Raw genomic sequence first — 61,363 nt, 5'->3', positions numbered from 1 at the left:
CTCATCGGCCACGGTGATCGGCAGAGGAAGAAAGAAAAAATAAAAATAAAATTTTTGAAAATTTGATTTTTTTAAATTGCAAAAATTATCCTCCTTAGCGCCGGCCGTGCCACGTATGATGGTCCATGTCAGCAATTTCCAATCAAAATTGGCCAGATGGACTCAATTAGAAAAACATGAATAAGTTTAGGATTCAATTGACACAAATAAAAATTTTAGGACTGAATTGGTACAAGTGCAACATATTTAGAACTTTTTTTGGTAATTTTCCCTCTCGATTATTGAAAATTCAGAGACGAGCACATGATGTGCAACATCATTTTCAAATTCATAAACTCGTAATGTCAAGAAAACATGACGTGCTGAAAATTGTTAGAATAAGAATGATGAAGATAGGGCATAAATCTAACCTAAGAACGAGCAAAATTTTGCAATAATCTAATCCAGGAGAGGTGAGATATAAATATTTATTGGAAATAGATAAACATTGGAATAATATGTACTAATGAACACATACTGCAAGCTCAATTAGTGCATTGAAAATTGCAAATTTTCCTTATCTGATAACTTAACTATTGTCCTAGGAGCACTTTTCAAAAAAATATAAATTACCGCACTCAAAGTAGCATTACGGTAATTCATATATTTGATAATTTACCAAATTTGAGAGACATTTACCACCACACTTTTTAGGCAAACAACATATTCACTACTAGAAATGAAATCTTATGTATTGGAAAAACTAACCTAAAGTGGCACAAGAATTATCACTACATTTGGCAATTTATCAAATTGACTGGAATTTGCCAACCTCAACTTTCAAAAGACAGTACCAGACAGTTATATCGACCTCATATGCAAAGACCTTATTGTCTTAAGGTTTGAAATAGATTGTATGGTAAATAATGCACATATTCAACAATTAAGACGTGATTTGATGCAACTTTCATGCAACAATTTTAGCTTTGAAAAGGAGGCCAAAACTTTTAAAGATGCTTGGCAAGCACCTCAACTTCAACATCTCAAAAACTACAATAACTTGTAGCAAATTTTAGAAAGCCGTCTCACCCAACTCTAAGGTGCTGTAACTTTAAAATATAAAATTACCGGACTATATAAATCACAATACTTCACGGTACAGCTATATAGCACAGCATAGCTACAATTCAGTCGCAACTATACTAAATGGGATCTATCTTGTCCCCACAATGCTGAACCATCACATAAGACGGCCGGAGTTTGATCGACTTGGTCGATTTGGTCAGGCAACAGACCACCATGAAGAAGACAGTTTCAATGGATTATCCTCACTAAATTACCATACAATCTATTTCAAACCTAAAAACTGAAACTTTTGACGGGGAAAGATAAACTGTGACCAAAGTTTTACTGGTAAATCTGTTAAAATATGTTTCAAGTTTGAGCCCAAAGTGAAAATCTAAATATTTCGAATTGGATATTTTGCGGACGTCCGAAATCGAGCAAAAGAAATGTTGGAAATTTGCTTTCCTAATATGCAAGAGTTGGCAGCAAACAAAAGAAAAGGAAAATAGAAAGAATAAAATATTCTTTACTAATTCCTGTAGGAGTCACGGTCAACAAAGGAAATTCCAAGCCATGCTTGGTTGACCGAGTCATCCAGATTTCCAAATCCAACTCTGAGTCGGCCACATCCTCTTCCTGACTATACATATAAAAGAGGATTGTGGGTTTCCGAGTGCAATCGTTGACGAAGAGCGGCATGGTTCTCATGAAGTCCATGTCCAGAACGAAGAATTGATTCTTGAAGCGCCGTGTTCAAGTGTTCGTAGCGATTAAATCTTGTGTTAAGATTTGTGTACAATTCCTTCTCGAGATTGAGAGATTATTTCGTGAGGAATTATGAGGCTAAACACTGCGCAAGTTATTGGGTGTAATTGGGGCTTAGGAAACACTTAAAGTGTTTGAGTGACTCAAGTGTGGTTATAATCTCTGTTGGATCGCTTGATTTATAGTGGAATTCTGTGCTGCTCTCTCCGTGGACGTAGGTCACTAAGATCGAATCACGTAAATCTAGCATCCGATTTATTTTCTTGTTCTGTCAAATTTATTGTTCGATCGCTTGGCTTCCGCAATAATTGGTATCAGAGCTAGGCTTGGCTGAGTTAAAGCAAATCGATGGCAATGGAAAAGTGAAAATCGACAAATTTGATGGGAAGGATTTTGGTTTTTGGAAGATGCAGATTGAGGATCATCTATATCAGATGAAACTGCACTTACCCTTGTTTGGGGAGAAGCCAGAGACGGTGAAGAAAGCTAACTGGGAATTGCTGGATAGACGAGCTTTGGGTGTTATTCGGCTGACGTTGACTCATAACGTTGCGTTTAACATCGTGAAAGAAAAGATCACTGCGGGTTTGATGAAAGCCCTGTCGGACATGTACGAGAAACCCTCTGCAATCAACAAAGTCTATTTGATGCGACGTCTGTTTAATTTGAAGATGAGCGAAGGTGCATCAGTTGCTGATCATATTAATGAATTTAATGTGATCGTAAGTCAATTGAGTTCAGTTGATATTGACTTTGAAGATGAGATACGTGCTTTGATTCTATTATCCCCATTGCCTGATAGTTGGAATATTACCGTTACTGTTATTAGCAATTCTTCTGGGTCAACAAGTTTGACGTTTGATGGTGTTCGAGATTTAATTATGAGTGAGGATATCCGTAGAACAGAATCTGGCGAACATGTATTTGCTGCTTTAGTAGGTGAAAATAGAGAAAGAATCGGTACACGTGCTAGCAGGAGTAGTATGAACTCGAATTGACGAAGTCAGTCTAGAACTGGTGGTATTGTCTGTTGGAGTTGTGGCAAGAGGGGGTATCTTAGAAGGGATTGCCTTAAGCTGAAGAATGACAAGGGTAAAGGAATTAGAGTTGATCCTACGGATGATGTTGCAGCTATAGCTAATGGTAATTCGGATAGTGCTGATTATGTCTTGTCTGTTACTGATTATTCGTCGTTTGATGGATGGATTATGGATTCTGGTTGTTCTTTTCATGCGACACCAAACAGGAACTGGTTTACTACTTATCAGTGCATGGATAGTAGCAAAGTGCAGTTGGGGAATAATGCGAAGTGCAATGTTGTCGGTGTTGGTGATGTTAGAATCAGAATGCATAAAGGTATTGCGATGACATTGACTGAAGTGAGGCATGTTCCAAAGTTGAAGAAAAATCTAATTTCCTTGAGTGCCCTAGATTCAGCTGGGTGTCGGTATTCTTCAAAATGTGGACTTCTGAAAATTGTTCGAGGTGCCTTGGTGATAATGAAAGGAATTAAGCATAGTGGCATGTATGAGCTTCAAGGTGAGACAGTGACGGAATTCGCTGCGGAGACGTCGGATACATCTGTTTGAGAGTCTGAATTATGGCATAAGTGTTTGGGGCACATTAGCAAGAAAAGCCTGAAGGTTCTAAGTGAAAGGAATTTGCTATGTAGTTATGTTGCTGACGAATTGAATGTATGGAGGTACTGTGATTTAGATCAATGACGGAAAGTGCAGTTCAGTATGGTTGTTAGAGAAACCACGAAAATTGCAAAATTGATTCACTTAGATGTTCGCAGGTTGTCACGGTTTCCTTCGAGGAAGAGTGCTAGATTTATGCTAACAGTTATTGATGATTACTCGAGGAAGACTTGGATGTTTGTGCTTAGGCACAAATTTGATGTTGTTGTTAGGATTAGGTAGTTAAAAGCTTTGATCGAAAAGGAGACTAATAAAACGATCATGCAGGTATGAACTGACAATAGTATGGAGTTTTACTCGAAGCTGAAACGAATTCTGCATGAAGGAAGGCATAGTGAGACACCATACTAATGCCAATGAACCACAATATGTTGCGGAGTTGATGAACAGAACATTACTAGAGACGGCCCATAAAATGTTCTAGTGCTAGTATGGCTAGGAGATTTCTAGCGGATGCGCTTAGTACGACCAGCTACCTGAAGAATAGATCCCCATCAACTACAATTGGATATCGGACTCCCGAAGAAGTGTGGTTAGGTAACGTTGCTGATTATTCTATTCTTAGAATATTTGATTGTCTATGTTATGTTTGAGTTAGTGATGGTAAGCTCGATGGAAGGGAAATGAAGTGCATGTTCCTAGGTTATGCACATTGTGTGCGTGGCTATAAGTTGTGGTGCCTGAAATTAAATTCACCTGTTGTTAGCTGAGAAGTTACATTTGACGAGTCTCCAGTACTTATGGCTATGAGTGTTCGTGGCAGTGTTTATACGGATCTGGACGGTGTTCAGCTTGAGGTGGAGTTGCAACCAGAAACTCCTAAGGTAGCGAGTACTAGCAAAGTAATCGACACAAATGGTGTTTGTAGCGAAGTGGAGCCTATAGAACCGACAGTTGCTGTAACTACTGATATTGACAAGGTGCGTATTCGATCTCCTGACAGATATAGATGCAATGATGATTTTGCTTTATCTGCGATTGAGGAGGTTGTGTCGAGAAATCCTTGTGGAGCAGTTAAAGGTGCATGTGGAGTTGGTGTTATGATGAGGTCCACGGCTATGACAAAGTTCAAGTGAAGCTTGAACTTGAAAGACGTCTGTGGCGGTTGAACCCATTGAGAACTATGGGAGAGTAGTAGCGAAATTTAGATTGTATCAAAGCGATTATGACTTTGCTCAAATGTCGAGTCAAGGTGGAGATTGTTAAAATATATCTCGAATTTGAACCCAAAGCAAAAATCTAAATATTTCGAATTGGATATTTTGCGGATGTCCGAAATCGAGCAAAAGGAAATATTGGAAATTTGCTTTCCTAATATGCAAGAGTTGGCAGCAAACAAAAGAAAAGGAAAATAGAAAGAATAAAATATTCTTTCCTAATTCCTGTAGGAGTGACGGTCAACAAAGGAAATTCCAAGCCATGCTTAGTTGACCGAGTCATCCAGATTTCCAAATCCAACTCTGAGTCGGCCACATCCTCTTCCTGACTATACATATAAAAGCGGATTGTGGGTTTCCGAGCGCAGTCGTTAATGAAGAGCAGCGTGGTTCTCATGAAGTCCGTGTCCAGAACGAAGAATTGATTCTTGAAGCGCCGTGCTCAATCGAGCGCTTGGTGTAGGTTTTCTTCGTGGAATCACATCAAGAGTTCAAGTGTTCGTAGCGATTAAATCTTGTGTTAAGATTTGTGTACAATTCCTTCTCGAGATTGAGACATTATTTCATGAGGAATTGTGAGGCTAAACACTGCATGAGTTATCGGATGTAATTGAGGCTTGAGAAACACTTAGAGTATTTGAGTGACTCAAGTGTAGTTGTAATCTCCGTTGTATCGCTTGATCTATAGTGGAATTCCGTGCTGCTCTCTCCGTGGACGTAGGTCACTACGATCGAATCACGTAAATCTAGTATCTGATTTATTTTCTTGTTCTGTCAAATTTATTGTTCGATCGCTTGGCTTCCGCGACAAAACCAAATCCAAGCTTTTGGTTGGAAAGTGAGCAGGTTCAATCATTCTACTTCCTTCCCTCGGTTGGTACAAAAACTCGAAACGCTTTCACAGATGATGAGTCCTCGGGACACTAACACATCCCAGGTGTCCACACGCATGCACTAGAAATCACCTGAGCTGCTGCAAATATCTAGCCACTAGTCAAAGAGAAGTACTGCATGCTAATGTTAATGAAATCTTAAGCACACTGTATATCGCAAGTGATCCGCTGAGCTAATCATAGCAGTCGGATCACCGGACCTTAGAGCACTCAGTAAAAGCAAATCTTATCACTTCGGGTGGTCATATATTCCAAGATCTACCTACCACTTTAAGATCTCTGACCTTTTAATAACCTACTGTATAAAGAGGAGTCAATTACGGGAAGCTAGCGTAGCTTTCTATTCAGTTTAATAACAAGGCGAACTCCAAACACAAAACCTTAGAGTGACATGACATCAAATGATGGATCCGGGGCAAAACCTTTAAATATATGTTCTTCTGTAAGAGGTAGTTAAATATAATTGTCATAGAGATCAAACGTTGCCACTTGTACCACTACAGGAAAAAGATGTTACAAATATCCTACGCACGCGTGACAGTCAAAAAAGCTATTGCAGATAGAGCGCAATACCGTTGAGTCCTTTAGCATTAGATTACTTAGGCCGAAAAGATTTGCCATTCATAGTTCAAGGAACGTATAAATGTTGATCAGGAGCCACCTGTCGTCCATTCATGTGGGAGGCACAGAACATTTGTGCCATGATAGGTCGCTAAGCGGATGAGTTCACATTGCCCTCTCGACGTTTGTGCATGCCAAAACTGATAAAAGGGGAGTCTTAAATGACAAACGTCTAAACACCTACGGAAGAGATTTGAAAACCTCTTTAGAAGCTCAAATATATGGTGGGATGGTTGCGTGAAAGAGGAAGAGAAAGTTTGTAATACGTAAGTCTGGCAGAAAATATTGATGGTGAGAGCTTAAAGTCATATATGTTGCCTTGGCCAATTCAACGTTGGCAGGAGATGAACCCTCTTTAAGTTTCTGTCGTGATAATGGAGTCCGACTTCTTGCTTGCGGTGCACCCCAACCGAGGGATCTCTTTTAGTTGCATTTGGCAACTTGTCCATCCAAAGCTCTAGGAATAGAGTCGGAGATCGAAGACCTGTACGGGACGGTAACCTGTCTCGGTTCTATGCTTTGAATCCATGCATGGGAGATCACAGACCACCCGAAGAATGAAAGAGAAGGCGGCTAAGCTTGACTTGTGTTGTACGAGCGATGATGAAGGTCTACCTTGGCAAATTAGAGTTACTTTGACCTAAGCAAATACAAACATAGGCACATCTTTTCGACCGGGGGATAGTTTTTCTTTGGTCCTTGTAGGACCGGAGAAAAACTATTATTGGATACCGAGGACTTAGAGAATTTCCTAAGTCTATATAGAAAGTATCTTCGGCCCTTTCCACAACAACTAATTCGATTTTCTGTCGAGTTATCCAATCTAATTCACGATCCGGTAATTAAACACTACATTAGTAGTGGAAGGGAATCAATAAATCTTTATATGAGAGCTGATAAAGGTTTATTTATTGCTCTTTCTTGATGGTATTCCTGAGCTCTCTCCTATTCTGACTTCCCCGAACCGCTACTACAAATAGTACTACACCTTTGATCATGAAATATCAAGTGCTTGTTAAACCCCGTGAATTGTGTGAAAGTAGGATACTCCAAATTCGGGAGTCCAAGAGTTTTATAAAACGTTATTGGTGGAAAAAAAATGTGAATGAAAGATCCCACGGAATTGAATTGGGTCCATGAACCTAAGAAATAGTGAGAATTCTTGATCTCTCTCAATATCTCTTGGCTGCTCACTCAGTAGTGGTCTCACCGTAGCGCGCACAACTCATCCGCTGATTCTTCAACATCAGTCGATTTGCCTACTTGCTACATCAAAAACTAAATCACAAGCTCATTACAATACTTGATTCTAAAGGTTCTCATAAAGACCAAAAAAATCTGTTTACAATTACAATATTGTCTGGATGGAGCCCTGACTTGAGCATTGTATCCTGTTTTTTACGTATCCATACGATTGAGTCCTTGGGTTTTCCAAATAGTGTATAAATAAAAAAATTGCTTCAAATCGTTGCTATACGACAGACCTGTTTTAAAAAAGTCGATCTTTTTGGGAATCATCTGATTAGGTGTTGATCTTTCGGGTGCACAATCTGTCTGTGCTACACCGCCCAACCAATTATTGGGTGATCAGACTCTTCGTCATGGCCAAGACGGAGCGGTCTTTCTTCTCCTCTCTATATAAATTGCATGGCCTGCGTAACTAGAGTTCACAGCATGGCTCATCACTGAGGGGTAGAGACAGAAGTAGGACATCTCGTGTTGAGCTCTGAAACCTTTCATTTTCAGATATTCCTTCAGTTGAGCTTCCACCCTTGTTTTTCTGAGAAGTAGAGAGAGGGACGATGGCCATTTTCTCGACCGATAAACCCTGGGTTTTTGCTTTTGGCCTCTTAGGTATATACTTTTAGCCAGACATGATCGAACTCGTAATCTCACTTTGTTTCTTCCTCCAACTAGAGTTAACATGTACATTATAAGTTGTGCCATCACTAAACCCTCTCTCATTAAGATTTTGTTTCTCTCGTAAGGGCATGGACTGATTCAATTGTCATCTTTTTTTATAATTCTTTGTCCCAGGTAATCTCATATCTTTCGTGGTCTTCTTGGCCCCAGTGTAAGCTCATCCTCTTGATCAACTTTTTGTTTAGCTTAACAGATGGGTCTGGAAGTATGAACGACTAATTAATAGGGCTCTTGCAATTCTTTCTTTGTTTATGTTGGCAGACCAACATTTTATAGGGTATGCAAGAGGAAGTCAACCGAAGGGTTTCAATCAGTTCCGTACGCGGTGTCTTTGTTCAGCGCCATGCTCTGGATATACTACGCAACCCTCAACTCCGAGTCCAACAATTTCCTTCTCATCACTGTCAACTCAGTGGGATGTGTCATAGAGACCATCTATATTGCTCTCTACCTTGCTTATGCTCCTAAAAAAGCCAAGGTACGTACTTACCTGTCTGATCACATATATATGATAGCGTCACTATTCATACACGGTTGATATGTAACAGCATATGTTGTAAAAGTAGGTTTTCTAATGATAAATGTGTGCATGCATTCGTGCAGATTTTTACACTGAAGTTGATGGTGATGAGCTTTGGAGGGTTTTGCTCCGTTCTTCTCTTGTCCCGCTTCTTACTAAAGGGATCAACAAGGGTCCAACTTCTTGGGTGGCTTTGTGTTGGATTCTCCATCATCGTTTTTGCAGCTCCTTTAAGTGTTATGGTAAATAATTGAAGTAACTCTTGATTCCTTACTTTTCACTTTTCCCTAATTATATATTTTTCTTCATGCACAATGCTACTCAGTTATGCGAGACAAGCTTTGCATGACGTTTATTTTCGACGAATATTCTGCAGAGAATGGTGATACGCACCAAAAGCGTAGAGTTCATGCCCTTCTCTCTCTCATTTTTCCTCACGCTGAGTGCGGTAACTTGGCTCCTCTACGGTCTATTCCTCAAGGACATCCACGTTGCGGTACGCATCTGACTTTCTGCAAATCCTAGAAATTATGCTAAAAAGAGTTTTCTATTACCCAAAGGAAAAAGTTTATCACAGAGACGACGGTTTAGATATCACTTTATTTTCTGATATACACTCATTAACGTGACTGTGATCGTTATGTAGGTTCCAAACATATTGGGGTTTATCCTTGGAGTGCTTCAGATGGGATTGTATCTGATATATAGGAAGAGGAATGTGATGGTTTTGGAGGAACCCGGTTATTTCAATGGTGCAAAGCCGATTGCCGGTACTCAAAGTTGCAATATCGCCTCTAATGACAGCATCATCGATGTTTATGATGTCAAAGAGAGGAAAGATGATGTACACAAGGGTGAGAAAATCTTTGAAGCTTCCGATAATGGACCCGTGGTGAATAATTCATGTGAAGTTTGACACGGGTTAAGTCGCTGCATATGCCTCCGCTGTTATTTTTCTAGTAGCAAGTGAAGCTAAATTTAGTTCGTTCTTCTCTGTTGTTACTGCACGCGTCTTAACTTGAATGTGCAAGTGGCGATTAAGAGCGCGCGCATAAATGCTCCAGAAATGCAATGTTTTGTCTAGCAATTATAATCTTTCTGGTCTCTTTCCTCTCGTAAATGAACTCATTCTACTGTCTCTTTGATCCATATTTTGAACAAATATATCTAGGTCGCTTTGTCTCAAATTAGAAATGGTATATTGGCCTCGATTCACTTATGAAGATCATGATTTGCGACCTGAATCGAAATCCGCCGTGAAAGATGCTCGTCATAATAGACAGTTTGAACCATCCATACTTCCTTCGAGCTAGGTAAACTTAACCCATCTACCTCCTTGAAAAGCAGAGAAGCCCACTCTTTGGAAGACTAATAATCAACATATCACCATCGGCGTCATTTAGTGAGGAACATTTCAGTAAAAGTTCATGGATGCACGTTCTCTATGTGTAGGAGTCATCATCTGGTATGAGATTACCAAATACAAAAAGCCTGGCACAACTTCCATCCGGGCCTCTCATTCTAGCCCAGAAATAGGGGGCTTGAAATTAATTTTCGTGACATTGTGTATGCGTATGGTCTCACCATTTATATGTATAGGTATTTTTCTTTGATCAAAGTTAAATGTATATTATATTATATTATATATAAACGCGCGCACGCACATAGTAATCCATTGTACTTCTTTAAGAATGACATAGCTTTGTAACATTGAGGCAATATCTACTCATCAATCTGTGAAACTTCCATAGTTTGGTCAGGTACTTGGGTGCCAATCGAGTTGATGTTGAGCCAAGCTTGGATCGAGTCACCACTACAGCAGAGTTCATATGCCCCAGCATTTTATTTCCAGCCTTTCCCTAATCGCTGGTAATAGTGATTTAATGACTCAATTGATGGCATTAATAACAGCATAGATGGACATCAATAACATATTTAGCACCATTTAGTGCACAAATGCCACTATTAGTCAATGTTTTTTTCCACCATACACGATGAATACCGCCAAAAGTTTTGCCGACACCACTTTTAACTACATTTGAGTGAAATGGGCAACATTTCTAAATGTTGGGAAAAAATCTTGGAAATGTTTAATTTATTGTAGGGCAAGCAAGTCAGTGCTCGAAACTTCACACGAGCTCGATCGGGTATTAGAGTTTTACCCAGCTCGGCTTAAACTTAAAGGTGATAGATGCTCGAGGTTGACTTGTCTCGGATGTGGACTACAATGTTGTTATAAAGAAACTCGATCTTTTAGAGCTTCATATAGCTCGAATATTTTCCTTGGATTTTCATATATGTGTGGATGTACTTTGTAACCTTAAGGATCTCTGTATTTGATTCTATCACAATTATAATGGCAAGCTTGAGCTCGACTCAATAAGAGGTTCAAGTAGACTCTTCGAGCTCGACTCTAAATCAATCAAGTTGATTTAACCAAGTAATATATCATCGAACCGAGGCCAAGTTACGTACTGGCGAGTAACTTGACTCGGTGTATATTGACGAACACAAGGCTTGGGGATGATTCCTATCTTGCTTGGGCAATACTTTCTTCCACCCTCGGCCGGAGAAAGCTTTGTTCAATCTAACTTCTTGGTGGTTACAAAGATGGACATTTTGACCTAAGTTTGTATGGAGGTCTTTTCTCATGGTACTAATTCGGAGATTTGCTTCGGAAATGATCCAATTAGAGCGCAACAAGAAAGTAACACGCTATCGGCAACTAAGAGGAAAAGACGCAAAACTAAGCACATTGGTAGGCTACCTGTTGTCTAGCCGCCTAAATTTTCATTTACAATAAGGTTAGACACGAGAGAATTCTCGTACGGAGATGGCCGTTCGGTATAAGGGTAGGCACGACCAAGATTATAAAATGTTGTGAATTTTGGTAAACCAGCTAATTGGATCCAAATATGAGTTATGGGCTAACTAGGATATACTAACTGTTCTACACCATACCAATTCTTCGACATGAGATTTATCTGACACAAAAACTCACACGTTGATCCTAACACTTCGCACCCACGGTCGCTTCAAAAGTTAAAACCCTTTTTTCGCAAATCAACGACTCGTCCATTAATTTGGACAATGATACAACTACCAATCAGAACATTCACACAAGCACGAACAACCCCACTAGAGATATCGCCTGCATTAGCATAAATATCTAAATCCAAAAGCGAATCGTGTACCAATTGCCAAATTAAATATGATACGCCCATGATTACATAAAGGTAGGATCATCGTTAGAGACTTTTGTCAGCTCTTATCCCTTCAAGTGGCCATTTTATAATTCCACACTCAACCTCAGACCTACCCACTTTAGAGAGCTCTCCAGCTATTTGGTGCACGAAACTTCAAATGCAAATGCCATCAAATGAATCTGGGAGAAGAGTTATGTGTCGAAGGGCAGATACTGTATGTTCTCGTATGAGACGTATATTACCAAAGCAAGCAATCGGCGATAAGATTTATGCTGACATCACGTTCAAAAAGGTTTCTTGATAGAGGGCAATAATACCCATTAGTTAATGCTTTGATTAGCCATATGAAACGACATGAAACCCAAATGATTTGCCATAAATAGTGAAAAAGGGATAAGAAGAGCATGACTGTCATAATTTTCGTATGGTGCTCATTTGAGTATTATAATTATTTTTTTCGCTCATATAGAGGCCACAAATTTATGAAAATCAATCATTTAAGTGTCAGTGTGATTTTCCTCACCAAATATTCGATATGAATGCCTATCGACATACGTGGCATTGCCGACGTTGACGTTGATAATTTTTTTAATTTTTAAAATTTTTCTTTTGCTTTTTTTCTTCGTTTTTTTTCTGCGCCAACTGCAAAGGTCTCGCCGACCATGGGCGACGGCATGAAGGCCCTCACTAGATCAGAGCTAGGGTCTTCGCAGCCTCGTTGGCAAAGGCCTTTACGCCCTCGCCCACAGCAGCAGGGCCACAAAGGCCCTCACTCACCATTGGCGATGGCCTCACCTAGGGCCTTCACAACCCCACCAACCGAGGAAGAGCTGGCCATTGACCAGTTTGGGCAAGGCCCTCACAGCCAACGAGGGTTGTCAGTGACCCTTGCCGACACAAGGAAAAAAAAAAGCAAAGAGAGGAAAAGAAAATTAAAAAAATTAGAAAAATCCAAGTGGAAACAGAAAATTAAGCGTAGAACGATTTGCCTAAAATGTCACTCAAATGATCGATTTTATTTTAATATGACACTTAATTGAATAAAAAAAATAACATTTATATGAGCGCCGTATGAAAATTAAGCAGTCCTGCTGATCTTGTCCCTAGCGAAAAAGGGAAGTGCAAATTGATCCGGACTTGGGTTCGGCAAACCACCTGTCATCCATTTTTGTGGAGGGAGGGATGTACGGAAGATGGGTGGGGATGATAGACGTCACCCCATGGATGTATGGATCAATGTTATCTTCTCTTGACGTCTGTCCATTGCCAAATTCCAAAGCTGGCCAAATGGAGATCCAGCTGTGACCCTGATTCATCCCAATCCCTCGACCTTTAGAGTCTACATCGATCCACCTGAGATTTACTTTTCTGGATGACCATCGCTGATGATTGTATAAAACGTTGTAAATTAAGTTTTCTTAAAAAAATTTCACTCAAGAAGAAACATATGCCACACCATATCTAGTTTGTCTTATTTTTAGTAAGTAAGATTACTCTGTGGATGAAGGCATGTCTATATGTAACATCAATATATAATCAGTATATAATTAATATGGATGAAGACAATATAATCAATCTCTTGTGAGGAAACAACGATAATTGAAAGGAAAATGTAATTTCATCCATGTCAGGTGAGATTAACAAAAACATGCAATGCTAAATGTTACGTTACTGAGCCACAGCAAGAATAATTTGAACTCATTACTTGATTATTTGCAGCTTTCAATTCACTATAATTTCTAATTAAAATTAAGTTTGTGAGAAATTTTGTTGTTGTTATTGTTATACTCCTCACCCTATTTTACGGGGGAGATCTTCTTGTGACTAATATTTTCTTTCCATATAAATATTTCATAGTATATGAATAAGAATTTTGGTGAAGAGGTCGTGGCCTCGTGTAGTTTCCTTTCAGGAAAAGTTATTGTATGGTCTATAGAATCATAGAGAGATATCATTCCACATGATCCATATAAATCGTGGAGAAAATTTCAATTAAGGACCTCAAGTGGGGTCAAATTCTCAAAAAATGGTCCAAAGTGAACATTGTGTCAAATAAGGGCCTGAAGTGCTCAATCAGTCTCAAATAATGACCCGAAATGCCCAAAAAGTCTCAAATAAGAACCTGAGTCCCCGGCCGGCCAAAATACCTGCCGGCGGCGAGGAAGTTACCGTTCCGGCATTGGAACAGTAACTTTTTAATTTTTTTATTATTTTCTTTCTGTTTTTCCTTTTATGTTTTTTTTCTTTTCCTTTTCCTTTTCTTTTTTTTTTCTTTTCTTCCTCCGCCGGCCATAGCCGGGGCCGGCGGAGGTCGCCAGTCTCAGGCGAGGCCGCCCTCGCCGGCGTCGGGCTAGGGCCGCCCTCGCCGGGCCGTGCGAGGTCGCCCTCGCCGGCCTCGGGCGAGGCCGCCCTCGCCGGCGTCGGGAGAGGGCCGCCTCGCCCGGGCCGGGCGAGGTCGCCCTCGCCGACCTCAGGCGAGGCCGCCCTCGCTGCGGCGTCGGGCGAGGGCCGGCCTCGCCTCGGGCCGGGAGGCCGGCCTCGCCGGTTGCCGGCGAGGTCGAGCCTCGCCATCCGGGCGAGGGCTCAACCTCGGCCGGCCGCGAGGCCTGGCCGCTAGCTTGCAGTGCGAGGTCGAGCCTCGCCCGGATCAGTGTGGGCTTGGCCCCGCCGGCCGCTGGCGAGGCTCGACCTCGACGGCGTCGGGCGAGGCTGGCGAGGCCGAGCCCTCTCTCTCTCCAGCCTCGAAGTTCGTCCGGTCGAAGCGGTGGGAGGAGGAGCAGGGCCTCTTCCAAGGACCCAGGGCCTGCATCGCCGCCTTGAGCAGCATCGAGAGGAAGCGATTCCAGACGATCTTCGACTTTGCTTCGACCGGACGAACTTCGGCGTCGGGCGAGGCCGGCGAGGTCGAGCCTCGCCAGCGGCCGGCGGGGCCGAGCCCTCGCCAGATCTGGCGAGGCTCGACCTCGCCTGCAACTGGCGAGGCCGGTCTCGCCCGACGCCGATGAGGTCGAGCCCTCTCCAGATCTGGCGAGGCTCGACCTCGCCGGCAACCGGGCGAGGCCGGCCTCGCCCAACCCGAGCGAGGCGGCTCTCGCCCGCCGCCCCAGCGAGGCGGCCTCGCCCGACCCGGTGCCGGCCTCGCCGAGGGCGGCTCGCCCGGCCCGGGCGGGCGGCCTCGCCGGACTCCGGCGAGGCGGCCTCGCCTGAGGCCGGCGACCTCCGCTGGCCCCGGCTATGGGCGGCGGAGGAAGAAAAGAAAAAAAAAAGAAAAGGAAAACGAAAAGAAAAAAAAACACAAAAGGAAAAACATAAAGAAAATAAAAAAATTAAAAATGTTCTTGTTCGGTGCCGAACAAGAACTTTCTCGTCGGCCGGCGGTATTTTGGCGGCCGAGGACCCAAGTCCTTATTTGAGACTTTTTGGGCACTTCGAGTCCTTATTTGAGACCGATTGAGCACTTCAGCCCTTATTTGACACAATGTTCACTTTGGACCCTTTTTTGAGAATTTGACCCCACTTGGAGTCCTTAATTGGAATTTTCCCTAAATCGTGCAATAACTTCTCCCTTCCTAGAGTTTCCCACAATAAAGTGAAAAAAGAGAGGAAAGATGAGTTAAAGGCATGCATAACAAGATACGACACTGTACTCAAGAATTGAAAATACAAGAGTCATTTACTTTACGACAAGGTCATGTGCGACTAAGTTGAAAACAAGCCGTGATTACTTTTAAGAGAGTTTTACACGTACTTCGCCAATTTGTAGCCCTCTTATACTGAAACATATGTTGATTAGTGACATTTGTTGCCCCATGATTCCTTCCTTTCACATTGATCAAATACATCGTCATAAGTGTATGAAATTGATATTTGTAAGACTAGGTTTTCTGAGAATATGGTATTAGAAAGTGACATAGCAGATTGTAAGTGTGCATTTTAAACAAGCAGGTCACGGTCAATAAATATAATATCTTATCACTTAATATATTAATTACGTGAAATCAATTTTAGTTTACTGAGCACATATAAATCCTTTGTCCAAATTGCATTTAGGTTATGTAACTTAAGTTCAACAGGAGTGGTCACGTGATCAAACGGGGTGAAATATTTTGGCAGCGAAGCACACGTAACTTTAGGACCTAGAAAGTATCGAATATAGAATTATGCCTTGATAAAGGTGCTGGCTTACGGGCGCACAATCACCTACGCCATACCACCTGCAATTATTAGGCAATCATTATCTCCATTAACAATATTAAAAGGTATTATGATTATCACCATAATTGGTATACTAAATGACGTGAGAAGTTCCTATCAAATGCTAATACATGACTCTACTTATTTAAATACCACTTGTTTAAATATTAGATTACAATCATTACATCACTTAATCAACGAGAGAATTGTCTAAAAAGTCCTCAATTCATTGTACGGTAACCAATCATTCCTAAGCCTTTCGATTTCAGCAAATGTAGTCCTAAATATTTTGACGATTTTCCAATTAGTCCATCTGGCCAATTTATGCTGGAAAACCATTGACATAACGGTTTAGTCAGCGCTAGGCTGGTAGCTGACGAAGACGGATCTTAAACGAAACGATATCGTTTTGCATTGAATCAAGAATTTTTGAATTTTTTTATTTTCTTTTCTATTCTTTTATCTATTTTTTTTTCCTATTTGATTGTTCATCTTTTTCCTCCGCTGGGCACAAGCGAGGGTCATAGCCCTTGCCAAATCAGGGCAAAGGCCATTGGCCACAAGCTAGGCTCATCCCTGCCAGATTTGGCGAGGCCGCAACGCCCTTCTGAGGGGTGACCTGCGATGCCCTCGCGAGGGGTGGCCAACGCAAGGGTCACCCTCGCCTGTGGCCGGCGACCTTCGCAGACCATCATCACCAAGGCTCTGACAACCGGCGAAGAAAAAAGATGAATAATAGGATAAGGAAAAAGAAAAAAGAAAGAAAAGGAAAAAAAAAGACAATTTTAAAAAGAAAATTTGCCAAATGACAATGTGTTAAGATCATCCACGTCAGCCGCCGGGCGTGCTACATAGAACAACTGGTACTTACTGGACTGCCATGTCAGCAATTTCCAACCTAAATTGACCTGAGGGATTAAATTTAAAATTCGTCAAAAGGTTTAGAACTACATTGACCATATTAAAAAATTTAGAACTTGATTGGTGGCCATATAATAGGTCGAGGACTCTTTGGACAATTCTCTCCTCAACCAGCCACCATCATAAATCATTCTATATTCTAGCATAACTTTGCCTTCCATCTCCTCTATAAATTGCAAGGCCAAGGCCAACATGAATACAATTTCCACAACATAGCTTTATTTGTTTTCAGCTTCGAAATCTTCCATTTGAATATCTTCAGTCTTGAGAGGAAGAGAGTGGTGGGACAATGGCCATCTTCAAGACTAAAAATCCATGGGTTCTCACTTTTGGAGTTCTAGGTACTTTACACACATTATTCAACTGTTTTCTAGTTACTGTCAAACCACAATAAATGACTTGTTTTGACGCGTTTGTCAACCTTTGGATGATTCCTTGTCGTAGGTAATATCATATCCATCGTGATCTTTTTGGCCCCAGTATAAGTTTTAACTCTTTCTCACTCCATGCACGCTAACAACATAAGGTTTGGACTTATTTAAAATTCTTTGGCAGGCTAACATTTTATAGGGTATGCAGGAGGAAATCGACTGAAGGGTTTGAATCAGTTCCATACGTGGTTTCTCTGTTCAGCGCCATGCTTTGGCTCTACTATGCATCCCTCAAGTCGGAGTCCAGCGCTTTCCTACTCATCACGGTCAACTCGGTCGGATGTGTGTAGAGACCATCTACATTGCTCTCTACCTTGCTTATGCTCCTAAACAAGCCAGGGTACGTACTTACAGCGTTGTTCGCGAGGAACACACCTCATGTATTTTAATTGTTGGAGACTGGATGCAGATGCTGACACTTAGGCTGCTGATCCTGCTGAATTTGGGAGGGTATTGTTCCATTCTTCTTCTGTCCCACTTCTTGGCAAAGGGATCGACGAGGGTCCAACTTCTTGGGTGGATTTGCGTTGTGCTCTCCATTGCAGTCTTCGCCGCTCCTCTAAGCGTCATTGTAATTTACTACTATGTAACTCCTTTCTTTTTTCTGCAGTAAAATGCATGTCTTGCGTATTAATGTGTGACACAAGTTGTGCATGACATGCATTTAGGTTTCGACATACATGTGAGTTTGTATACGTGCGTGCAGAGAATGGTGATACGCACCAAGAGCGTAGAGTTCATGCCCTTCTCTTTATCATTCTTCCTAACGCTCAGCGCAGTGACATGGCTCCTATATGGCCTATTCCTCAAGGACTTGTATGTCGCGGTATGCATTGTTCATCTACTTGTTCAAATCAAGATGGCGAGGTGTGGCAACATTATTTTCTTTCCCCGGAATGAAAAATTTATTTATGTGTGCGTGCATGTATAGGGTCCAAACGTGTTAGGAGTCATCTTTGGAGTGCTTCAGATGGCACTGCATGCCATATACAGGAAGGGGAATATGATTGTGATGGAAGAGGAGAAGAATGATACCAGTACTGGGAAGCTGAGCTCTGATCCACAAAGTTGCAATGCGCATGCCATTGCCTCCCACATTGATACCGTCGTCTTTGACAAGGACAAAGAGAAGCGCAAGAGAAGCTTCATCGTCTTTATTGAAGCTTCTGATAAAGGACCAGTGGCCACTCCATCTGAAGTTTGACAGGCGTTCAAGTTACTCAAATGCCTGATCAGCCTTTTTTTTCCAGCAGCTCCTATCTAGATTACTCGTTGCTTCTGCTATGTAAAATATAAATGGAAGCGAGTGCATACGTGCGCGTGCTTGGGCGGGTGGAGTGTTGTCTGTGAATGTTTACCTCGTTTTTGTTGATACTCTCCGTTCTTTGCTGATTGGTTGATATCATATACTTACCAGGTCATGAGGTCCACCCGCTCATGATGCATATTTTTCCTTTGAAATCCAGCTAGTTAGGATCTTGAGCTAATATTCGAGACACTCTGGGAGATCTTTTTACATTCATTCAGTAATTTGCCTATTCATCAGAATATATCTGTGGTCACATAATGCGTGCCCTGAGATGACATTTTAAGTTCAAGTTTGCTCAAGTGGGTAAAAAACTCACCAAGGATAGCATGTACCATTAGGCCCAGATCCTACCGGACCGTCAACCCGTTATTACACAATATCATAGTTAAAAACTACTCTTAGCACACCATAGATATCCCTTATACTCTACTGAGAGATCAGAGGAACTTCCCCCTAAAGGAAAGTAAACAGTAAGTAGTTCCTCAATCAGACTGCCAATAAAAGAATTGAGTCGCAGCAAAATGTTTCTTCTGTCAAGCGGGATCAACAGTCAATTCTCATCCCACAAACATGAAGGACTTTAACTAGCAATTTCATCAATAAGGAAGCTCTCTTCTCTACGACCTATGAGCATGCACTCGGCAGACAACACTATTGTGTTAGCCGAAACAATTTGCAGGCTTGCAATTGCCTCTCACTGTATCAGATTCTTTCAAGGCTCTTTCGAAAAGTAAATAGCTGCATTACTGTAAACTTGCTACAATTTTAGAGCAAATTTAGAGAACAGCCTCGAGATGAAAATTTGGAATGTTCTCAGGCTAGCTAAGGGATGCCCAATCTGGATATGGGCACTCATAGATCCATCCGGGTCCAGAATATCGTATGCAGTGTAGCCACAATCCCTCCTCATTCCCATCATATCTGCATTTTGCAGAAACTCAGAAATCAAATCTTAGGTTCTCTTACACACTCAGGCAAGGGTGTGCAAGCAAGAATATGTGCAAAGACAAGTGCCCAAGATGGGAAAGAGGAGGAACACTCACCCTTTTGGAGCTAAATTTGGACAATTCGTGCACATAGGGTCAGCACTAAATTCAATGCAAGGCTGCTCTTCCTTTTCATTCTGCCAGGTATCAGTTACACTGGATTCTGATGACAAACCAGGAGCCTTATCAGCAACCATTCCTTCAGCTGAACGATTGGTCCTTTGTTCAGAAAGGTAAAGCATGTCATTGGCAATTGGATGGCCACTAAACTGCAAATGGACTCGTATCTGCACATAACGAGCAGGGTTGAGAGAAGAAAGTACTGCAAGTACTAGCATATATCAAATAAACCTCACACATTAAAAGGTATCAAAAACAGGCTGACTTAACCAAATCCAGAGTCTGACCAAAAAAAAAAAAAACCAAATCCAGTGAGGTATATTATAAGCAGGATCCAAAAGTATCTTACAAAATGAGCAGGACAGGGTTTATGGTGGGACAAAAGTGCAGAAAAGAAGGCACATATAACTCAAAAAGTTAACAGTAAATGCAATGTCCTTCCTGTATGTGTGGGTACATCTATGCATGCATGTAATTGACCTTAGGCTACATTCAGGCAAAACAACCAAGGAAGGTTCACTGCTTATGGAATAGAAAAAAGAAGTATCAGACTCTCTACATGATTATTTGCATCCTTTAGCAGCATGTTGCCTTACCTGATGAGTTCTTCCAGTGACTGGTTCACAGAGAACGATGCTATGAGTTCCATTGGTGCTGATCCTTGTGAACTTTGTACTGGCGGCCTTTCCTTTCAAGAGGGCAGTGTCACAAGTAGTGTCCCCTGCCTGTACAAACAGATGATATTGATCAGATTAATCGCATTAAGCACATTCTTACATTCACTGCCAATTCTCTAATGTACTGGTTGAAATTAAGACACGATTATGAAACAGTCAGGGCAGATGTTTCTAAAATGTAGAAGAAAAAGAAAGCTCTAAGAGAGGTCACACATTACGACACACCATGCCACGTGGATTAGGAGAAGGGTGGCAGATGACTACCTACCACAATTTTTAATTTCCTTGGAGATTAGAAAGCCTTTATATGACGACTCATCCATATAAAATCCAAATCACATACTATTGCATCTCAATGAGCTCGTAAAGTGACACAGCATATGTGCTAATAAATAGGGAAACTGTGGCTTCTTGCTTATGGCTGGCAGTATCTTAGATTTGTTGATTCATTTACCGAGGCTCACAGATTTTGCATCAGCCAGCACTATGTCACGAGCTCAGAGCTCTAACTTCTGACAAATTTAGTTTGGATTACCATCACACATCACTTCTCAATTCCATTTCAAAAAGCGTGTTGTGCATCACTTACATAACGGTCCACCGTGGCTCATAAATATATGTATGTTCCTAAAAAGTGTTGAGAGGCCATCATAAATGGAAATCTACAAAAACTATATAATTATTTTTACATGCTTCTGTAAGAATGTTAAGAAAGGGCATTAGCTTCCAATTATAGCACTCTGATAACATTCATAATCACATCCCAAAATGAACTCATATTGATTAGTCACAAAAGCCTTCCTTCGCGAAGAAAAGGAGAGCAAAAAGAAATAAAGGAGAAGAAATAAATACACATGGCGGCATGACATAATATTCATTGAAAAGCATTATCAAAAAGCCATCATTTCAAGACCCTTCTCCAACGCTCAGATGCTCAGTTTCATTTCCATGGCCTCACGTAAAACAATGATTGATATCAATGTAAACTCAGAAAAAGGTTTTTTTTTTTTGGTCAGAAACTCAGAAAAATGTTGAAATAACAAGGTTTTGAGCAGATACTCACTTCCACTGTGCTCCTTCCTTCTCGAGCATTGTAATTGACGTTGGCATTGACCTCCAGCTGACAAGAAACCCCAGAACACATAAATCAGATGAGAACTACTAAGAATGCATTTCTGATACCACATTCTCTAGAACTTTTTCAAACGATCTAACGAGCCTCCAGGATCTTCTGATGAGCAGGACCTGAAAGAAAAGGACTAATTGACTGTGTTCTTAAATAAGTAGACCTTCCTTGGGTTTGATAAAATGATATGGGAAACCACAGCTGGATCTTCCAGTAATAATAACTGAAGATGCCACCCGAGATGTGCATTTGATTTTTAACAACTAACCCTGTCACACAGACTTGTCCTTTCAGTGTTACCTCTTCTCAAGAAAACTCAACAAACAAACAGAAATAGTCGAAATGGAAAAAAGAAATCACATTGCTATATTAGGTACATCTACTTCAACATCTCATAATTCCAATTCTTCAGGGTTAAACTCCTTGATGTAGTACGATACTGCAGGATTTTTCAACTCTTAAATTATCCACTTTGAGTGCATATTCAAAAATCACCAGATTGAAGCAAGAGATACCTTATTCTCAGGAAACTCACCCACCACCTTTGCAATGTACTGTTTCTGCAACAAACCACCTTCAATCTGAAGAAATTAAATGTCAGTTGAAACTTAAATTGTAGGCCAAGTATCATGTGTACCTTGCTACATCATGAATATGACTTATTAATAGTATATAGTAGGCCTAATTCCCAAAAAAAGCACCAACTTTACCTTGAGTAACAATTCTGGCCCGAATTTTTCTTGTCTCATAAAAATCACCAACTTTCACATAAATTCCAAATCTAGCCCGAACAATTTGAAAATTACACGTCATGGGGGCCAGATTTGGGACTCGAGTAAAAGTTGGTGCTTTTTATCGAGACAAAAAAAAGTTTGGGCCATAATTGTCGTGCAAGGTAAAGTTGGTGCTTTTTTTTGGAATTAGCCCTATATAATAGGCTATTCTAGATAATTTTTACTTGAGGGAATGAAGTCAGTAGCAGAAATAGTACGTGATGGCACTACTGGTATTAGGAGAAACAGTCACCAGACACGGATTAGAACGCTACAGACTTTAGATATATACAAAGGAAATGCACATCACAGAAAGAAACTATAAGACCTCTTTAAGTCACTCAATATACTAAATGTACATGACACAGTGTGGCAATATTACAAATGATGAACAAGATGTCATAACACAGCAGAATGCTCAGAGAACTACCACTACCCTTGCTGTAAATGTAAGAGAGCCCCACTTCCATTTAGACAATTGATCACCCACACAGTATTGCAGCTAATAGGAACTTACAATGATTAAAGGTTCCAAAAGCATGCTTTTCAATACGACACTCACCTGTTGCCTGAAAAGATCTGCTTTCGATGCGTTTCTGGCAAATATAAGGAGTCCAGAGACAAGGCGATCTAGTCGGTGAACAGCTTGCATTATAATATCAAGGAGGACATACGAAATCCATAATTTGGATGTGACACCAAATATAAGTCAGAGGAGGGAAAAAGGAGTTAATGACAGACATCAAGAATCACAGGGAAACAGAATATGCCCAATTCGATTTCGATTGAGCCGAAAATGCATATGCATGTGAAAGAGCTACTTAGGATACGAAATAGGGGTGCCAGCCCATGCTCTGCCTGAAGGATGCCAACCACAGTGTTTTTACGATACTGACCACATGGATGCACCTACAAACAAGTTGAAATTTCTATAAACATAGATCCCATAAGACCAACAAAGATAGCTAGGCCAAGCAAGGCTGCTGTAAACGTATTACTGTCTGAATCTCATCAGTCATTTTACAGCACTGATGCAAATCCACACGAATTCATCAAATTCATTCTTTTGTTGTTCATTTGAAATGAGGAAAAACATAATTGTGTTGCTCCTTACTGGAATAGATGCTGGCTTACAAACAGTCACCACATCCGGTTCTTTGTGTAGGATGGAGACATTATGGCTCATCACAGGAGGCTCGTGCCTACAACCTTATCAAGATTAACACAAATTCAAAGAATACCCTAAAACTTCTAGAAAAAACTGTACATTAAGATCAGAATTCTCGACTCCTGAATGAACAAAGAATAAAGAAGCATGAAGAAACAAAAGGTAAAGAAAGAGAATCTAAGTAAAAGAAACTGATGCAGCCAAAGAGATATATCATTGCTAGATTAGACTCTTGAATAGCAACGTCTCATAAAGAGATCATAGCAAGCGTAAAGCTCAAACCCACCTGTGTACAAAGTGGCTTATTTTTTCAGACGTTTTTACAATGTAAGAGACAGGAACGACCCTCCCCTCGACTTGTATCCGTCCACATTCGACAGCACTGACCTACAGGTTATGACTACGCATGGTTAAAAGTCATGATCACACGCAGAACTAAACATTCGTTATGCAATGAAGAAAATGCTTACATAATACTCATAAGGTCTGCCTTTGAACTCGTGGGCAAACAAATCCACAATGGTTTTGCCAGCCCAGCGACTCTTAACCTATACACATCATAATTCATAACAAGAAAATTAGCCAAACTGAGAGCTCAAAGATCGAAGCATAAAAGGGCTCAACGAGGGTCTTCATCAAATAAAAGTTTGATCACAAGTGAAGTACGCAAACCACTCCACTCCACTCCCAGAAGAAGAAAGACGAGATAGCGACGACTCACGTGAGAGATGAACTCGAAGTGGTAGGGCGTGACGTAGCGCCTCCCTGCATTCTCTTAACAGATCAATCTTCTTTTGACCCATGAAAGAAAACTCTATTGAGAGTGGGGTCATGAGATAAAGAAATTACCTTGATGAAAGATGTAATCTTGGCGCTCCGGAGGATTCGACGGCGTTTGCCACACAGCCTCACCGTCCTCTCTCCCTCCTCCCTCTCCTCCTCCGCCGCCTCCTCCTTCCTTCCTCTTCCTCTTCATGTTCCTGCGACGACCATCGACCGAACGAACGAGGAAAGGGTAAGAACGAACAAGTTAGAAACGACGGCGTCGGGGTCGAATACGATACGTCGAAGAAAAAGGCGCTTCCTTTTTTACCACTTGAGGTGAGCGGGAGCTGCAGTAGCGGAGACAAAGCGACGTCGTTTCCCGAGTTCTGTCCGGTCTGTCCGTCCAGACACTACTCTTAATCTGTCGTTAGTCTTCATTTCCGGTCGTTTGGTGACTCGCCAGCAGACAGACACCGATCTTCCGAACCAAAAAGATGTGGCATTTCACTCGTTAGCTTCACCAACTTGCCCAGGTATGACATGTTTCTTTCGAGCTACTCCTGCCCATCAATACGTTTAAACTAAACGCTATCTTCGCTTGCTTTCCCACGCCATATCTTTTGATTCCCGTTTATGGGAGTTCATCAAGTCCTGGTTTTGCATCTTCCCCATTTGCTTGCCCATACCATCGACTCGACTTCTTTCGCTGGTTTAGATGGAATGACCCAATAAGGTCCTTGTTAAACTTGAGACGAAGCAGAGAGACGGGCACGCGGGAGTGATCAAGAAGAAGAAGGAAATGCGGGAAGAGGAATTGGTGGATATAAAGTTCAGATTGTTCGATGGATCGGACATGGGTCCCTTCCAGTACTCATCGGCATCCACCATCGATATGTTGAAGCAGAGAGTTGTCTCTGATTGGCCCAAAGGTTTCCTCCACCTCTCCATCCTATGTTCGTTTAAGTATGTGATTTGTGCCGAATAACCTTATAATCCGATATCTTCATCTTGTTCAGATATGGTCTATGAGATTGGTGATAGATTTTAACAGCTTAGCAGGGTCATACACGCATCCTAGACTATTCGAACTTTTTCTTGTTTTAAGCCGACTTCGAGAGCCGCTTTCTTGTGGAATGTAGGAACTGTGTAGGTGCTGAGATCATGTCAAATACTGGGCCTTTTTTTAAGTTATTGATGACCCTGCTTTAAAATTTCATCTTTGCGACTGCCAGTGACCACAAGGTTATGAGTCATGTCGCTATCATGAAGAGTTGCGATCTTCTGTTTGGGTGATTGTTTTTGTCTCTGTTATTGCTGTTTACATGATAAATGTGAGATGATGAAAAAAGTCCGCCTGTGGCGCAAGAAAAGGTAGAATTACAAGCAAGCCCGCATGCCAAAATAAACGGACGCACGTGCTCGAACTGCTTGTCCATTATTTCGGTCTCCGTTATGGATTCTAAACCTTTTTTCCCTGGTGGTATGAATGTCGATGTTCTTGTGCAAGGAAAAACAGATTCGCTTGCAATTCTTAAATGCCTGCCACGGGGAAGTTGGGGCAAGAAGTGGCTCTATAACATTAGTGGCTAAGCCCGTGATGATATGTAGTCGCATAGATGTAAGAAAGGGGAAGGACGTTTACATACCAATAACGAGTAATGTGCTGAGCATATATTTCCAAAAGCAATTGTAAGGCAGATATTTTTCTGAGGAAGGTGTCTCCTGGTAAGGACAGACAGAATTTGGATTAATTTAGGGGCAACAGGTGTGACATGATATTTTGTTGATTTTTCTTTGTTTCTTGTTCTGTTACAAAATAATGTCTGAGAGGGCATTTGCAGCCCTAGAGAAGAGATAGCCTGGCTTTGGCTGTATAGATAAATGCATCTGCATCATTCCACTTACTGTGGAAATCCCTCAAATCCTTGTCAGCTAGCAATACCATGTGAGAGAATCATGTTGGCAAATCTATTCTTACTAGTTACTCAGGCATTTTTCTGTAAGCTGTAACAGCATTTTTAATTTCAACTGTGTACATGGACAACAATTCAGTGGATGATAACATATGCACCCGAGCTAAGGATTTAATCTCCAGTGAATGTTTTCTGACGTTGCTAACTTGCTGTAGATTAAGAACTGTTTCTTTTCCGCTGAGGTTGTATTGTTCGTTGTTCCTCAGGCAAGACGATCATACCAAAGGCAGCAAGTGAAGTAAAACTGATAAATGCCGGTAAAGTTTTGGAAAACACTAAGACAGTTGGTCAGTGTAAAATGCCTTTTGGTGATGTTGGCGGAGGAGGTATTATAATGCACGTTGTTGTACAGTCATCGTTAACAAAAAAAAGAGCAGGTATTTTTACTATTTTGTTACATCTAACAGCTTCGAAGGTTTGATTGCAATATTTTTATATTAGAATGCTCTACAGAGTTGGAAAGGACTTTCGTTAACAAAGTTTCTTCAGATACAAGTTTTATCTGCTTACTGTATCTGGTTCATATGCGGATTAGAAGGTCCTTCATTGACCAAGTTCGCCTGTCTAGAAATGAACTGAGAACAAACTTATTACGTGATGTCTAGTATTTCTGGCCAGACTTCATCAATTGCTTTGTCATTGTGAAACAAGATCTAGATCTTACTTACGGTAAACAAGCGTATTTCTTTGATTCATTGACTATGACTCGGTTATTAATCTGGAATGAGTAGACTTGTTCTCTTGGAGAATTCAGGCCTTTTTTAGAGTTTCGTAGTAGTAGTGAAAACTCCTTTTTTAGCCTATTGATGAATCTTCATTTCAATTTACACATGGACTTGTTTTGAAACAGAGAAGAAACTTGATGATTCCCCAAGGAAAGTTGTCTGCTCTTGCTCCGTATTGTGAGAGCATATATGTGTAGCCTCTCAGAATAGTTTATATTCGCATCACTGCTTTGTCGCTGGGAATATCCGCCAATGATTCCACTGTTGTTTCTGGACGTGTACAAGTGTATAGTGCAAATCATCTGTCCAAATACTCTAAAATTGTTGCTATATCATTCGTATCTCTTTTGCAAATTTTTGGATGGTAAGTGCATCTGATGGCCTTCAATGAGTAGTGCTAGCATAAGTTCTTCTATCTGTCGTTGGTTCATAGTTCTTCGGTGTTATTTTTACGATATAGTTGAGATGTCAGATGTACGGAGCCCTGGATGAAGATGAATGGTATCGCATCTTAAAGAGGGACGTGTTTCGTGCTGTGATGAATGTCATTTGGTTGTTCTCTGTAGGCAAATCATTACCAACTAGTTTGGAAAACAAAGGAAGCTGTGCTCTTTAGGTCTTACTGACTTCCCACTAGTTTCATGGATTTCCCGATCATTGGCAAGGCCAATGGCCCATGAGCCCAAAGAGAACTATGGATCAAACTTTCTGATGAGCAGAATTTAGCTACTCATGGGCTGGGCTCGTGATCATGCTTGCCGCCGTTCTCATTACACCCTAGTGCTATGGACAAGGGTCCACTTCCATCCCTTAGACTGAACGAGACATCGAACAGTTCATGCAACTCATGGCGAGGCGAGGGTTATATATAGTTTGACCCCTTAGGGATTGAACTTGGAACGTTGTATAATGTATACCATCACCAGTTTTCACTGTTCGGTGTTTCGTGGCGAGGTCGAAACACGAAAGAGAAGGCTCATTATGCCACGATCATAACAGATCAATACATTGCAACGAATGAAACCAAATGATTCTAAGTGAATCTACGTAACATGTGGTTATAGAACTTTTTTCTGGCCAGTTTGTCATGAGTTACCAACATCTCGTGTCATAAAAATCGCAACTAATGAAGTATGACAAAGTTAATGCATAGCACAACTTTCTCCACCAACGAGAGCAGCAATGAGCAATGGAAGATTTCATACAGCGGCTGAAACAGAGCAAAGAACAGGCGGTAAAGGTAAAAGGCTCATCAAATGTATCATCATTTCCTCCCTCATCAACAAACAAGACAGCATTCTGTAATCACATGTTCTTGTTTTAAGCTATTTACACTCTGCGCCCCCACAAAATGGAATCGTTCCGAAATCAACCCCTCCGAGCCCAAAACAGAAAAGATCATCGTAGTAGCTCCGGCAGCACAGTCTGCCGTGTCCTGGCCTCCACGCCCGGACCAAAATACAAGGCGACTACTATTTAGTATTTACCACTCAACCACCAAGCAAGCAACAAGCTCCACAAAGTCAGTGGCACCAACAGACATACAAACAAAAAGCAAGTAACTGAAAAGGCCGTGTATCCTATGAACACTGAATTGACTGTTGTCAAACGTGAGACCCATTGTCGTCCCCTTCCTTCCCTCAAGAGCACGCGACGGAAGAGACGGAGAGAGGGTAAGAGTAGGTGTTGGCATATTGAAAGGAGAGAGTGTCCCCGTTGGTCAAGGGCTCGCCATCGTTAACGAGGCAGTCGTTGTAGCGGAGGCGCTTGAAGACCCTCGGGTTGATGAGACGGTCGGAGCTGAACCAGCCACAGTTGAGGTGGATGCGAGAGATGTCGCACCCGGTCACGCAAGCGTTCATGATCTCCACGGTATAGGTGGGTATGCCACTGGGGAGCGGGGACGTCGGTCCTTGGCTTATCACTATATCGGCCTTGCTGCATCTCTCCCCCCACATCCTGTTCGGTTCTTCCATTGCCGATGCTGCATAAAGCAAACGCAAAACAAAACGAAGAAAGTTGTTACGGTGAAGACGAAGCGGACGCATCTACCGACAAAAATCGCTTTTCAGAGACGAAACGCAGGAATTATTATAATGAAGTAAAAGCCAAAGGTGGGGTGGTGGGGATATTCATGGCAACTTTTTCGCCTAAGTTTGTACTCTTGTCGGACCTTTTCCGCTCTTTTTCTGGCCGTGCTTCGCTTGAAGAAAACGACCCATCTTCAGAGCTGAAGCCCTTTCCATTCCATTACCTTGGAAATTCAAAATCGCCATCCCTACGCAAGGCGCGGAGACAGCTAGAGCTAGAAAAAAGACTACCGCGACCACATGAATGATTATTGCTAAGATGCGCGGCCCATTAACTACTGCGCACGACGGGGTCTAGTGAGTAAAGCAATTGATGATGGAATATTGAAGCGACATTGATTGAAACGTAAAGGAGAAGGATAAAGCAAAGGTATTTTTTGAGGGGGTTTAGAGGGGCCCTGTCCCTTCCTGTGTACGAAGAAGCGCACGTTAGAATGAGGCAGAGAGAAATTCCCCAGACGTGCACCTCTGACACCCGAGCCGTATTCACCCGTCTGAGCATGAGAGAAGAGCTTTCCCGCGACTGTTTTTGGAGGGTCATTCAATGTTTTCGCGTCGCAAGCAAATTATGCCAAAGATACTGATCATGCTCGGAAGCCCCAGAAATAGGTTAGACAACTAACTATAGAAACCCAGAATTGCAGATGCTGGAAAGAACTCGGTCTCCAACTCCCCATCCATCCCCAAAATTTATGACCCAGAAAAGAAGAAGTAGCAAAAGAAATGCCCACAACCCAGAAAGCTTGAATGGAGGATGATTCAAGAAGTGGAGCTTACTTACCAAGACGAAGGAGCTTCCGATGCAGTGCAGATTTCCTCAGTCTGTCACCCTTAACAGCCATTAGACTCGACTGAAATGGCCAATGCCCGTCGATCACACCTCCTGGAATATGGTAGGGAGATATAGCTGTGTTTAAATAGAACGAGGGAATATTCCTCAAGAGAGACAAGTGTAAAACGAGCAGATCACCACCACACCAGCTTGTTGCTGAAAAAGAAAACGACAAGAACAGGGAGAGAGGGAGAGAGAGAGAGAGAGAAAGGGACCTCCATGTCCCACTGAGACGCCATTGACGCACAAAAAAACAAAGAGAAAAAAGGAGAAACGAACGCACATCATTGAATTCTTTATTGGCAAAACGTACCCGCAGTAAAAAACAAAACCCATGCCCATGCATATACAAAACACGCATCGTATCAACACCAAAGAATGTGCCGGAAAAAGCGTGGGGCGGAGAATCTGAGAAAAGGCGAGGACGGAAAACGCAATCATACGCACCTCCGAAAACCGCAACCGAGAGCAGCACCATCATGGCAAGCGACACGGCCAAAGCGAGGGTAACGGGACGCCGCCTCCAGAAACCCTCCATGTCACAGCAAGAATCCAAGTCAAGGAACGAATGTAGCTATCAAGCCACGACAGCAAGTCCGGCCAGGAACCCTACACCACCATTAACGTCCGGAGGAGAGAGAGAGAGAGAGAGCGATGAACAGGACCCTGCATAGAAGAAAGAGCTGGGAATGAGTGAGGGAGGGGAGGGGAGGGGAGGGAATATGTACGCATCAGATATCAAATCAGTCAAAGGAACAACCGTCAATGCGCGAGCGAGAGCGAGAGCGAGAGAGAGAGAGAGAGAGAGCGAGAGCCATTAATGCATGCAGCATTACAGCTCAGGCGTCGAGTCCCGAGCCGAAAAGCTAAGAACAAAAAAAGGGTTTGACCTCGAAACGGGGGAGGGGGAGGGGGAAAGCGACGGCGACATGCGACACGCCCCACGCGCAACTCGGGGTGCACAGATACATGGGAAATGGAAACCCCCACGGAGGAGGGAGAGTCTCGACTTCGACTCGGCAGAATCGAATCGAATCCGAATAGAATAGAATATAGGAAGCGAGCGATGTCCGATTACGTGCCACAAATCCTAGGGGCCCAAGGGCGTGGAAAACGAAGGTGGACATTTCCAGGAAAAAAATCAATGCGGGTGAGAAGGGAAAAGAAAGAAAGGAAGAAGGAGGAGGAACGAAGCGGGCGGAGAGAATATGGGGGTAGGGCGGGGCAGCCAAAGTTACAGCGACGCGAGCGACAAGGCCAGCAGACGGACAGAGCAGCGTCTCCCAGTAGTACTGTAAGTAGCAGTAGTACGCAACAAACTACGACGCTTCTTCATTTCACACACACACATAGCGCAGACGGCGGACAGACGGACAGACGGACAGACACCGCAGACGAAGCACGGAGAGACGCGGTACTCGAGAGAGAGAGAGAGAGAGAGAGAGGGAGAGAGAGAGAGAGGGGGGGAAGAAGAAGGGTGTTGTCGAAGAGACAAAACAGGAGCGGGCAACGATGGAAGAGGAAAAGAGGAGAATCAGAGGAAGGAAACGCGCTCGAGCATCGGCGGAGCGCCGCACAGAGAGAGAGAGAGAGAGAGAGAGAGAGGCGAAGAAGGGAGCACGTACTCGTCAGTGGAAGGCGGCGGCGGCGGCGGCAACAATGGCTTCCGCCATTGAAGAGAGAGAGAGAGGGCAAATCAACACGGAGACGCGTGCGCGGAGGAAGAGGAGGAGGAGGAGGAGGAGACTGCTAGAAGAGGAAGGCGGTTTAGGGTTTTGGGAGCTTTTTGAGTTTTAAATGAGGGGGTAGTGTGAGAGAGGATGCAGAAGCTAGAGAGCTCGCTCCCGAGCTCGCTGGCTCTGTGTAATGTAAATCAATCAAATGATTAATTAAATGATAAGGGGTGCACGTGGCGTTGTTAGTTACGATCGCTTAAAAGGCGCGTGCTTAATTATTTTGGTTATTATATGGAACGACACCGCCATTTTTAAATTCATTCATTTACTGTATGTGCTCCCCTCCCCTCCCCTCCTCTTATCTAAAAGCATTATCATCTACTATAGTTAGTTGTCTCGGGATTAGACAACTACTACGGGCGGAATATATATATATGTATACATCATTCATTCAAAGAGTAACGAAAACACGCGTGCAAAACACGAAGAGAGTCCTAAATATGATAGCCCAATTTTGAGGCTCCTCACGAAAAAAAAAAAAAGAATTATTGTCTTGACATTTTCATGAACAGTGGATATATTTTTCTTTCGTTCGTTCCTTTTTGTGACCGATACGGGCCACTATTTTTAAGAAAATACTTTTCAAATTAATTATTTTTCGCAAAATAAAATGGGGCTTTACTGACTTCGTCTTTCAAGTCCATAGGCGCAGAGGGTATTGCATTCTAACACCATCATTAGTAAAGTCAGTTTAGCGCAATGTTTATTTCATCTGCCTCACTTCACCACGGATTCACATAGGCTTGCTCCTAATTGCCAGACTTTGGTTCAGTGATTTTGGCCATTTAACAAAAAGAACAAGAAAGAACCCAAGACTCATCAAACAGGGGGTTCCTCTCTGCAGTCAATTTGGCCAATCATCACCACCACCGCCTTTTTTTGTGCGGCCTCATTACGACCGCCGAATCGTAAATTTAGTCAAAGCATCGACTGTTTTGGGACAAATGAGTCTCCCCTGCCCGTCCTTGCTTCCACCATTAAACTCAGCACGCAGCAGCAATTCCAGTAAAGTCTCTTAAAAGTTCGATAAGCTCGCGATCCCATATTTGCAATGGCCAGAGCTTGGGACGGAAGGTCTTGACACCATTTAAATAACTGGAAACGCCACACCACGGTTCTAATACCGATCGGAAAACCACAGGTTTTACGGGTATAATACCCTCCCAGTGGTCTCTGCTCTTCTTTCATTTCCTGGATTCTGAAAATCCAAATGCCGACTGTCGCTTGACGGCCAAATGAAAAACAAACAAAGAAGGCCTTTCAAGACTAAGGAAAATTCACCTACCCTGCACCGGTGGGTCAATCAAAAAAGTTGTTTCCTGGCGCATATAGGGCGAGCAGTCGCTGTTACAGCGACTCCACCATATAATCTCACGCTAAACCCGCCCCACCAGTAACAGGACACTGCACAGCAACATTCCGACCTTTTACTCCGTTCAAGCACAAGGCAAGCAAAATAGTCGAGCCATTCAATAGTTGGGCTGCATGTGTGTTCCACAGTCTCCATTTAAGTGAAAAGCATCAGTTCACGAAGAAATAATTGAATGTGACAAAAACCTCTAATGTTTATATTGTAACTACACCATTCCATACAGCTGGCAAGACTGCGCTGACTCGACCAAAAAAATGGGGGGCCAACTCTGAGATTAAGCAGAATCGCGTCAGCACATCCTGGCTTGAGCACATCATCAGACCATAAATCCCCCACCCTAAATGGACTACTTCTTCCTACACTAAACGGCTCTAGAATCAGAGGGTTAGCAGAATCTGACCATAATTACAGACGAGTACAGTAGATCAGAGTTTACAATCTTCTAAGAATGAAGCAGTTAGCCACCCACGTCCGATGCCTAAGATTTTGATTTTCCATTGGGAGATTTCATCTGTTCCAGTAGCTTCACCTTGTCCAGCAAATCTTGGATGGTAGTAGAAGCATCCTACAGCAAATGTAGATGAACAGGGAAAAAAAGTTAGAAGACCATCCAATTCCGAACAAGAAGAAGAAGAAAACACTATAACGCAGTGATATTTGGCAACACTAGGGACGACCTTCTGCTTCTCCCTCAGGTTCCGCTCGACAGCATCTCTTCGTTCCCTTTCCTCTTGAAAAATATCAATTAAAGTTTCTTGCTCCCTGTTCAATTGGTCTATTTTACTTTGGGCTTCTTGGAGCTGATAAAGTAGTACAGAGACGATAGTGGTCAGGATACACTTGGCTGAGAATTAAAAGGACTTGAGGAACACATTAATTTGGATAACTTTGAGATAGACTCTGAAGACTATTTCTGAGTTATGAGTCCATGTCGAAGAAATGTCACGAGTAACATCTTGGCATTGAAATAGCAAAGCACTCACCTGACTTTCGAGAGTTCTGCACCTCTCTCTCTCAGTTTTCAAATCACTCTGCAACTTACTCAAAATTTCTCCGTCCTGCTGTGCCAATCTGTAAACAACAAGGAGATCAATTAGATGTAGAGAATCAATCAAACAGGGAAAATACCAAGCACAGTGAATGATAGTAAAGCACATCATATTCACCTTTCCCTTAACTGACGATTCTCTTCTCTTAATTGTTCTACATCTACTACCTGCCAGAAAAACAAACCGACTAAATCGAAGCTAGCACTGAAGGAAGCAACATAAATATATTAGGAACATAAATATATTAGTGAAACTTTTAACTGGCAATGTTAGGGTTCCGCGCGATTTTTAAACCTGCCGTTTGTCGTACAGGTTGGACTGTGGTTCGAAGAACATTTACATTAATATGCATGTCATCAATGACACATAGGTATGTAAGCTGGGATGGATGGTCATCTTGATCTCCATCCCCTCCATGTCTTTGGTTCAACTCAAAACAAAGACATACTTGGTATGTAAATAAGCGTTTATCCGTGAACTGTGACAAGAATAGTATTTACAAGGATTCACACAGCATGGACAGCCAAAGGCAGATATCATCCTTATTAACTTTTTACATTAAAACTCGATTCCTCATATTTTTCAGACAGGTATGGTTCTCGGAGAAATAGTTTCCAATATCACAAGTTCTTGAACTTCTTTCCATACTTTTTAATCAATACTCCTAAGTTTCCTCATGTCAATTGAACTTTAGTTCTTCCCTCCCAATCCAATCAGCCGAGACAACTCTTTGCTAAGACACCATGCCTACTTTTGACATGCTTTTACATCTTGTCATGTCACGCTGCACCAACTATGTCAAACTCAACTGTTCATTTATGACTCCTCAAAATATATGACTCCTCTGCTATTATCATCATAAATGGAAGGTTCATAAGAATTTATCTTCACACCACCATTCTCCCTTCGAGCTATCTCTTAAAGAATCATCATACATTAATTGTCACTCGCCTTCCACTCCTATTTCTAAATGGCGAAAACTATGGACATCAATTAATCACCAAAAAGCCTCTAGCAGGGGCTCAAAACAAAATTAATATGACTCAAGGACAAATAATATGACCAAAAAGCATTAACGATCATAGGTTACACCTCGCAGCATCCAGATTGACATACATAGAACTATCCAAGGGGAGAACTGTAAATTACTGAATTACCTGCAGAGGAGTTGCCGTGCTCAGACCATCAGTTTTTCCCCCTGAATCATAATTAAGGTCGGAGTCCTCACCCAAGCATGCAAGCGATGAAGAAATCTGGACCCCCATTACAGAAGATTTGTGATCACCACCATTTGAATCAGGTTGGTGAAGTGACACGTCATCGCCATTGACAGCCTCTGTAGAAGGGGGTGAAGATGATTCTCTCAAATTCAAAGTTCTTCCTGTTTCAGAACGGGTGCCCATCCTCGTTGTGCCTCCAGAGGAGGTATGCTTTCCATCATTAGAGCGTGAAGAGAATTTGTCTGAACTTCGTATGGTCGGCTTACTGCTTGACACAGTATGCCTTCCTGATCTTAAAGATGTTCGCGGCTCATAATCAGGAGAATCATCTACCAGGATGAACATTCTTGTCAAGAGGATAATCATATTTTTAATTCATGAACGATCTAGCGAAATTCATTGTAAATGAATACCGTAGCTGAAAGGAAGACAATGAAAGGAAAATGACATAAAATGCGACGTCTACCTCCTCCTGCAGACTCAATAGGGAGTTTCTTATTGCCTAATGAAGCATAGCCAATTCTTTGAGAGTTTGTGTTCCTGGAAAATCAGCAAAGGGAATTAGTAACAAGTAATTCTAATGAGGAGAAGATGATGGGAAGGGAGAAACTTATACCAATAGTTCTTCTGCATTTGAATCAGCCGTGCCTCGAGTCTTGCGAGCACTGTTGTTCGCTCAAACCCTTGCTTATCATGAGCTGGTTCAACAAAATTAGCTTCCAAAACACCTGGCCGAAAGCGGAAACATATTACAAAACACATATTTCACATAGTAAAAAGTTGGATATCAGAGCCAAAGAAAAACCTATCACTCCACGACCACCACATCCAGCAGGATTCCAAAGCCTCCAAAATGGCTGCAAAAAGAATGAATGAGGTCATGTTATAATTCCATCTATATAAGGGAAGCAAACAGAGCACTCAAGAATCCTCGTAATATTCAAAAAAGAAATAACGAGAAACCATGTTTCGCTGCCAAACTAACTGAAAAGATAACATAAATAGAACAGAGGGATTGCTACAGCACAAAGAGTAAAGGAGCCAACATAAAGAGGAGGAAGATCGCAGCCCGAAACGATCCAAGCAAGTAGATTCAATCTTGCTATTTGAATTCTTGGATAACACAAAATAATAATAACTGAGATTCTGACAATGATGCGTAAGGAGGCCATCACCGGACAAGAAACAGGAGAACCTCAAACCTTGAAAGAAGTTCAAAAGTCCAAACAATGTAAACAAAGTAAAAGCACCACAGAAAGAAATGATCGACCACATATAAGACAAGAACACCATGAACAAAGATGTCAAGGTGTCATTTAGTCCAACCATCAGTGACTACCAACTAGATGGTAAAGTGGTAACAGAACTCTTAAAATTAGCATCGTCAAAATGGAAAAGTTCAAGTAGTGCCATAATTATTTCTACCAGAAGAACACAGACCTTAATCAGGCGATTCTTGTGATATACATTGAATCCTTGGACATCGATATGATGCTTTGCATCCTTCACGAACCCAATTGTAACGACAGCAGTCATCTGGCAACAACATTTGCACATAAATAGGCATACTATCAATAGGAATATCTGCAAAAGCCAAAAGAACATTGTTGTGAAGCATTACAGTGTCTTTATAAACTCCATCTGCACCAGGTTGTGGTCGATAAGTAACTTCTTGAGATAGCATCATATCATTTACAATATTATGATGCTCAATATCTTTCCCTCGAAGAATCATCCGGAACCTGGGGGGAATCCTCAGATAGAGAATAGAAGCATAACTCTTCAAATAAAAATAAAAAAAGCACATATGTCAGTTGAGAGAGAGAGAGAGAGAGAGAGCTATAAATTATTTTGAAGCTACTACAACACAGGGATCATTGTAATAATGACTTCATACAAACAAATCAAATTTATAGTCTTTGAGAGGAAAAGTGCTAAAGGCATACGCTTTTTCGCGGAAGAAAATAGTCTATTTATTTATCACTGGACATCCATGTCACAGCTGCTAATGTTATAATTTTTCTCTGGTTATTTGCCCCTCTGTCGAAATCAAGTTGTTCATATGCAATTCAGGATGCAGGAGACATAAATACACCAGAATCAGACCGAATCCCTTAAAGATCTGACAAAGGGCTGGTATCAATGAGCAAATTGGGGATTTTCTACTCATGCCTTCACCTCTTCATATAGCCTGCAACTCACTTATGACTAAATTTTTCACTTAGAATGCTAACGTTCCATTAATAAGGATAACTTTGAGGCTAATATAAAGAATTGCAATGAAAAATCTTCAAACCCAAAAAAAGTCAAAAAATAAAATAAAAGGTTGTAATGATCCTTACTGGCAAAGTACCAGAGTTTGGCATACAATTTTAAATACTGCAACTGCATGCATGTGGACCGAGAGCAGCCCACAAGCTGCCAAATCCACTTGATAAAATTTTACGAGTAAACAAGATGATGAAAATAACCTTTAGAGCCTTATTAAGCTCCACATGGTGGTAATAGTATGGTATGCACTCCTGACATAACTTCACCAATGAGTGTCTTACCGATTTATTGATCAAAACACGTACGATATGGACAAAAAACAGATCTGTGCATTTTTAAGTGCATATCACAGAGGAGGAGGTAACAATTTAGATGTTGGAGTCATTTTTGGAATTCGTGCTATACAGAAAATCAGATCTATCATTCGAATTTACCATCATGACCTCTACTACCACACTTTTGTCAATGCTGAATATTAGAACTTGAATTTCCTAAATATTTCAAATAACCCCACAATTGAAGATGGCAGAAAATGTTGACCCAATGAGAACTGGCAGTGGGTCTTTTGAGCAGCAAATCACTCCCCCATTCCTTGGTTGTTTGATTAATTTATTGTAAAATGCCCGTAAACATCGAGAAAATCTACTTGACATTTGCAAGTTATCTATCTAATTTTAAATAGTTGAAAGAATGTCAAAAGATCAGGTTATCCATGCTGCTTGAAGTGCAAATGCAATGAAGGCGCAGCATCAATTCACTAATAAGGTATCTAGTTGAAGCCAAGCATGTATTCAACTGAACCAAAGTAAGACTAAAATCTTGTTGCTAACAGACTAAGTGAAACAACAAATTTCAGTCACATAACATAGTATAGCATCAACCACCACTTACCCTTAAGGAGTGCCTATAAGTCAGGAAATGCCTAGAATTGGGAAACTTTTTTGCCATTTGTATGTTCTTCTCATCTCTGTTGACCCCTCTAAGTTGAATATCCTGATACTCGTACAAACATGCACATCAGACACAGAGTAGTGAGAGCTACCAGTCTATAAAGCATCAATGAAAGATACTCACGTGTGGATCTGCATCGAAGTCAAGCTCTAGAAATCCTTGATCATCTTCCCAAAGATTGTAGATAATTATACGTGTACCATGATCTCCCATCAGACCAAACTGTAGTAAAGTAGTATAACAAAAGGTAAAGGACATGATTAAGCTGCCAATGGTGATCGGTAGACATCAAGACAACACACCCAAACAGAGAAGCAGGACAGCTTGTATAGTGCTCAATATGCACGACTAAATCATTAGTGAAAGAGTCAATGTGCACAACTAAAACTTTCATGAAAGATTCTCTCATTGAATAGCCAAATCTAAGAGATACACATCACATCAAGTAACAACACCATATGGTCAGTGTCAGCCAGGATTCGGCAAAGAATATGCCAAAGTTATGTAATTTAAAATATATTAAGAATACTTGTTGCTCACAATATTTTGACCTTGTGATGAACAAAAGCAGCCAGAGCACCTATAATCATGATAAAGCAAATTTCACGCGGAGGGGAAGGGGAAAACCTGCTGAAACAGATCCTCCTCAGCAGAAAAGGGAGACCACTGTATTATTGTTTCGAGATTTCTCTTCCAATCGCCAAATGAAGACCTTATCAACTGGTTCCAACTGCCTTCGCGTCTGTCATAATCAAGCTGTTCCATACATAGATCAAACATAAATATTTTTTTGGTATCATCTTTCCAAATGTACACAATTTAGTCAAAATACTACGGAAATATAAATTTGCCGGACCCATGAAAAAAATTGCACTGCTTTTCAGTCGAAATTGTGTTGAGGCTAGTACACTAACAAAAAGAGCAATATGTAGAAAATCACCAGAAAGTGAAAGATAGATGTACTTCATCAGCAAATGAAAAAAAAAAAAACAGTAGATTGAGATGTCATTACCATGGGTACTACAATATCTTCCTTCCCCGTGCTCCTCAAAAACGTATATGAAAGCATCCCAATGCTCTGTGTAAAACTGACAGAGAAGTCCAAATATTACTGAAAACAAAATCTATATTTTCTCAAGAATAAAATACACATCAAAGGTATCAAGGCAATCAAGTTCAAAAAGGAGAACAGACCAGTGAAAAAGTAGTAGGTCGGCAGGACGTAAACAAGACATATCAAGTCTTATGCATCCCAAAAAATAGCACTAAGAGGAGCATTAACAACATGATATATTGGGAAGGTATGCTTCTACATCAAGAGGAACATATATCAGGTATATCAACTTCAATTACTTCTGTGATTTCAGGGGAACAGAGTGCAACTGAGTAACAAGCAAGAAGCTGTGGGCTTGTAGCAGTACCTAAATTCTCAAAAAAGTTTATATCTGAAAACACCGGGGAAAAGAATAAAAGATAGTTGACAATTCAAAACCATTTACAGGACAAAGAAAGTTGCAGATAATTGAGTGAACATACAGGAAAAACTGAGAACGGAGGGAGCTAGATATTTTGGTAATGGCTCAAACAGTTAGAAGTTGTTTTGAGGATTTCATTTGACAATAACGGCACTCTTGGAAATATCTGAAACTTTGTGCAATGACTGCTTAACAGAACTACCGGAAGTGTGGGAAGTATATACGTGCTAAGCATATTAGATGATGCAAAGAGTTATTTTTGGAAACATTGAATACAAACCTTTTCCCATCTTTTCCACGACATCTTGAGAACACTATCACATCTGCCCCAAGCCTCATGGTGCTCGTTTTAAATCCATTGCCATCTGCAGTTGGAAAAGAATGAACACCATGCCATCAAACATATAGCTTGAAAAAACCACAAAAATTATCTTCTTAGAGATTTTTACATTGTCCGATTGTATTTGCCAGTTTGCTTTTAGCAGAATACCCCAAAGACATGCACTGCCGCATTTTATCTGGATCCATGCCACCACCATTATCTACAATGAAAGGACAATAGAAGGTCATCATTTGAGCAAGGGTCACAGCCAACTCTTAGACAAAGAATAGAAAAGGTTCCCACCAAATACACTTCTAAACAGATATACTGTGCACGAACCACATTAGAAGTAAAAATAACACAGAAACAAAATCACATCACTTATGTTAATAAACTGAAGAAAAGGACAAAAAAACTCAAAAGACCCCACGGCTCTTCCAACAGCTGTCTAATAAGCAATTCCCAAAGCTACAAAATGAATCAGTTTAAGATCTATGATATAGATTATACAGTAATTATATATATTATTCACTATACTTCAGTGATAGCAGAGCCCTCGTCCTGTTTGAAAATAGCAGAAAGGAAGGAAAAGAATGCAGAATCAGACACCCAGTCACTTCCAACAGCATCTGTGTTAAACTGACTAGATCCATGGTGTCACTGCCATCTCCAAGGTCATTCCTGTTGTTTCCACACTAGAAACCACATTCTTGTCTAGCTCATCACTTCCCCAGCATCCTATGACCATAGATGGTTGCTTTAGTCTACTGCATGTGGACTGTTATAACCTCCCCATGTCCATGGACTTTAAAACTTCTCTATACCATCTACGCATGGAGATGTTTACATACTATTCTAATTGCTCCTCATTAGATAAATACCAGCAGTCCAGGCTCTACTCCACTTGTAGATACCCGCATGGTACAAGATTCGCAATCTAATATAATTGAGTACATGTCAATTATTTCTGATGCCCACTTTTCCTAAAGGGTTTCACATCGCAGAAGTTGGTTTACAATTGTGTTTGTTACAATTGATCGCCACCACCCTTCCCAAAAACCATCAACAATGGGTACAACTCTCCAAAAGGTGCATGTACGAGCTTAAAATATGATCCCAAGAAAAAGCATATATTTCAGAAGCGAAAACTGAGGATGCAATAAGACAGAAAGAAACCAGCAAAGCAAAATACCTTCAATCAGCAACATTCTATTCCCATCTTTCTTATTTTTTAGCATGTCTATCTTAACAAATGTTGCCCCGCTAGGAACCTGAATCGAGACAGAGGAAGTAAAGACAATAAAAAAATATAGCAAGTCATAATTTAAAATAAATACAGGAACTACGCACACCTCATCCAATGCGTTATCCAAAAGCTCTGCTAAAGCTGCGAGAGATGCACAAGTAGCTTGTATAAGCTCAAAGACAATCTAACTTCAAGACACAGAGATGATCAAAGTTTGAAAGACAGGCAAGGTTACCTCCTAGAGCCCACTTGTGACTGGTTGCATTAGAATGTAGAAACTTCGGATGAACCCTGACATGATCAAAGCCCCCTGAATCATCAAACAGACATGAGAATATGCACCCGTAACATAAACACACAGAGCTCAAAGAAAGGCCACACAACCACAAACAAGAGACCGATGCTCTAACCCCAGAACTTACAACGATATGCACTCCAAAACTGAATAATTCCTCGAATTATTTCCAAGCATGCATTTCAATAAATTAAAACAACGACGAAACAGAAGCAACGATGCATTGTACCCTCTCCCCACCACAAGCTCAATGTGTCTCGGCATCAAAACCGAAGCAACGGAAAACCTAAACCCAAAAAAGAAAGGATCCAACAGCAGCAAGTACACGAAACGAAACGTCACCTGAGTAGGAATCCCAACCGCCACCAGGACAGCCCTCGTAATCCCCGGCCTTCCAGAACTGCTTAGTGGCCCCGGCCTGCGAGAGCTGCCGCAACGCCGCCGCCGCCGGCGACGCCGACTCGGGCGCCGGCGCCGGCAACTGCCCCAGCGGGGGGAGAGGCTGGAGGAAGCCCTCGGGGATGACGACCCCCAGCTTCCTCTTCTTGGAAGGGCCCTCGTCGTCGCCGTCGGACTCGCTGCTGCTGCCGCTGCTGTCGCTGAGGTCGATGAAGGACACGGGCCGCTCGTCCGGGACAATGTCCTTCCGCGACGACGACACGGCGGCCTCTTGCTTCACGCGAGCGTCCATGGCTGCGAAACGCACACGCCAGATAACCCCACGGCAACCGCCGTAGCTTTCGCGGATGGCGGATTCACCCACCAAGACCCCCCCGGAGCAAGGCCGCGGCGGAGGAGGACGAGGAGGAAGGACGATCGACGTATCCGGCGCGACGGCGGCGACGGCGGCGGGCGGCGGGGGGCGAGATCCGATGGCTCGAGAATTCCTTGGAAGCGAAGGGAAAGGAGGGATTGATCGAATCTGCGATCGTTTCCGAAGGATCGAAATGGAAATTTGGAATAGGAATTGGAAATTCCAGTGCGCGCGTGTAAGTTCCTGTAGAGTGCCGTACAAACTGCATAAAATCAGTAAGGCCAGCAAAGCATCCGAAGCGGCGCGTGCGCGGAAGACGGAAACGGAAATCTCGCCGTTAGCATTGACGGCGACTCTCCCGGGGTCGGTGCGCGCAAATCTCCCCCTTTTTATTTCCCGAAAAGCAAATATTTTCGGAAAATATTTTTCGAAAAACAACCGCTTACCTCACCTATCTAATCGAACGAAGGCGGGATATTTTCTTACCTACGAAAATGTTTGGACCAAAATTTTGTGGTAGGTGATAAAAATAGAGCGGTGGATTGTTGTGAAAATAACGCGGAAACTGAGATATCTTGCGATCTATGTCTAACGAAAGAAGGAAAATCAATTATCAAGAGAAATCGGCGATGAACGATAGAGACTATCAGTCAAGCGTCGGTACCTGCTCCACGAGAAGAGCCAGCTGCCACGAAGAGTGCAGAACTCAATCTCTCGAATGTTTCCTCGTCCTAGATTACACCCATAGCAAAAACCCACGAGGTGTTATTTCACAATCTATCGTAGAATACTCGTAATGAAGGAGCATATTAGAATCTACTACAGATAACTTACCTGGAAAACTCACAAAGAGAAAACCCAGCACTCTCCTTGTCCGCTCCGCTGTACAATCGAGTAGAATTTCATCTCTTATATATTATCTTTATATCCAAAATAGGAAACCCTTTTTAGGAAACCTAATCGATATAGGAAACTACTCAAATTGTGAAATCTACTCAAATTAGAAAACGCGTTGTTATATGGACGGTGTTAATCCCACGAGAAATATATGCAAGACACAACCGGTTAAATATACTCAAAGTCTACTAATTTGAAATTGTATTTCATTTCTTTCGTTCGAGATTCACAAGATTATTTAAGTGGTGACTGAAATCTATTCTAATCATGTATATGGAAACTTAAAATTTATCATGATCTAGTACACTTCCCTATGCCTTGCTTTGGTTTAATGGGTCAAGTTATAGTCCATGCGAAACACGATGCCCTTTCGATCTTTCACTATTGGATTAAAATGTAACAGATATCAGCCGTTTAACAAGTTTGAGACTAAACATTTGTGATCTTTTATCTTTTAGATGGTAAAATCTGTGAAGACATGGTGCCTACAAGGGACCCGTAAAAACACACCACCTATCAAGTGAAGAAAGAGAAAGAGCAAAGATGCAAGAGAGAGGTGGTGGATGATCGAACTTCGGCGAAACGCGCGTGCAGCTTCTTCATGTACCCCGAACCCGTAGTTTGTGAAATATCGGACTTCAAAATTGGCTCATCGCATCAATTTTGTATAAGAACATTGAAAGATATCAAGGGATTTTTCATATCTTCCTTGATTCTTTATATCTCTTAAGATTATGTATATCGTTGATTGATTATTATTGATATTGTGATATCTTATCACTTTATCCTGTAAAGCCCAGGCCCATGTACTCTTCATCCAAACACACAATGAAATATGCAAAAATTACAATTCTCCTCATTATCCTTATCTTGGTATGAGAGCTCTTATTATCTTAGTAAGCGCCCATCTAGTTATATGATGGTTGCTACGTGTCAACTGTCTTTCACCGAACTTGTCACCCTTGAATGCTGTTCCTAACACTTTTTTATCGCTCGTTTAAAAAAAACCAATTCCACTATCAGACTCACCCCCCTCAAACGAACTATGTACTTGTTTAGAAAACCAACACCACCGCCAAACTTATTTGCCCTGGATAAGCCATATATATACTGAAATTTCCTCATGATTTATCACATGTTCCTAAGATATTTCGACGTGCTGAATCTGTTTTTGACCTTATTTTCACCACATCTATCCTTGAAGGTGGTGTGCAAAAGAACTGAGAATTGCTCGAACCGCCCAAAATCGAACCAAACCAGTCAAGAATCAGCAATTCCCATTAGGGGTGAGCGCGGTTCCAGGGTAGAACCGGGAACCGGAGAACAGGACCGGTGGATCGGTTCGGTTCCGGTTCCATGGACGGAGGGTCCGTTCCCGATTCCCCATTTTTAGGAACCGATTGTTCCGGTTCGGTTCGGTTCCTATAGGAACCGGAACCGAGATCGAACCGGATCGAAGCAGGAACCGGAACCTGGAACCGTAGAAACCCTACTTCGATAATTCCCAAATGCTCCCTTCTCTTCTTGAATCACATCTTTGAAGTTCCAAAGCATTCGTTTCGCCACACACGCACACCCCCAAACCCATCCACGGCTGAGACTCACTCACTCTTACACACGCACACCCCCAAGCGGAGCGTCGCCGTGTTTCCGAAGGTGGGTCTTGGTCCTTCTCCGTCTCTCGGGCCTCCCGATCTAGGTGAAGCCCCTAAGCTGGCGTTAAAAGTTCTCGTCTTTTTGTTGGGTTTGTCCTTAGATCTAGATGCTGCGATCGTGGTTTGGTGGTCCACCTTCTTCTTGTTTTTGTCTTTTCATTGGTCGCCGGCGAGTATTCGTAGATCGGATCGGATGTGGGAATGTTACCGGGTTTCGCTGGATTTCGAGACATTGTTCGACTGGTTTCTTCTTTGTTGCGGGTGTGGGTGTTGCCGATCCGTGCTCGTAGCAATTTGTTTGAGTGAATCGAGGCTCAGCTCTATGGTTGACGGCAAATCTTGCTTCCCATTGAATATGTTTGGCTAATTGTCTCGTGCATGATTGGGTGTGTTGATGCATCGGGTGTCGTTTTTATGTTTCTTGATCCGTGTTTGGTTTGATTGAGTGATCTATTTGATTGTAGATAGATGCCATTCTTTCGATTTAGAGATTTTATTTTTACTTGGAACTGTTGTTTGAATTTGTAAAGATGAATGGCGTCATCTTGAAGATACAGGACAATGAAAAAGAATTCTCCTTTTGGACTAGAAAGGAAAACGAATTCTCTAAGCTCTCTCTCTACACTCTTGCAATCGAATGAATCTCCGGCGTATGCTAATTCTTGTTTTTTTATTCTTATATCTTTTAGCTGGAACAAAGTGGTGCTAATTGAATATGTTACTTCTTCAGATTTCTTGATAATATGTAACAATTTGATTTTAATGTGCTTCGTGCAGGTCATTTGACTCTTTAGGTGGAAGCCCTTTTGTATTTAAGCTGGTCCAGCAGTTGGTGTCATTGCATTTGCTGCATGGGGTCTTGGTCCACTCATGCGCTTTGTTAGGGTTGTCTTTCTTCATGTAAAAACAATCATTCTCCTATAATTATTTCTTTTTTGACAGATCTATTCATTAAATAATTTGCTTGAACAATTATCTCCAATTTATGCAGAAAAATGACAACAGTTGGCAGAAGAGCAGTACACACTATGTTATGACATCATATCTCCAACCTTTGATAGTATGGACTAGAATGACACTCATTTGCAGGTGCATAAATGATTTTATGAGTCTAGGTGTATGTTCGCATTTATTCTATTCCCAAAAGTCTGTTTGTACTAAACTGAATCGGTTATGTTACACACATTGGATCCAGTAGTTTTACCAACCGAAGCTAGTCAAGCCTGTTAAGCAACGGCTTCTTATTTTTGTTCGATCATTGTCGATCTCGGCTTTTGCATTTTGTTTATCAAGGTGAGTTTTTATCCGTGCGAATTGGTCTTGGAATCGAGTGAATATCGATCTGTCTTCAATTAGTCGGGTGACTTCGAGAAGAGAACTTAAAACTTAATTTCTCTCTTTCTTTTGCAGGTTCCGCTAAGAAAGTTAGCAAGATAGGACTACGGTCGGAGTCTATAGCAGGTAATGCGTATGCTTCCACTTCTGGGATGTTACTCTCTAGTCTATGTTGCATGGAGCTCTATCTAGTCTTTCTTTCACATTGGCATCCCAATTCCTATTATTTGCCCGTGTAAATGCGCATCCTTTGCATTCAAGATCCATTATGGCTGCAACTTTGGAATATGGCTGCTTGAGATTCAAATTGCATTTTCTTTTCTGCTTGTCTTGTTCGTTCTCGTGTCGTTTGATTGATTGTTCAAGTGCTCTCGGCTAATCTGTTCTCGTGTTGTTTGCTTGGCCAGTGTTGTTTGATTGACCTATCAACTATCAAGAATTGAAGATAACATGTCAATGGAGGTTGAGGGATGTGAGGAGATGACTCCGATCACAGAATTTGAATTGTCGGGCGATGAAAATGAAGAAGAGCCATCCCCTATCACGAGTGCGACAAACAAGGTACTTGATTCTCGCCGTCCTCTTTCTAATAACAAATGTACGTCCGATTGTTCGAATCATTTTGCAAGAATCAAAGATGGGGATGAAAAAACATATAAGGTAAAGTGCATTCATTGTGGATCTGAGTTAAAGTACAATGTTGCTCATGGTACTTCCGCAATGAGGAAGCACTTGAAAACATGTAAGAAGTTTCCTTGCAATGTTGATAAGAGGCGAAATTCTTTGCACCGCGTAATGTAGACTTAGGCGGCAAGGCGGGAGAAGGTTCTAGTCTTGGTAGTGTCTTATCGACATGGTCATTTAATCAAGAACGTTGTAGGCAAATGCTCGCTCGGTTCATCATAGTTGATGAACTACCCTTTTCCTTGGTTGAGCGTGTTGGATTTCGCGAGTTTGTCACCGAGTTACAACCTCTCTTTAAACATTTGTCACGTTTTACAGTGGCTAAAGATTGTATGAAGCTGTATTTTTGTGAAAGAACTTGTTTGAAGACTTACTTTGGTAAGATAAATTCTAGGATCGCACTCACGATCGATACATGGAGTTCCATTCAAAACCTGAATTATTTGTGTCTCACTGCACATTTTATTGATGAAAATTGAAAGTTGCATAAAAGAATCATCAATTTTGTGGTGATGCCTAGTCACAAGGGTAGGGAGATTGGGAGAATGGTGGAGAAATGCATCAACGAGTGGGGAATAGAAAAGAAGGTATCCACAATCACCGTGGATAATGCTAGTTCGAATGATGTTGCAATTGGTTATTTGAAGGAAAAACTTTCAAGAGAAAAGTTGTTGATCTTAGATGGTAGTGTTTTACATATGAGGTGCACTGCTCATATATTAAACTTGATTGTTAGAGATGGCTTGACTACGGTACGAGAATCTATTGCACGTATACGAAATGTGGTTAGGTATGTGAGGAGTTCTCCCATGAGAGCCAACACATTTAAATCTTGCATTGAGGGTGAAAAGAATACTTACAAGGGTTCAGTTATTCTTGATGTCGCCACTAGATGGAACTCCACTTACCTCATGTTAGACACCGCCATAAAATTTAGAAAAGCTTTTGAAAGGATGGAAGAAGATGATTCAGCTTTTGTCGGTGAGCTTAACCATGATCTTCCTAAAGATGATGATTGGGAAAATGCCATTATTCTTTCAGAATTTCTAAAAATATTCTATGATGCCACCAATCGAATGTCGGGGAGTTCATATGTTACCTCAAATGATTATTTTGAAGGGATAGCTCTTTTGTATAAATATTTGAAAGATGCGGCGGATGCTTCGGATCCTAAACTTCAAGCTATGGGTATGAAAATGAAAGAGAAATTTGACAAATACTATGGGAGTTTGGATAAAGTGAATACGTTGGTGTTGATTGCGGTTGTGTTGGATCCTAGAGCCAAGTTGAGTTATGTGAATTTCTTGTATGGACAAATTTATGATGATGAATTGAAAGTTAATGAGATGCATTACAAGGTGAAGGACGCATTGGAGCGTTTATATGAATTTTATGAACAATCTTCTCTTGCTTCAAGTGATCGAAATTTGGGTGCCCAAAGTTTGAATGCTAGTAGCAGTGGTTCCAATGCCGATGCCGGTGGTAGTGAAGGTAACAGGATCAAGAAGTATGATGCCCAAGCTTGGCGAAGAACCTTTATGCACTCGAACCAACAAGTGTGCAATGACAACAAATCTGAGCTTGATCAATATCTTGAAGAAAAAAATGAAAATATTCTTGATCTTGACCTTTTGATGTGGTGGAAGACTAGTGGCTCAAAATATAAAATCCTATCTTTGATGGCTCGGGATGTTTTGTCTATTCCCGTAACTACTGTTGCTTCGGAGTCGACTTTTAGTACATCGGGTCGTGTTCTTGATGGCTTTCGAAGTTCTTTGACTCCCAAAGTAGTGGAAGCTTTGATTTGCACTCAAGATTGGTTGAGAGCCGTTCGTGTGCCGATTGATGTTGAAGAATGCATAGAAAATGCAGAAAATTTTGAGATGGGTAAGTGATGTTTATATCTTTATATATTGTAATTCCTTTTATATATCTAATAAGTGAATATTTTATTAATCTCTTTTTTTTAGATATGGATTGTCTTAATGAGGAGATTATCGTCGGTAAATAAAGTTTACGAGTTGAAGCGGAATGGATCAATGAATACATGTGATGAGGCTTTCTAATACTTATTTTCTAGAGAGTTGTTGTTCTTGTTAAATTTTGTTTATTTTGTGAAGGGCAGGAAAAATGATTCAGCAATCTGGAGAATTTGCCCATCTTTCATGCGAGAAAAAAGATTGGGAAATGGAGGATGCTAATTTGTGATGTTGCATTGTTGCTACGATGCACCCTTTTGATATCTAGATGATTACATCCGATTTGTGCTTGTTTGGAAGCTAGTATATGTTGTGAAGAGCTGCAGTTTATATATATTCGAAGTAATGAGCTTTTCCGTAGACGAATTGTGTACAAGTTTTTCCGTCGAATACATATTTCTTGCTCTGTCTGAAGGTGGTAACAGCAGGAGAGCAGCCTCTGGAATCTCGATTTTGTTTCTATTTCTCCGTGCTTCCTAGAATTTGGGTTGCATGGAGGTAATGTTGTTTGAGTTGTTATAATCCAGCAAAGGAACTTTCTTGCATGCGAAATAATTTGCTTAAATTGCTGGTTTTTGTGTGATACTTGGTGGCTACGTAGTTGTAATTTTAGATCAGGGATTGTTGGCATGAATCGAGTCGGGACCATGATTTTGCCATAAGTAAAAAGCACAGGATCTTGAAAGTTCTTGCTGCTTGTTTGTTTGTTGCCTTTTCCCTCTTCTTGGAATTTTATTTTCTCGTGTCGTAGAACGTAGCGCAACAAGCAATTTTAACTTATCTTTGTACTTCTATGTCAGTTTCTCTTTGAAACTATGAAAGTGTGGTTGCTTATCTTCGCTGGCTAGTCTTACTCTTATATTTTTCTTATAAAGGTTTCTTTGTATCTTCACCCTACACCTCCCTTTTGATGAACCATATGAGAAGTTGAGGTTTTTAAGATCTCAAAAGTGACTTCTCCGTGTGAATTATGGGCCCTCAAAGTTGTTTCTTCTTGTCTATTCTCTTTCTTGGAGTAGAATAAGTGGTTAACTATGATTTTTATCTTCTCGTGGGTGAAAGCTGCATCCGTTAGCGGATCTGATTTTCTTTGCTTGATATTTAGTAGTTGCCGAATATATAGTTTGATCCGCCATCAAATATAAGGATTACGATGTGATGCTATATCCATTTTTACAATTTGCTAGAGTAAAAGCTCTAAATTTTTCTTTAGCACATAAAGAAAAAAGAAAAAGCTCTATCTTTACGAATTCTCACATGAGATCTTCTCGTTGAGTATTAGGTGAATTCAAGGTTCTGATGAAGTACCACAGATTTAGGATAGTCTTGCCACCAAAGTTGAACATGTATTTGTATGAACTCATGCAAATATTGAGGTTAGATAGAGTAAAACACAGTTGCTGGTGACAATTGTGTGCAATGAGATGTTGGAGTTGTATTATGATGTGGAAATGTAGTAATTCAACTCGAATTTAGTCGATTTCTATAGTTAATTGGTATGATACTTTGATTTAGGTTCTTTCATTCGGATATGATAATATCTTACTGCATAAAGACCACTAATAAAAGTTCAAGTGCTCTTGGCTAATATGTTCTCATGTTGTTTGCTTGGCAGGAAAAGAGCAACTCCAATGGGTACCATGCATTTGCTCCTCGGGAACAACAATTATGTCTAATGACTGAAACTTAGCTCTTTTAGTACGAATATCTTCGTTTCAAATGTTTAAATTGATAGAAGTAGGATTTAGAGGAGTTGGTGATGTCCTCTTGCACAGCTGCATCCATTTCATTTTGTCATGTCCTCTAACAAGTCTAGTGAGCGAAACTTGGTGACAAGTCTAGTGACTTTTGTTATGTTTCCTCTCTTTTATCTAATGAAATTCCTTGCCAAATAGCAGCCAATTCTGTTTCGTTTGTTGATAATTTTGTTTGTTTTGTATTCTCTCTTATTCGGTATTATTGCATTCATTTTTCGTTTTGTTTAACTAAAAATGAAATAAAAAAAAGGAACTTGTTGGACCCTGGAACCGACCCTGGAACCTGTGACAGGGTAGGTTCCAGGTTCCACGTTCTGACGGGTAGGTTCCAGGTTCCTCATTTTGAGGAACCTGTACCCGAGGGTAGGTTCCAGGTTCCAGGCGGAACCTACCCGGAACCTGGAACCGCTCACCCCTAATTCCCATGAGGTCCGATCCGGTTTCTGGTGTGGAATGACCAACCTAGACCGGTACACGCACATATATATAAAAAAAAACCCTAATCAAGCTAGCTCTTGCACACCCCTCTCCTCTACCTCCTCACGCACGCTCTTTACCCTAGCCCTTTCGACTCTCTTACCTCATCTTAAATGTGTTTTTCTTTTCAATGTATGTTCTCCCTTCTTTGCTTACACCAATGTGACCTCTTAAAAGTTACCACCTTTCTTGCTACGGACCGAGAGTTGGGGTCTCTTTCTTGTATCAATGGGTTTGAATTTGTGTTTGAGATTTAAAGAAAAGGGAGGAGAGAGTTTTGGGTTGGTGTTAAAATGTAAGGAGAAGGGAGATTACTGGCCGAGACCCTAAAATATTTAGTGGCGACTGTGGTCATTGTCATGGTTGCTCTGGGTTTCTTCTTTCAAGGCTCTTTGAAGAGGGTTAGAAAGGTCCGGATTTTTCTTTTCCGAGCTCTCTTTTTTTATCCTTTTGGTTCTTTAAACATTCGAGGAAAGTTGGAAAAAGAATAGAGTAGGGAAGGTTGTCAACCGTCATGGTATTATTTTGATACTGAAGAGAGAATCCTTTTAAGCTTGCACATGCAAAAAGATTGGTTCCATGGACTCATTCGGAAACCGGTGTCACGTCCCGGCCAAGACCGTGACCCGTGGCATACTTGTGACATCCTGTTAAATTGTTATCTTGCAATTACAGACAAGCAGAAGTATATAATTGGGACAATCACAACAACATTCGAACAACGAGGTTAAAGCAGACAATAACAACAAACCATATATTTACATGATATCTATATATTTTACATGTCAAGCCTATTTACATGCCCTTTCTTTTCTTACGGACCAATACACGCATGCATACCTGCTATAACAAAGGTTGGGTTACTCCGAACCCCGCTACTGATTGCTCTTCAAAAAAGTTTCTCCAAAAAGTTCATTTCCCCAAAAACGCTCAGTCATTTCCAAGTCCGATTGGCCAACTAGACCCCATTTGCGGCGGTCCCAGGTGCTGGGTCATGGGCACACCCGAACGGGTCATTAAACCCACGAAGGGGTCCGATCAGTCCACAATCCTCAGTACACTCATACCAGGCTTCGAACACATGCGGAACGTTTTGTTCAAGGCCTTCATTAACCATGATTTGGGAATGACCATATGATATGCTCTCCCTCCGGCCACGTCGATCATCCACAATCATCTCCACATGGGTTCCAAACAGGATCGAAGGAACCGCCATCCTATGGGTCTGAGGGAAAAACAACGAGGAATGAGTCGTCGACTCAATAAGTAAATTCACTAATTTCAAATTAGGAGGAATCAATCGTCATCATATATGCATTCAACCTTACCACCTCGGGTATCGACGGCAGATCAATAGCAAAAATGTGCTCCCCGTCCAAACATCACTCACGATGTAATGCAATTGCCAAGCAAACATAAAACATGGTATTTCCATGATGTACGTATCAACAAACACACGGAATTCATTCGGATCATGCACCATGGCATGCGTACGAGGCGTACATGCCCTTTCTTGCGCTCGAGACGTGTTTAGACTCATACTTTGCTTATATAGACAACCATACAAACAAAATCCGCATTAAATAAAGTCCAAGCATGGTTTAAGATTAAACACTGGCTAATAACGCATCGGGTTATCCTATCCCGAGATTAGGGAATCTACTTACTCTACTCGACAAAGCAAGATTTTGTGGGGACCAAATGAAGTGGTGATTGGCGTGAGCAAGAGGAAGGTGGCGTGAATAAGAGAGAACCGGTTGGTGGGGTAGGCGTGGATGGTGATGATGTGAGGAAAAATGAGACTAAGGAGGACCCAAGCCTATTTATTGTATGATCCACTCATAGTCCTAATGAGCTAAGGCCGAAGTCCATTAATGAAGGGGCCCTAAAGTCTAAGCTTCATTATGATGAGACCTTGAAAGTCTTTGGTCATAATTAAACTTCTTATGCAAGCTTTTAATTGAGGTCATTCATCTCCAACTTGGTCTCCAAGTTTCTACCTTGTGGTCATTAGGCCCTACTAATTCATTTAAGGCCTACGTAAATTATCATGATTTCTCTCTCTCTCTTTACCTTCCTTTGGTCGTGAGCCTCTAAGTTGGGCATGAATGGTAGTCTTGGTATTCAAGACTCAATTATTGAAATCTTCTACCAAATTCTTATCTTTAGTATTGAGGTTTTCTTGGTCAAGTTTTATCATAGACAACTTTCTAAGGAAGTTGTCTATTATTGGTGCTATATCTCAATTAGTAGACAACTTCCAAAAAAAGTTGCTAATTTGTCCTCTAGTCTATAGCTTCTTCCTTGGGCGTGAATCACTTTCTAGAGGTCATAATTATTGACTTGTGCAAGACAACTTTATTATTGACCCAGGCTCTATTATTGGGGGTTGGTCTCCATTATTGATCAACTTGTCCAATAAGTTAGCAATAATCAAGTCATCATGTCTTCTTGGCCAAGAAGCATGCTAGAGCAATAATCAAGTTATCATGTCTTCTTGTCCAAGAAGCATGCTAGGCGTGAATCATATGACTATATCAAGGAAACACTCAATAATTGGGTTCTTGCTTAGTTTTAATGGCACTTCCTTCTTTGGACACTAAGATTTCACTAAACTTGGCTTGGCAAAGAACTAAGAGAATCAAAGTTTCAGGTGCCTTAAACGATCGACCTTCCCATTAGAAATTCGAGGTTCTGGGCCAAATAATGTTCAAGTGATATTGAACCAAAATATGGAATGACCAAGTACCGAACTTGTTCGGACAAGCCCAATTGGGCACAAATTAGCCTGGACGGGCGATGTGCCGGGTTGCACAAGCAGCGTGCCGTGCGTATGGACGAGATGCATGGACAAGGGATCGATTCATTGATCGGACGTACGCATTGGCTCATGAACGGCACAATGCACGGCCTGTGGCCAAGTCTGACAGCACAAAACTGGGTTTGGACCGGAACCCATGGGCACAAAGCCCGGCCAAAGGTAGGGCACAATGTCCGGCACACAGACAAGTACAAGGTCGGCTCGTGGCCTGACTGACGGGCACACGGTTGGTCCATGGCATGTCCAATTCAACGCAACGATCCATGGTCGATTTGCGACCAGTTTATGTTCAAGCATCAACAATCAATGGTCGATCATCGGTTGTCATGTAGCCGCGTGGAATCGAGTACCACGGAGTCGGTCCATGGACGCTCGTGACTGGTGCATGGCCAAGCGAAATCACCCGCGACCGACACATGCCCGCACAACGTCGATCCATGGCCGCCCAGGATCGTTCCATTGCCGACCCTTACGGTCGAATGGTCGATCCATGGTCGAATCACTCTAATCGACTTGCGTGATCAGGAAATCATTTCATTGGCGATCCCTTAGCCGATCCATGGACGATCCTTCGATCGAACCATGACCGATCCTTTAGATACCGTTCCATCCATACTGACCAATCCATGACCGACCCTCGGATCGGTCCACACACCATTTCCAAGGCCTTTTCCTTTGGTCATCTCAGTTCCATTTGGGGTCCAAATTTGTGTATGTTACAACCGGACTGGAAGCTAGACTAGTCCAGTTCCTGGATGGATCTATAAAATCAACGGGCGGTTTACAATTCCTATTTTGTGAAACTAGTCCTTAGTGAATGGTTCTCAATTCTACCGGAAAGCGTACCAAGAGTCGGACTAGTCCGATTCCTGGGTGAATCCATGAAATCGACGGGCGGTTTACAGTTCTCATTTTGTGAAACTAGTCCTTAGTGGACAGTTCTTAGCTTTAGAGTGGAAATCACCCACTCTCTAAAACTAATCACCCCTAATATTATGGATAAATTGAAAATTTCACTATACTAGATCATTTAGAATGGCACAAATTATATTTTATGAACTAAAAAAATATCAAGTTTTTTTAGAGAACGCAAACTCTGGCACTGTCATTGGTGATATCAATGCGCCTATTGAGAAAACCGATGAAATTGCTGACAAATTTATTCGACATTTGGAGGAGTGGGATGCGTCGAGACTAGATGACAAAAATTTTGTTAGAACTTAGCGATCTTCCAACGGGCGTGTCGATTGAAGGACCGGAAAGTAAACCACCAAAACCGTTTCGTGCACCCCAGAATATAAAAAAGACAAGTAGACACTGAAAAGATACTTCATGGTTAGTCTCCAAGATGCTCAGTCTCATTATTGACGTCTAAAATTCATTCACAATGTTAACCAATCTCGACAGGCAGTCCCCGTCCGCTAATTCATTTTACACCTTTGAGGAAGAAAATCTTGGAGGGGGAAAGGAGGGATTAAGCTAACAAAACCATATCAGCAAGGTCTACTCTACCTCTGAAAAGCCAGTCTGGAGCTATATGGTACAAACTGATCTCTTCCAACTAATTCACAAGAACTAACCGGCCAGTCTCGCTTGCTCGCAGAAACTACAATCTACCTAGAAATTGCCATGCCTGTTGTAATTCTGATGAACTAAATCAAACTTGAGAATCGGATCCCTATTCACTTCTCATTCATTGTCATCGGCGTCGGCCTTATCCTCAGCTTCCTCGTCATCGCCTTCATCCTCGTCGTCAGTCATATTATTTATGACCTCAGTAATTATATCCTTGATTTCTGCCTTTCTGTGCATCAGATCCACACCAAAGTGGGTACCTGAAGTTTGCACGCACTGTTAGTCATGATTGTAACAGAAGATTATATAGCCTTCTCTTAATAAAAGAAACATACCAAGTTGCCGGAGAATGTCGGATAAGGTTGCCTGCATTTTAGAATAAATAAATGAGGTTTAGGAAAGCACAAAAAGAGATATTTTAACAATGTAATAACAGATTTAGAAACAAAACGTACAGTATTGAAGTCCACTTTCTTGAGAATATCCACGACAACAGCATGCATCTCTTTTCTGCTGGGTTCAGCTTTCGCCTTTTTGCTACTTTTGCCTTTCCCTGCGTCATGAACATAAACACCCTTAACTACGATTTATTAATTCAGTTCTCAACTGATAAAAAGGGGCGCTGAATGAAGTAAAGATAAAATCACAGTAAACAACTAGTAAACAACAAACTACAAATTTTTAGTTCTGTCACAAAACAATAAGAAATCGGATAAGAATCCCAACAAAAATGTTTTGGCAGAAAATTACAATGCACACAAGTAGACCATTAAACATATTTTTAATATCAATATAGACTTGAGAAGAAAATCAAGAAATAATGTTACAAAGAACATTCTACCGAAAGAAGAAATGACAGTGACAACCATTGCAAAAATAAGTATAGAACTTCATACGACCACATAAGAAAGAACTTGTAAGTATCGCTTTACTTAATGTCCAAAATATAAAAATCTTTAATTATCGACACATAGTTTAGGTAACTAATTTATAGTTTTATCGATCATACAACCAGCATAATCATCTTCACATTTTTTCTCTACCTATAAAATAGCAAAAGTCCTAAAGGACCAATATTCATAACTGTGATAAGGATAATATTTATTAACATATATCACACATTCCTATCATCTGTCTTGCATCACTTGAACCAGGTTACATAAGGCAAACATATTTACCTCGATCCCTGACTGAGGCCTCAGTTGACGGTTTGGTAGACTGTTTCTTGCTAGAGGTTTTCGCCTTTGAGGAAACACTCTGGTCGTTTTGATTGCTCTTTTCAATCTTTTGTTTCTTCGACATGGATCCTTCTGACTTAGAAAGTGATTTTCTACTACCAACCCCATCTACAGTACTCTTCTTTGAGGCTGAGGTGGACGATTTCTTGGCAGATTTTGCAGGAGTGACCGTTTTGGCAGACTCCGAGGTATCTTTGGTTTTGGACACTGAGTTCTCCTTTGTTTTTTTCCTAGAAGAACTTTTCGACACCAGCTCCTTTGGTGTATCCTCTTCCTCTGACTTGCTCTTCTCATCTCCGCTCTCCTCTTTTGACACCATATCATCATCACTATTTACATCAGAATTGTCCTTGACTTCCTTATTATCACCTTTATCATCATCGTCCTCTTCTGAAGCAATCTCAGATGATTTCTTCTTCACAGAGTCAGGTGCTTGTTTTTGTCTCTACAGCAAATGATACACAAAAACAAAAATCTCAAGTGCTTTCCAAGTATCAAAAGTAGATAAAAGGTGGGAGGGTGGAAATAGACAAAATAAAATGCTTAAAACACCCACAACAATCAAAACAATCCCAAATGGAAATGACCTATATATTTTTAATGCTCTGTGATAGTAAAAGATCCCACTGGCACATTATTTTCTTTTTGAACGATGTTGTAGTTATATTCCCATTGTTTTGTAGGCCTCTTTTCAAGAGGAAGAGACGAGACAAATAGGCAATACCAAACATTGCAACACAAAGTGAGTTACTGAACTCGAATAGAACCGAATGCTCTTTAACGCTGATGTACTTTGTCTCTCCCTAAACCTGGCTATTTATGTCGATGTCCCTATCAGTTCTTATATGGAGATAATAACACTGTCAAAAGATGAAAATTAGATCAGGAATCATAGGAGTGAGGTGAAAAAAACAGACAATATGTGGCCAAATCAGTCCTTCCAGTGTAAACTGAGGATGGCTAAACTGAATAACAACATCAGTAAGCTGAGTACCATTTTAAGCAATCACACGATAACTTTAGAAAGAAAAGGAATGAAAAGTAGTGACATTAAGTTCGTAAAAAATACTGGTACATGGTAAAAAAGGGCAGATCTAGAATGGTATTAATACAGCAAAAGAGAGGAAAAGAAACCTTTTCTGTCATCGTACTAGATGCTTCTCCAGGGACTAAAGGTTTGCTTGATGTGATCTTCCTTTTACGCTTTTGGCCCTTCTCAATTAACATTAACTCCATATAAATCATCATCAAGAAAAATTAAATACAAAAGATAGACACTCAAAAGCAACACTGCATGATACTAGTACCTGTTCCTTGTCAGCAAGCAAAACATCAGTAGTAGAATGCGGTGATTCCAGAAATTCCAACAACTTAGCAGAAAGCTCCTCCTGGAAAATGCCCAATCCAATATGGATGAAAGAATGCATATCAAACAGGAAGCTGGAAACAAAAATCATTTGTATCATCACATACCTTCTTCACAGCTGCCTTATTTATTGGAATGTTGAGCACATCACAGAAGTCAATCAACTTATCTTTGACACATTTGTCAAGTTTTTCCTTCACTTTAGCTCTCTGTTTTTCCTGCTAGAGAAAAAAAAGAGAACTGAAAGGGAAGCATCTACAATCCTTCAAATGAACATTCATAAAATCTTCCCAAATATTAAAATGTGTACACAGAAAATCTCCAAAATAAACCCATATCTCCTGGGATCACAAAACAAGCCAACACGATTCAAAATATGTAGGTGCAAAAGACTACAAACCAGAAGGCTCTGAAAAGGCATATACCTGATTCTCAGTCCACACATAGCCAGAAAATTGGCCTATGTTTCTCTTCAAGCTGTGCACCTGCATGTAATACGCCATGTATGATGTCAAGTGACAAACAGAGACAACATCTAAAGGCGCTGTCAAGTTTCTTCAGAATGCAATAATTATGATCAGAATGTAACCAAATAGCAGTACTCTCAACAAACTATTCGGAAATACACTTATAACCTACAAGTGCCCCCCTTTTACCACCTAGTCTAGTACCTACAGCAACCAGGCGACAGCAACTATCAAACCAAGCATCATAATTTCCATATAAGTATGTGTTCTTTCAAAGCTATTTTTATTGGCTCCTACTTTCAAAACCTCAACCTGTTTGAAATACAACACAGCACACCTAACACAAAATGTTGAATTCATCTAGTTCTCCTAAGGAGAACCTTATTGATCGAATGAAAAGGGTGGACTACTTTTTCAACTATCCTTTTCAAGGTTTTTTAGGAGATTTGCTTCTTTCAAATGAAGCTTTGGGGGCTCTTGCAGTGAAGAGGGTTCAATTAACGAAAAGGATGAGAAATAATTATTCAAAGATTAAAAGAATCAGATGCAAACTCTATGACCCATGGTTAGTTAAGCTTGTTTCCGTTCGTTTGAAGCCAAGATTTCACCGACTCAAGAGAGCAGTTGGAAGACATCACATCATCCCTCCCACTATGTAAATGCTCACGTTTATCCCCTCAAGCAGACAACCACCCTCCCACTTCATGAAACTGAGATTGTCCTCCCTCTTTCCCTCTCATGCATTCTGGTTTTTCTGGTTTCAAGAGATGGACCATTTTCTCTCTCTCTCACTCTCTCTTTTTATGACTTGGCTCGAGAATCTGAGACGGACTTGAAGAAAACGCATCAAGTGAAAACTTCATATATTGGCAACACAAATAAAAATAGAAGGCTTCAGTCCAAAATGAAAACCGCATTTTCACTTAAAAATTGAAAAGGTGTGGAAACAACAAAAAGGTCGTTTCACATTTTCACTTAAAAATTGACAAAAGGAGTACCGCATCTGCATGTTTTCCTTTCCAACTGAAAACGAAAACACAAATTTGGAGAATTCAAACCAAATAGGCCCTAAGATATCCTAGAGAGATGTCAGTCTTCTGATTGTCTTAGAAGAATAGCTTCCCGAATTGGTTGGACAATTTTAATTACTGAATGCATGAGAAATAACAGCACAATAGAAGTGCAGTCCAAATCTGGAGCTAAACGATAGTAAGTGCACAGGTCAACTTCTCTAACTCAATAATGCAGCTTTCTGCGAAGTTGCTGAAACAAAAGTAATTTCAAATACCCCAATCATACAATGCTTTCTCTATAGTTGCTGAAGCAAAAGTCATCTCAGACACCCCAATCATACAAAAGCTACAGGTGCGATTTGATAAACCCAAGGTTAATGAGGGAATAAGAACTAAGAAATGATGGATACCCTTTATTTGACTTAAATCTTCACAAAGTATGTAATTCACTAAATTGGACTGCAAGATGATGAAGCATGATATGAATCCACAGGGAGCAAAATTTTGCAAGCAACATTCTAATGTGGTATGTAATTCAATTGTAGCGAAACAGCCAATGATATGATTTGGTTAGTTAATTATAATTCTCAGCTCTAATCAAGGACGTATCTTCCGCCATGCTAGGGACAAAGATGGGTGTGTTAATTTATTGAAAATATGAATAAAAAACAATTTAGAACAAATCTAGTTGTAGATTGTTTATCTAAGCAACTGCTTTTGTCAATCAACAGAAAAACAAAACTGTTTGTGCAAACTATTAACTCCATGATTCATGGCATTCTAGTAAACAACCACTAGACTAGGTAGGGCGAGTCTTCGAGCCTCTACATCTAACTGCACACCCTAAAAAAAAGTGGCGCAAAGGAAGTATAGCCAATAAAATTAAATTGAAAGGTCACCTTAGCTTTCTTTCCAAAAAGTACCGCATGAAGTATTTGCAGGTTGTCATCAGGTTTTCTCTTCGATAACTTGAATGCAACTGAAATATTAAAAAATATCAGGATAAAAAGTGAGCTGCTGTAAACAGGAGGAAATAAAATTTAAACAGTGTCACCCACGGGGCTAAAGAGCGGTCACCTAGACAAGATAACAAAAACAAATGGAAGCAAGGAAAATTCAAAGTCCCACAAGCACAGAGAAGAAAGTGAAACACCTACATTGCCAAAATTTCGCATCCAAAATTAAAAAGGATTGCACTTACAACATTTATATATCTTCAGACCACTAGAAATTTCTGGTGACACGTTTTCAGTCTAATTGATCCTCCAAAAGAGCAAATTAAGAAGCCTAGATTAACAGACCTACCAATCAATATGCCCACTGCACAGGGTTCTTTATTAAGCCAACTTAACTTACTATGCATTCTAAGATGCTGGTTTGAATAAAAACTTCATCAGTTCTCATATGATATTACAAATGGTATTCTTCTCCAAACAAATCAAACCACAATATGAATCAAAAACCACTTCAAATTTAAGCAAGCTGTTAA

At 41.1% G+C, this 61,363-nt stretch overlaps 6 protein-coding genes, 1 long non-coding RNA gene and 1 pseudogene across 11 annotated transcripts in view; 4 read left to right on the top strand and 4 right to left on the bottom strand.

The window, feature by feature from the left end:
- The first annotated feature begins 7,797 nt into the window (after window positions 1-7,797).
- LOC115692482 (bidirectional sugar transporter SWEET12-like) lies at window positions 7,798-9,743 on the top strand. Its single transcript, XM_030619341.2, has 6 exons — window positions 7,798-8,034; window positions 8,218-8,254; window positions 8,365-8,581; window positions 8,707-8,865; window positions 9,000-9,119; window positions 9,270-9,743. The coding sequence occupies exons 1-6, from the start codon at window positions 7,983-7,985 to the stop codon at window positions 9,537-9,539; spliced, it is 855 nt and encodes a 284-aa protein (XP_030475201.2). The 5' UTR covers window positions 7,798-7,982; the 3' UTR covers window positions 9,540-9,743.
- Window positions 9,744-17,164: 7,421 nt separating this feature from the next.
- Window positions 17,165-19,193, top strand: LOC115692476 (bidirectional sugar transporter N3-like; annotated as a pseudogene).
- A 145-nt stretch (window positions 19,194-19,338) lies between these two features.
- On the bottom strand, window positions 19,339-24,542 carry LOC115692464 (RNA pseudouridine synthase 7-like). 2 transcript variants are annotated; one of them, XM_056314208.1, is made up of 12 exons: window positions 24,384-24,542; window positions 24,256-24,299; window positions 24,005-24,082; window positions 23,821-23,921; window positions 23,481-23,568; window positions 23,197-23,275; window positions 22,929-22,996; window positions 22,109-22,174; window positions 21,531-21,587; window positions 20,387-20,515; window positions 19,728-19,957; window positions 19,339-19,605 (listed from the first exon to the last, which is right to left on the bottom strand). In XM_056314208.1, exons 1-12 carry the CDS (start codon window positions 24,508-24,510, stop codon window positions 19,503-19,505), a joined length of 1,170 nt encoding a protein of 389 aa, XP_056170183.1. In that variant the 5' UTR covers window positions 24,511-24,542; the 3' UTR covers window positions 19,339-19,502. The 2 variants fall into 2 exon arrangements, with proteins under 2 accessions (XP_056170183.1, XP_030475175.2); XM_030619315.2 differs by having other exon boundaries at window positions 22,929-23,011; window positions 24,384-24,540.
- A 22-nt stretch (window positions 24,543-24,564) lies between these two features.
- LOC115692490 (membrane-anchored ubiquitin-fold protein 3) lies at window positions 24,565-27,351 on the top strand. Of its 2 annotated transcripts, none has more exons than XM_056314209.1 (4): window positions 24,565-24,832; window positions 25,060-25,228; window positions 26,479-26,649; window positions 27,123-27,351. In XM_056314209.1, the coding sequence occupies exons 2-4, from the start codon at window positions 25,099-25,101 to the stop codon at window positions 27,176-27,178; spliced, it is 357 nt and encodes a 118-aa protein (XP_056170184.1). In that variant the 5' UTR covers window positions 24,565-24,832; window positions 25,060-25,098; the 3' UTR covers window positions 27,179-27,351. The 2 variants fall into 2 exon arrangements, with proteins under 2 accessions (XP_056170184.1, XP_030475211.1); XM_030619351.2 differs by having other exon boundaries at window positions 25,015-25,228.
- Window positions 27,352-28,232: 881 nt separating this feature from the next.
- On the bottom strand, window positions 28,233-31,700 carry LOC115661897 (TPD1 protein homolog 1-like). Its single transcript, XM_030584093.2, has 4 exons — window positions 31,545-31,700; window positions 30,367-30,585; window positions 29,869-29,970; window positions 28,233-28,981 (listed from the first exon to the last, which is right to left on the bottom strand). Exons 2-4 carry the CDS (start codon window positions 30,455-30,457, stop codon window positions 28,638-28,640), a joined length of 537 nt encoding a protein of 178 aa, XP_030439953.2. The 5' UTR covers window positions 30,458-30,585; window positions 31,545-31,700; the 3' UTR covers window positions 28,233-28,637.
- Window positions 31,701-33,180: 1,480 nt separating this feature from the next.
- Window positions 33,181-42,785, bottom strand: LOC115693776 (protein MICRORCHIDIA 7-like). 2 transcript variants are annotated; one of them, XM_056314662.1, is made up of 21 exons: window positions 42,199-42,785; window positions 41,797-41,871; window positions 41,668-41,702; window positions 41,508-41,586; window positions 40,443-40,535; window positions 40,274-40,358; window positions 39,531-39,606; window positions 39,146-39,274; window positions 38,642-38,740; window positions 38,459-38,560; window positions 36,918-37,076; window positions 36,737-36,832; window positions 36,102-36,153; window positions 35,913-36,024; window positions 35,763-35,836; window positions 35,234-35,625; window positions 34,194-34,243; window positions 34,011-34,098; window positions 33,705-33,827; window positions 33,464-33,592; window positions 33,181-33,388 (listed from the first exon to the last, which is right to left on the bottom strand). In XM_056314662.1, exons 1-20 carry the CDS (start codon window positions 42,545-42,547, stop codon window positions 33,506-33,508), a joined length of 2,355 nt encoding a protein of 784 aa, XP_056170637.1. In that variant the 5' UTR covers window positions 42,548-42,785; the 3' UTR covers window positions 33,181-33,388; window positions 33,464-33,505. The 2 variants fall into 2 exon arrangements, with proteins under 2 accessions (XP_056170637.1, XP_030476696.2); XM_030620836.2 differs by having other exon boundaries at window positions 33,181-33,592; window positions 42,199-42,784.
- A 3,800-nt stretch (window positions 42,786-46,585) lies between these two features.
- Window positions 46,586-51,083, top strand: LOC130138870 (uncharacterized). Its single transcript, XR_008817143.1, has 3 exons — window positions 46,586-46,623; window positions 46,905-47,058; window positions 50,776-51,083. It is a non-coding gene; the product is annotated as an uncharacterized LOC130138870 (long non-coding RNA).
- Window positions 51,084-55,551: 4,468 nt separating this feature from the next.
- The window catches only part of LOC115694175 (DEK domain-containing chromatin-associated protein 1-like), an 8,345-nt gene continuing 2,533 nt past the window's right edge, over window positions 55,552-61,363 (bottom strand). Inside the window, exons 3-11 of one of the 2 annotated variants that reach the window (XM_030621317.2) lie at window positions 60,774-60,853; window positions 58,820-58,879; window positions 58,502-58,615; window positions 58,336-58,416; window positions 58,163-58,240; window positions 56,969-57,473; window positions 56,246-56,343; window positions 56,126-56,156; window positions 55,552-56,050 (exon numbers count right to left, since the gene is read on the bottom strand). In XM_030621317.2, the coding sequence (XP_030477177.2) occupies window positions 55,905-56,050; window positions 56,126-56,156; window positions 56,246-56,343; window positions 56,969-57,473; window positions 58,163-58,240; window positions 58,336-58,416; window positions 58,502-58,615; window positions 58,820-58,879; window positions 60,774-60,853 (1,193 nt within the window). In that variant the 3' untranslated portion in view covers window positions 55,552-55,904. The remainder of the gene's footprint in view (window positions 56,051-56,125; window positions 56,157-56,245; window positions 56,344-56,968; window positions 57,474-58,162; window positions 58,241-58,335; window positions 58,417-58,501; window positions 58,616-58,819; window positions 58,880-60,773; window positions 60,854-61,363) is intronic. The other variant, XM_030621323.2, reaches the window with a different exon arrangement.

This window comes from Syzygium oleosum, unplaced genomic scaffold (genome assembly GCF_021117445.2).
Source record: "Syzygium oleosum isolate NSW1041296 unplaced genomic scaffold, Sole_v2.1 Sole_v2.09, whole genome shotgun sequence".
Classification (NCBI taxonomy): Eukaryota; Viridiplantae; Streptophyta; class Magnoliopsida; order Myrtales; family Myrtaceae; genus Syzygium; species Syzygium oleosum.
The sequence above is the reverse complement of the archived record's forward strand: the minus strand, read 5'-3'. Positions and strand labels throughout refer to the sequence as shown.

Excerpts from the sequence above, each read along its gene's own strand:
- LOC115692482 (XM_030619341.2), top strand. The coding sequence starts at position 7,983 with ATGGCCATTTTCTCGACCGATAAACCCTGGGTTTTTGCTTTTGGCCTC. Across the intron at positions 8,582-8,706 it reads ATGCTCCTAAAAAAGCCAAG|ATTTTTACACTGAAGTTGAT; the intron begins GTACGTACTTAC and ends GCATTCGTGCAG. Across the intron at positions 8,866-8,999 it reads CAGCTCCTTTAAGTGTTATG|AGAATGGTGATACGCACCAA; the intron begins GTAAATAATTGA and ends AATATTCTGCAG.
- LOC115692464 (XM_030619315.2), bottom strand. The coding sequence starts at position 24,510 with ATGAAGAGGAAGAGGAAGGAAGGAGGAGGCGGCGGAGGAGGAGAGGGA. Across the intron at positions 24,300-24,383 it reads AGATTACATCTTTCATCAAG|GGAGGCGCTACGTCACGCCC; the intron begins GTAATTTCTTTA and ends AAGAGAATGCAG. Across the intron at positions 19,606-19,727 it reads CCAAATTTAGCTCCAAAAGG|ATATGATGGGAATGAGGAGG; the intron begins GTGAGTGTTCCT and ends TGCAAAATGCAG.
- LOC115692490 (XM_056314209.1), top strand. The coding sequence starts at position 25,099 with ATGCGGGAAGAGGAATTGGTGGATATAAAGTTCAGATTGTTCGATGGA. Across the intron at positions 25,229-26,478 it reads TGTCTCTGATTGGCCCAAAG|GCAAGACGATCATACCAAAG; the intron begins GTTTCCTCCACC and ends GTTGTTCCTCAG. Across the intron at positions 26,650-27,122 it reads GTTAACAAAAAAAAGAGCAG|AGAAGAAACTTGATGATTCC; the intron begins GTATTTTTACTA and ends GTTTTGAAACAG.
- LOC115661897 (XM_030584093.2), bottom strand. The coding sequence starts at position 30,457 with ATGGAGGGTTTCTGGAGGCGGCGTCCCGTTACCCTCGCTTTGGCCGTG. Across the intron at positions 29,971-30,366 it reads CTCGGTTGCGGTTTTCGGAG|GAGGTGTGATCGACGGGCAT; the intron begins GTGCGTATGATT and ends ACCATATTCCAG. Across the intron at positions 28,982-29,868 it reads TCGGAAGCTCCTTCGTCTTG|CATCGGCAATGGAAGAACCG; the intron begins GTAAGTAAGCTC and ends TGCTTTATGCAG.
- LOC115693776 (XM_056314662.1), bottom strand. The coding sequence starts at position 42,547 with ATGGACGCTCGCGTGAAGCAAGAGGCCGCCGTGTCGTCGTCGCGGAAG. Across the intron at positions 37,077-38,458 it reads CTTATAGGCACTCCTTAAGG|AGTTATGCTTCTATTCTCTA; the intron begins GTAAGTGGTGGT and ends TTTTATTTGAAG. Across the intron at positions 35,837-35,912 it reads CAAATGCAGAAGAACTATTG|GAACACAAACTCTCAAAGAA; the intron begins GTATAAGTTTCT and ends CTGATTTTCCAG.